Source organism: Lampetra fluviatilis, chromosome 21 (genome assembly GCF_964198595.1).
Source record: "Lampetra fluviatilis chromosome 21, kcLamFluv1.1, whole genome shotgun sequence".
Classification (NCBI taxonomy): domain Eukaryota; kingdom Metazoa; phylum Chordata; class Hyperoartia; order Petromyzontiformes; family Petromyzontidae; genus Lampetra; species Lampetra fluviatilis.
In genome coordinates, this window is record NC_136295.1 from 12197894 (window position 1) to 12267809 (window position 69916).

The 69916-nt window shown below is 50.7% G+C and overlaps 2 protein-coding genes and 1 non-coding gene across 3 annotated transcripts; 1 reads left to right on the forward strand and 2 right to left on the reverse strand.

Moving 5' to 3' along the window:
• Positions 1–2326: 2326 nt before the first annotated feature.
• TIMELESS (timeless circadian regulator) lies at positions 2327–26980 on the reverse strand. Its single transcript, XM_078865775.1, has 29 exons — positions 26890–26980; positions 25409–25562; positions 24366–24480; positions 23583–23645; positions 23341–23442; positions 22686–22841; positions 22181–22314; positions 21502–21589; positions 20744–20920; positions 19791–20008; positions 18849–18952; positions 18318–18487; positions 17664–17789; positions 16889–17040; positions 15650–15747; positions 15186–15327; positions 13743–13944; positions 13231–13379; positions 13021–13109; positions 12366–12495; positions 11619–11701; positions 9288–9436; positions 7895–8180; positions 7670–7738; positions 6969–7087; positions 6233–6683; positions 4871–4949; positions 4220–4299; positions 2327–3092 (listed from the first exon to the last, which is right to left on the reverse strand). The coding sequence occupies exons 1-29, from the start codon at positions 26978–26980 to the stop codon at positions 2893–2895; spliced, it is 4176 nt and encodes a 1391-aa protein (XP_078721901.1). The 3' UTR covers positions 2327–2892.
• A 1920-nt stretch (positions 26981–28900) lies between these two features.
• TRNAS-CGA (transfer RNA serine (anticodon CGA)) lies at positions 28901–28982 on the forward strand. The gene has a single exon. It is a non-coding gene; the product is annotated as a tRNA-Ser (tRNA).
• A 10107-nt stretch (positions 28983–39089) lies between these two features.
• Positions 39090–50362, reverse strand: LOC144938251 (caveolae-associated protein 1-like). Its single transcript, XM_078866100.1, has 2 exons — positions 49387–50362; positions 39090–45395 (listed from the first exon to the last, which is right to left on the reverse strand). The coding sequence occupies exons 1-2, from the start codon at positions 49840–49842 to the stop codon at positions 44316–44318; spliced, it is 1536 nt and encodes a 511-aa protein (XP_078722226.1). The 5' UTR covers positions 49843–50362; the 3' UTR covers positions 39090–44315.
• Between the last annotated feature and the right edge of the window lie 19554 nt (positions 50363–69916).

Here is a 69916-nt window from a genome sequence, read left to right on the forward strand (position 1 = left end):
CGAGATAAATGTCCAGGCTGCGTCCCGGGCCATCTGACAAAAATTTGAAGCTCCATTACTTTATTTGTTTTTTTAATTGATATCTAACGGTTCACTGAACACAACCCAAAGGCCTAAGAACAGCGGAGAGTAACAGGCAGCAAGATGAACGTTATAATGCTTGAGATAACAAGTTGACACTTTCGTGAATTGAGCAAGGTTTCAAGAACATGGGGGAAAAGAGACGATGGGAGGCAATTCAAAAGTGCATCTACATGAGGACAGAAGTAGAAACAGAAGTGTACCTTTGACCTGTAGGACACAGCATGGATGAGACAAAACCGTCAATCGTGCCAATTGCGTCCCATAACGCTGTACATTAATAATACAGAATGACCATATCATGTACACAGCTACTACCAAGCAAATTAAAACCCAACTACCAAGCAACAACCAAACTGAATAAACAAGAAATGGCAGCAAAACACTCGTAAATTTTTTTAACAGTTCAGTTTTTCTCCAAAAGCACTCCAGTCCGACATCTTCTGCAACAGTAAAGTCACTCCAAGGGAGAACGTGTTTGTGCCGTTTCGTGAAGTGTATCTGCAGGAGGACAGAAGCAGAAAGAGTAGTGCACCTTTGACCTGTAGGACACAGTATGGATGAGACAAAACCGTCATTCCGGTAGACCAAGTCCTCAAAACGGATGGAGGAATAAAAAAAAGATCTCTATATGGTGTGGCACTGCTCAAGTAAAACAAAAGCAATCAGACGAAACAAATGTGCATAAACGTTTTACATAGAGCCAGATTAAAAGGATTCCTTTCAAAACGTAGAAAATTAGAACCCACCTCAAGGTAGTTAATTCTCTAAAGAATGTTGGTCAATGTGAGAACATTCATGGGTATTACTTCGAGCGGATAAGTGGTGCCACTGTTAGCACAGCGCACTATAAACCTGGCTTCCTGAATTCGATTCCCAGTCATGGCCAACATCAGTGGCGATCGATACCTGAACCAGTTCGGCTCTCCCCGTTCACCAACCCACATTGACCACGGTGAAAAGATTTGGGCAAACGACTCCTAGAAATCACACTGCGTGGAGAGACCTCACATCCAGCAGTGGATTGACAAATCGCTCTAAATGTATGTTTATTCGCACTTGCACGAAAGGGCATGTTGTCTGCACGACCGCATTGGACTAGTTTGCATGCGAAGTAAACTTACGTGTCATTCCAAAGGCAATCAAGAAGACAGCGGAGGCGACTACCCCAACCTGGTCGCCACCCTTGGCATAAGCCCCCTTTGAAAGACGTGTCACTCGACCGGGGCAACAAATGCCCCTTCATATAGCGTCAGCGGGAACCAAAGGAAAAGAAGCCAAAAAAACGCCATTAATCAATCGGACACGCGTTTCACTGCACGAAGCGCTGCCCGAGATCCTGAGATGACCTGTATTTACAATTAGTCATCCGGCTTAAGGAATCCAGATGCGCTGTTGGGTTTCATGCACGCATAACATTAAACGTTCGTTTTTAAATGTAATTTATACTCGCGTTCATCGCGCTTCGGTGATGTGTAGATTTTAGGGCATGGTGGTGCAGGCTTGTCATCCATCACTTTAGAGGCAAGAGTCATTGCACTACAAGGTGACAGAGATGGCAGTACAAAAAATTGGTTTGTGAGCCCATCTGTTTGGATCTTTGTGTGTTATCCCCTCATATGCACGGGTATTTTTTTTCTGAGTGAATAAGAAAAGACACTGGCGAAACATACCAAAGCGGGTCCCCTCCTGAAATAATCTTAAGACCCAGTGAGGCTTTCCCAGATAAATTACATTATTATTTGAACACAGATGAAGCGGGGGTGCAGCGGTGTTCAATTGTAGTTAAAATATTTGGGATGGGTTCTCCAATTTTAGATCTTGAGCTGACCCACAGTCCATTGCTCCACGTTTAAGAAAAGCCATCCAGACACTTTGTACGACATCTTGATTCACTGCAGCCAACTCTTGCTTGGTAAAACTGAACACATCCAGAGTGTGGACAACCTGAAAATTACCAAGACAATTTTTTTTATTCATGTAAAGTTATTAACACGGGCAATTTCACACAATCCAGACGAAAAACAGGCTTAGTTGAACTGAACATTACCAAACTTTCCACACACGACCCTCCAACAACAACGGGTGAAACGCTGCAAAGCACTTAAGCAATTGATGAAATGAAAAATGAGAAAATTCCAGCTGCATTAGAAAGAACGCTATACCAGCAGACTATTTGTGTTGGCTGCAAAAGACTTAACGATAATGAATGCAGCATGGTGACTGGTCGATGGCTTGATGAGAACACAGTTGCTGGTGTTGATGGCCTAAAATGACCCCATTAAACAAACACATGCGGTGCAGTAGTCCAGCTGTAGGCACAGCTGGAAGGGAACATGCAGATTTCATACATGGCCAAACCGATACACGGTGAAAATTTCCATTACCTCATTGACTTTATTGAAAAGCAATAACTTAAAAAAAAGATTCTAAACTGTATCTCGTTGCAGAAGAGTTCCATCAACTGCACGTGCGAACGCTTAAAATGCACGTGGGGATTTAACGTGGAAAAATGTAACACTTGAGTTGCATTTTTAGGCCGATGGAAGGGAGCACAGATGATTTACGGTCAACCAACCCCCACGAACCGCACATCTTGTGCAGGCCTTCAACCAGCAGTGGATGATCACAGCTGATGATAATGATGGAAAGGAGCAAATGCACTCCAGTGAAGCTTCTTCACAACTGTTTTGGATGTTCCTCGGGCGGGGGTCACTCTTCCAAGTCCTCGTTAAGACCATGACGAGCCTATGGATCACGATGCCACGACATCACCACGCGACGACGTCTCGGCCATCAGGATCTCGCTCCTCACTCGTCCTCGTCATCATCCTCGTCGATGATCACTCGCTGCCTGGGCCGGCGTCTCGCCGGTACGGCCTCGTCGCCCGAGCTCGAGTCGTCCAGACGGGTGACGACGGGACGACTTCCTGGGGAGTCCTCCACCTCATCTTCCACCTCGTCCTCCATTGCCTCCGCCCCCGGCCCCTCAACCAGCACGCCTGCTGCTGCTGCTGCTGACGCACGGAATCAATCCCCGCAGGGCCGCTCAAAGAATTAAACGCAAATAGCAGAGATAACACCTGCACGGCGCTGTCAAACACGCATGCGCTGCGTACCATTAAAGGCTCTCAAACCTGATGGGAATAATGATGATACGTGGGGTTCATTTTTCACACTGCTGCACGGGCACTTAATGAGTCAGGCCCCTGTTGCCAAGGCAGCTGTATCTGATGTGTTTTATACAATTAATGTAATGGCATGACTGGGTCCGTTTTTCAACAGCACGCATTATGGATGGATCGGTCAAAGTTGACGCGAAAGCGCGGAAAAACCCACGCAGCCTCATTTGGCTTCACGCTGTGCAGCCCGAGTTGAACCACGCGGTAAGAAATGTTCGGCGTGCGCCAGCAGGGGATGGGGTGAGGGAGACGATGCAGGGATACAGCAGACAGAGCAGACAAATAGGACTGACGGTATGCGCTCTATTACACAGAGCAATGGTGGAGCAAAAAGGTACAACACCACAATCGTCAAGAATACTGCCCTAAAAGGAAAACTAAATAGACAAGAAGTGACTTTTGTGCAATAGTCCTTTGTCAGAGCAGAGAGCGACAGAGACCGGAGAGACGGAGTGAACAATAGTTGGAGATTGCATGGTACACCACGGGACCCTGATGAAAATCAGTTTAATAATGTTTATATTGGAAAACTCTTTAAATTTACATATACATTTTGCCATTAGCATATATTTAGTTATAGACTAACCCTTCAAAGGTCAAAAATGCATCTATAAACTAATTTTGTACAGAGTCAAATTATCTTGTATAGAAAGGGATTTCTAGGGCAGATAATTTCTCTTCATATATTGTTTCCTATATTCTTATATAGTTTTGCGTCGAAAAAGGACACCTCTAAAGACAGCGTCCCTTGCCTGTAACATCTGGCTGTTCACCAGCATTTGTTTAAGCAAGACTGCTGATGAGACCCCCTATGCCAAAACCGCTCCAGTCTGTTTGTGTAGAACTGACATTTCCAAAATGACGAACTCCCCAGAACGCCGTGCGACTGATGGGATGTGTAAACAAGAACAAACTTCAGATATGACAAGGAGGCGTGTTGTCTGCTCATTAGATACCCTCCGTGTCGTTGTTGTCGTCGTCGTCGCTGTCGCGCAGCAGACGGGTACGCTTCGCCGGTCGCTTCTCCCCTCTGCCCCTGCGGATGAAAGCTCGCTCGCATGAGAGGGCCGGCAACCCATTTCCCCGACTTCTGCACGTCCACATGTCATCTCGTGGCCTCAGCGGGGTAGTGCATTTGCCGCTTGTCGCGGGGTTCAGGCCCGGCAGCCGCCCTGGTTGTTACCGCGGTTTTAATATCCACAGAAAATCCACTGCGAAGCCGTCTGCTTCACCGTGGATATTTTGTTTCACAGTGGACGTCAAAGATCCCCTCTCAGTCCAAGTGATTATGCCACTGTGTGCCGGCGTCATGGTCCGAATTGGCTAAATTCGAAAAATGAATGTGCAAATTATGCACCGGGGATTACACATAGCAGCAATTATCGCCCTCTACTGGCAGACCAAGGCCTGTTTGCTGGCAAAGTGCTGAGTCCCCTTATGCCCAGAGGGATAGCTGCCACTGAGGGTGCCCTTTAAAATGTTTGACAAGAGATGTAAGTAATGCGAATCACATGCAGAGCGCTCCGAGTTTCCCCGGTGTTCTCTCAAAACAAATCATGAAACTGTAGTATTATCTCGTATGCCCAGGTTCGACGAAAACTCTTCACCTCTTCTGCTCCTCCTCCTCCTCCGAGTTGGTGTTGCGATTCCTTCTCTTCTTTTGCGGCTTGTCTACTGGCACCTTTGCTGGATGTAAACAGGGGTATAAGCAAAGTATATTTACTGTATGCCGATGGGTTGTGTGCGACAGCATGCAATGACGCGTTGAACCGTTGATTCAGAGCCATTCTCACGCTTACGGTGCATTCACCTCATCGTGCGTGTGACAATCGATTATTTGAAATTGTCTACGTTACATGCAAGTGGTTCACACGATTCCTGTAGCCACAAAGAGGCGCTACATTCACAAATACGTTAAAAGGGGAATCAGTTCTTGACTTAAATTTTATCCACGATTGTGTAAATGTATGCAATTGCAAGGCAGGGAAATCGTTACATGTCCTAGTGAAAAAATGTGGATATGCAAACAATGTGCTATGCATGACTTGCTGACCTGCCCATACTGGACAACTGTAAAAAAAGCTTCATAGCTCATCGGATTCCTCCAGTCTAAATAGAGATTCAGAATGTTCTGAATACGTGGCTTACATTCCACATTACAAATATTCTAAGCATGATAGTCTTGAGACAAGGTGAGGCTCTCCGGGTAAATAAATGGCATTATTTATGCTTATTATCACTGCAAAGCTGCAATGCTGCAGTCACATTTCGAGGGGTTCCTACCACTTCTTTTGCACGACATTTCAGCACCGAGAGACAGAAAGATGAACCCAAGTCAGAGACACCATATTAAGAACACATTGTCCTGCGGAGGGAGCTGGTAGGAGCGTTGGGTTGCTCGGTTAATGGCCAGGGTTTACAGCGGCGTGGTGTATTCCGCAAATATGCCCGACTGTGAGGGCGGGCACAAGCCGGCGTGAGTAGGTTAAACGTTGAGTTTTATAAGGGCACCACGGGGTGACCAGCCCATCCCCACCCAGCCCCTCCCCCTCCCTCCCCACCCAGCCCCTTCCCACCCTCCCCTCTCCACCCAGCCCCACCCCTCCCATTTTTGGATGCACGATGGACGGACGAACACAATAATCTCCTGTGGGCTGGTGGAACCAGGAGGTTCCTACCAGTAAAAGGCTTGGGCTGAACACACTTGGAATAAGAGTTGATAGTCTATGATCTAGACTAACAATGGAGTGTCAGAGGAGGAAACTCACCCGAAACCGAAGAATTACGATCTTGTGTAGGAGCTAGATAGATCGTTCCATCACAGGACCATGGAAGACGGTGATGGCATGGGGTGACCTTCATCCAGGTGTAGACCAATCATAGCTAATTATGATATCATGACTCTGCCAAAACTGATTATAATTAGAAAAATAAACCGGTGGGCTGAAAGAAAATCTGGGGACGCTTACCACGGCGTGATCGCGGTTCCCTCTGTTTGCGCCGCTTCAGGAGGGCCTGCAGGGCCTCGGCACGTCGTCCGCCACTCTGCGATATGACGCCATGTCCCCCGTCATCATCATCCTTGTCACTGTCATCGTCGGGGACGCGGGCATGAGTGGACAGCGGGGGTGGGGACGACACTCGGCTGGTGTCGCTGTTTATCCCGCGTCGTACGGGGGACGGCACAGAGTCCGCCGCCGCTCCCCATGAAAGCTCCTCTTCGTCGGAGCTCTCATCTTGCGCCTCTCCTTCAGGGGCCGAATCGTCACTGACTTCGTCATTGTCTCCGCTGCCGGCGCCGTCGCCGCCACCAGCGTCAGCGTCATCATCGCCATCATCATCCGTGGGGGCGCTCAGGCAATCGGAGATCTCGCGCAAGCGGCCAGGAGTCAGTTCTGCCGGTATTCTCCAAAACGTCTCCTGTCCATACGCACAGAAATAAGCACTTTAAGTGTGTTTAAATTAAGCAGTTGACAGCTCAAGAGACAAGGATAGTATCATATGCAAAAGAGACCTGAATCACCAAAATAACAAAATCAAATAAAAACCAGGCAAATATAAATCATAGCAGATGCAATAATTAAATGCATTTGCATAACAGGGAAGACAATTTACAGATATTATTATTATTGTATGGGATATATAAATCCAAACCATATTGCAATGTATCGCCATTGATCACCGTGACAGGGAGAAACAGCGTACTTCGTGATTGGCCGGCGAGCACACGCCCAGCGCGCGCAGCAACCGACGGAACACCCGGTTCTCCATGGCGTCCTCGTTCTCCTCCGAGAGCGGCACCATTGGCACCGGCAGGGAGATCCCTGCATGTCAGTGTGTGTAGGAGTGGACGGGGGTTAGAGAGATGTCACCAGTGAACCACTCAACATCACGTAAGAGCTTCGCAGGGGACGGCTGACTGAACGGTCTCTGCTGTCTTTTGCAGCTTGGATGCCAGAGAGCCGAGCTGGCACCGCTGAGTTCCTGTGTTCAGATCGGGGTTTCAGCCACCCAACTTGCGGTTTAACAGGATTTTAAGCATCGTGAGTTGATGGGTCTCAGCTCAGCTACCAATGACTGTATAACAAAGAAAAACTCATCACGTTAAATTTGTTTCTGTAGTTAATTTGTTTCAATTACAGCTTTGAGATAAAAAATGTGTATTTGTGTGAATGTCATGTGGCAAACATTACTCTAAGTGGCACCGCAGGTGGACCAGAGGTCATATGAAGGGATCTCAGAGTTAGCTTTGTGATACCTGTGCTTCTGTAGGTTCTTTTCTACCAAGAAGGGTGCTACTGCTCTACAAGAGAGCTGAATGCGTACTTCGTGATATGACGCCGTTTTCAGAATCGATATACAATTGGGGAAAATGTCTAAAAAGCAAATGGACTTTGGTGTCCCACCGTCCTCTTCCCGGTCATCAGCCGTCCGTCTCAGGCAATTTCCAAGCCACAGTACCGGCTCCGCCAGCCCTACCAAAGAAATTCACACACACACAGGGCATCCGATAAGTCAGCAGAATAACAAATCTCGTATTAGCTTCTATGTATCCCAGTGTTTGGGCCCCAGAGCAGTTACACCGCCTGCACGCTCATTAGCTACGGCACCGACTCGGGACGCAATAGCACCTCCTTTGCGAGCCTTCGCCACCAGCTTGCGCAGCTCAGCAGGGCTGGTCTTCACAAGCGGCCGGGATTTTCTGCGAGCATTCCGGTTGCCTCCCCGACTCTTCCCGGGGCGGACGGGCCCTGCCCGGGCGGGCGCTGCCTGGGCGGGCCTTGCCCCGGCTCGCTGGATAGGTTGATCGTCATCGCTGCTCCCTTCGTCCTCGCTGCTTTCTTTCTCGTCGTCGGAATCCACATCTAGATGATCGTGGTCATCGCCCCATGGGTCGGCATTGTTGTTTGAGTTGGCCTGTAGGTGCAATGACAAGACAACAAATGCAGTCACAGATGCACACACACATAATTGTCTCAAGGCCCTAATGTATGCTAGATAATGTCCGACGAAGAGGGATATAATGACCGATTCATTGATATAAAATAATTCGTAACTTCACAATGGATACGTCAAATCTTAAGGGCGAAGATTGTTTATATTTGAGTCACGTGTATTGCTTGTAATTGGTTCTTAGAAAACATGGAGTGAATATAGGTAGTAATCCATCACAAGCAGAAAGTAATAAGATTTGTGTATTGAATGTATGGATGTAAAAAGGCAGGGAATTCTAATAAATGCATTCCTAAGTAAAGAAATTCTAAAATAAAATCATCATCATCAGTATCGCCATGAGCCATGATTTATACACCTCTGGATGAAAGCCTCCCCAAGTTATCATCATCCCTCACACCCTGGCGCTACAAAGAATAAGAAAATACACACACACACACATGCCCAAAGAAATGAGGTGCACAGGACTGCAATATCATGGGAACTCCTTTGCCAGTACCAAAATATGAGAATAGGTTTTCCCCTTTTTTCTGGCAACAAAACAGGTGTTAAGATGTTAAAACACCAAACTGAAACCATTAACAAGGAATCACATCTACATTAACCACAATACTTGTGGTGAGAATGCAAACAAAAAACATACTCTGATAGTATATGCATTGTTTTTAAAACTGATTGGTCCACACCAGAGACAGCTTTCTTATGAGCCTCGTCTAAAACGGTGTTAGACCAGAAGACGCCAAAAGGCGGAGCTAGACCAGAGCACGCCTTTTGGCCTTTTGGCCTTTTGGTGTCCTCTGGTTGAACACCGTTTGAGACTAGGCTCGAAAGAAAGCTGTCTCTGGTGTGGACCAATCAGTTTAAAAAACAATGCATATACTATCAGAGTATGTATTTTGTTTGCATTCTGACCACAAGTATTGTGGTTAATGCAGACGTGATTCCTTGTAAAAGATTTCAGTTTGGTGTTTTAACATCTTAACACCTGTTTTGTTGCCAGAAAAAAGGGGAAAACCTATTCTCAGGACCGCAACAGCGCTGCATTTGTGTGCAAGCGGAATTGCTGCCAACCTTGCCAGAGGACTTTCCGGAGCTCTTCGATGGGCGTTTCCGGCGCAGCTGTGCCCGGTCAGATACCAGGCCCATGCTCAGCAGCTTGTCCGCCACCTTCTTGCGCGACCTCTTGGCCGTCAGGTTGCGCACGATGTTGTCCAGCAAGTCTGTGGCAGGTCAGAAGAACACTTACCACCATGAGGGCCGTCAAACAACCCCCCCCCCTCCCGCGCGACCAGGCACCACAATCAAACGGAAGCTCCAGCAACAAGACGCGCATTTGCGCGTTTAAATTCAAGTATATGTGCAGTACAATGTGTTGCACGTCCAACAGATCCATACCTGTCTTGACCATTTAAGCGGCCCCACCAATCGCAGTGAAACTGTGACACTCTACATACATTCACAAATTCGACCTTTTTCACACACAGTGATGAATTCTTAATCTTACGTACATCAGCTTACTTATATCGTACAGTGGAGCATTTTTCCATGTTCGAACCGGTTTGCAAACACATTTTGTCAAGTACTCATTTTCTCTACATGTTCACACATATGCCTACATCTAAGTCCCCAGCAAGTTGGATATGTGACATTATACTGTACAACCTGTTAGTCCGTTGTTGGATGCAAGCCTCCCCATGCTGAGCGGGTATTTGGCAATTATTTGACCATACTGACCTCTGCTAGCCTACAACACCTGTGAGGCATGGTGATGGCCCATCCGAGAACTACTCAAGTTCAAACTTGCCTATCGTCGGACACATTACAAGACCAAGCGCATTCCAGATGATTTAATCATAAGCAAATGACAGTGTTTGAATAAGGAAAAAAAAATAATTTGATGAAGAACCATAATTACAGTTTAGAGTCTTTAATCACTTCCTCTGATCATAGATACATAATTAATGCTTATTCAAAATTAAGATGGAAAATAGCCTGGTCCTAATTAAATGTTCAAGCTACGCAAAAAAACTCATTAAAAACTAATCGGCCAGTGCCGGTGGTGGACACTCCTGACAAGTCACGAGACTCGGCGAGGCTCTCCCCCATGAATCAGAATATTTATCTACACTGGAGAAATCCGATGAGCTGTAAAGCTTTTTTCCACAGATGTCCAGGAGGGGCAGGGTCAAAACTTTTAAACAACAAACGATACAAAAACACGATAGGAGTGCAAAAAATATACAAAACTAGGTAAAGCCCACCGAGCTATTAGCTTCTTTTTCAGAAGTGACCTGGTCACAAATGATAGCTCAACAAAGTGGCTTATGTGGAAATTTCAAGCAGCAAAATAATCTAAATAATCTAAACGTACGTTTCTAATTTACTTGTTCACGTCACCGTTGGCGGAAGTGGCTCTACTAGGGGCAGCATTGATGAGGCCCTTTCGAGGATATTTTGGCCTATTCTTCCATGATGGCCAGACGTCTTGGGAAGAGTAGGCAGTACCCACACTTTACACCTACCACACATGACCTGCCGATCGACTGTGGTGAAATTATTCATGGATGGGCAAAGGCGGGGGCGGGCTTCAGAAACGGGGTCAATGTTGCCACTGCTGTGCCAAGAGAGAGACCCACAAATATCTGGTTTGCAAATTCAAGTCTAATAACCATGACACCACAATACATCCCTCAGTGAATAACTACATCATTCTTATTAAATATAATACCAGCTGTGTGCAATTATAGTCGGAGTCATGGTGACTTTTGAAACTACTCAATGAAAATTACTCTATTATGTGTGGTGTGTGTTTTTTTCAACACAGTTGCCATGCAAATAACCCAACGGTGCAAATACGTCAAGCAGACAGCAACAAACAGCACTTTCCTTTCAAGTTGTGATAGGCAAGCGTTAACATGTGTCTTGAATTGAGAAAGGTTATAAGAGCTTGGGGAAAGAGACAATGGGAGGAAATTCCAAAATGGAGCAGTGCGAAGGAATCATCATACTCTTTAGTAAAAAAAATGTACACACTTAAGCGGTGTGCTTTCGCTAAGTTGTCCCCGCCTGAAGAAGGACGCTTGTGTTGCGCCCGAAACGTCGTGATTTAATTTATTTAGATTTTTTACCGACGTGACTTTACCGAAAAAACCAAAGAGTATGAATCCTTGCAGTCACGAAAACTTCAAATCTAGTGCAAATCTAGTGCAAAGGATGAGAAAAAACAATCCAATTGGTAGACCGAGTCCTCAACACGGGTGGAGGAATCAACGAGTGAAGTTCATGGGAATGGTAACTACGGTAGTCGCGATAGAAGAGTGGTATAGAGACGAATGAATGCCGGTAAGCCAGTGACTGCAGTGAGAGCGTGGTTGAAGCCAAGTGCTTGCGCCAAGCGGTCACCATCGGATTCGTGGAATTCCTCGAAGAGACGTTGCAGCTCCATCTCCTGCTCCTCGCGCCACAGCACCAGCTTGGCGCCCTTCCTGCCAGGTGAAGAAAACACCTGGCGTCAGCCCACCGCACAGCATGCGTAGCATTCACCCTGCGAGATTGAGCATCCCCCCCCCCCCCCCCCCCAGGTGGAACAGCTATTGAAAGACGCTTGTGCCAAACAGTGCCACAGCCCACTGCAGGCCAATCCCTCGCCAGTTCATCATCAGGGATTAATGTCAGCTGGGTCTCAGGATGGGCAACCCAGAAAACACTTCTGCACCCGGAACACCACAATCAGAATGCCTCTTGCCATGAACGTGATTACTAGTCAGGTTCCACCTACTCTAGGCACCAGTTACTTGGGAAATATGCAGTGAAGAATTAAGGCCCCGATTGTCATCAGCCATGATCAACCAAATTGGGTGAAGGCCTCCCCAGCAGTTGCCATTTCTCATGGTCTCATGATGGAACATCCAACCAGCTCCTGCACTTGAGCCGAATTAATAGTTCCATCTCTACAGTGGACAAACTCTCGGGCATGTTCCCTCCTTTGGCTGCAACTCCGTCATTGGTATCGATCATCGACCATTAAACTTTCAAGTAACATGTCCTGCCCAAGCCCACTCTCAACCACCCAAGTGGAATTCAGCTAGGGGCATGGGTGATTTACGGCAGGGTGTGGTTGGTGGGTGTGACGTGGTGCTCCCAAGCGACCTGCGCTTGAGTTCCTTGGACGAGTTGACCAGACCCTGCCGCACCAGCTGGGTCACGATCTGCTTGCGCGTCCTCGTTGCATCCACGATGCGCTCCATGATGTGGTCTACAACATCCTTATCTTGACTCCCTGGTACACAGCACACGAGAGAAATACAGACACACATATGCACAAAGATACACACAGGTACACAACAACAACACCTGCCATACGCTGCTAAGTGACGGTGACTTCACCACAGTATTTGTCCTGGGCGAGGTACATTTTGAGGCCACATGAAGTGTCAAAGGCTCATTGGCAGGTCACACACAGATCCAGCTGTTTTATATATTCTCAGATATGACAGGCATATGCACCACCTGTGTTCACAACAGACACACGAACAGATTCACGTAAAGTTCCCCCGTGTAGCTTTACAGACTGTTGGGGCAAATATTATTAGTGAGCACCTATGAAAGCTGACACGGCATACAAGAGGGTGGAGTATGACCAGCAGCATGCGTGGCCACCTGTCTCTTAAAAATATAATTAGACAATGCATCAAGATGTTAAAAACCATGTAAAAAGTAACACATTCTTCAATAGAATCTTCATAATTGACATTATCACAGCAGAGGTAGGCCAGCGAATCGTTAATAACATCCCACAACTGACCTCCAATCTGGTCCTGGAACTCTGAAAACAGCTTGTCAAGCTCTGCCTGCTCCTCCTCCGTCCAGCGTGGGCCCTTTTTGCTCAAGCCACTGCACACACGCGCGCACCAGCACCAATTGGAACGCGCATACAGACATTCGTGGTGATGAAATTGGGAAAATATTCGCAATATTTTTTTGACAAATACCGAGTTTGACGACTGCACCTCACCCTCCATCATGAGCAGATCCGTAACCCTCGGTCATCTCGTGCACATTGGCCGGCGACTTCCAGAACAGTAGCTCCACAAAGCTCTTGTTGTTCTGTGCCGCCACTTCGAAGAACTTACGGACAATGTGACGCGCAAACTTGGACAGCTCCTGCGACAAAAAAAACACACAATGTGCCTGAGTGTTACATGGACATTTTATCTCTGTAGAAATGTTACTGTGGCTCATGCACTGCCTATATGTTCACGTTTAATGCCATGGGACTCATCAGTGAAGGTCCCCCCATGAGAATGACCTGTGGCTCGTTGGTGCTGGCCTGGCTGTGCCAGCTATCTCTAGTGCTTGTTGTTAGTGCTGTGTCTGCCATGACGGCCCTCCCCTTAAACCCGCCCATCTACCCAACAAGTTGGTAAAAACGCAGCCGAAAAATAATCGATGTGAATCGGTTTGCCACCAATCGTGAATTTGTTAACAATTTGTTGCTGGATGGTTGAGCTGTCATGCAACTGTTACCTGGTACACGTGAGCGGCGGGGTCCGCCAGTATGGCCTGGAAGACGCGGAACGCGGAGAGCTGGAAGAGGAGCCCCTCCATGTGCAGCCCCACGGTGACACGATGAAGAATGACCACGATGCAGTGGTTGGTGTGTGTGCTGTTCTCACGGTAGCCCCGCAGTAGAGACATGCATGCCCTCATCACGGGTGCGCTCGCAAACCTGCAAAGTGCCAACATGTCAGTCGTTAGAACGGGTGACCACCGCACACCAACGATCAAAACAAACTGCGCATCCGCGCGGGATATTTATTACAGCCCTTTTGTGGAACCCACTGCTGGAGGAAAGCCTCTCCACGCCAAGTCAGCCATGGTCAGGGGTCGGCAACCAAAATAACAAGAAGAGCCATTTCTTTCCAATTCGGTACAAAATTCAGTATTTCAAGAGCCGCAATGCATCTGAGTACATACTGTACATACGTACATATCGTCAAGAAGCTGCCCGTAAAGAGCCGCATGCGGCTCCTGAGCCGTAGGTTGCCGACCCCTGGCCATGGTGGTTTTACAGTGTGGGTTAGTGAAGGGGACCGGTTCAGATGTTGTTTGCCGTTGATGTTAGCCGTGGTCAGGAATTAAACTCAGGTCGTTGGGTTCGTAGCACAGAGCGCTAACCACTGCATCACAAATCTACCCAATGGCCTCTCACCCGGTTTTAGAGGTCATCTATCTTAAGAAAAATAAATCAGTGGCCACAGGTGGCTGCCAAAGTCATTTTAATAACGTTGCCAACATGACATAGTGATGAATGTGTGGTATGATTGAACTGCCAAAACCTACATTTTCTTAAATACACATTCAAGTAATTTTATAAACCATGTGGTATTTATTTATTTATCGTGAGAGAAATAGATGGTGGTATTTGCAGAATTTCACACTTTATATCCCATGTTTACATAGGACATACAGTGTACCTATACATACATGATGGCCTGGCCACTTTATCTCCATTGCTAAATGTCCAAAAAACAACAGGAGGTGAATATGTTAAAACCAAGTAAAAATTTTACAAGAAAAAATAAAACATCTATTTTAAACTCACTACAATTGCTGGGTAACCAAAAGATACAAAAGATCCTCTGCACTATCGCTTCCCTTTTTCTGTTTTAAAAACTAAGAACTCACGACCTTAAGATGTAACGTGTAATAATGAGCATCACAGTATTTCTGCGCAGTTCGAGTTCGCTTGACAGAAAAAAAAAAGCGCCGTGCACGCGGTGACGGGGTGGTCACGTGACCCTTGGTGCCTGCGAAGGGGCGTTGAGCAACGTGCACCACTCAAGTACAATTGCATCACTTCACTTCATAAGTCCCAGGAACATTTTAATAGGGGAAAACTGCCATCATTTTTCAGTGGAGGAATATGTCATTTCGCCCAGGTGTGTTGCAATGAAAATGACCCCCCACCGCTTAATGTATTCCGTGAAGTTGAATTCCTTCTCACTGACGGACACGGCTTCCACCTCCTCGTTCTCCTCCTCCTCCATCTCCTCCGGCCCAACGTCATCCTCCACCGGTACGTCTTCAACCACCGATGCCGAGAGGGCAGCTGGCACACCAACAAACCGCGCACGCCCACATTGCACATCTACCTCTCGACTTTGAAAATGAGTTCCTGAGCACAGGCCGAGAGGGCCCACACTGCCGAGCGGCTTCCTATAAAAAAAATATTGTGATGTACAAAAGTTCGGGCCAGGCCAGGAAGCCAAGTGGGGTTGACCAATAAATAGATAAACCTGCTGCCAGAACGGCAAAATCGAGTTTATATTTGAGTGATGTAGCTCATTAAAACTCGTACATGTGCATTTGCCTGGTTACGATTGCACCTTATGCACGCACATGTGCATGCAGGTGTGTGTGCAAGTACGTACAGGGCAGCTTTGCGGCATGGATCTGTCGCAGGAGTTCCAGCTCATCCTCCGGGGTTATCCCCACCGCCCCAAACACCTCGCCCTCGGGCCAGACCTCCCTACAATAACCAACAGCACACAAAGCCCATCCCATATCACACATACAGAAGCCACTTGCTGGGTTCTAGATCAGTGTTTCTCAATTCCAGTCTTCGTGACTATCACGATCTGCCTTTACCTGATTACCAATATTTTATATTCATAAGAAAGTTGTGCCAGTGTCTACTGCATGCAATGTATTTACAAATTTTTTACAGTTAAGGCCCACTGAGCCATAGAGATTTTTTTCAAAAGTGACCTGGCCACAAATTACAGCTCAACTAAGTGATTTTTAATCACGTGGTTCAGATAATCGTTACTGGTGTTGGCTGCGAGCGTGAATCGAACTCCTGTAGTTGGGTTCGTAGCGCAGGGCGCTTACTGCTACACTCCCCATATATTTACCGTTTTTTTACCAGGTAAAGCCCACTGAGCAATACAGCTCTTTTTCAGAAGTGACCTGGCCACAAATTATAGTTTAATGAAGTGGTTTATCATGTGGAGGACCAAGAGAACAATCCACGCGACCACGGGAAGAACATGCAAACTCCAAAATATACAGGCGTCAGGGTCGGGATGGAACCCACGACTTCCTGTATACCGGGCGATATATTTAACACGCCTAGGCAGAGTCCTGGGCTGTCCGACAAAAATTTCAAATTTCGTAAATGAGAAATTACGACTGGAGTTAAAGTCCAGAGCTTTTGTAACATCACTGAACCAGTCCAAGTGATGCCAAAGAGAAATCACTAGAGCTGAAAAGGGACTTTAAAATCTCTGTTTCTCATAAACGAAGCTTCAAATGCAAGACGTACATTCGGGGACACACAGGCATTAGACAAGTAACAATTTCAAGTAGGTTGTGGTTCAAGTCCAGAACTAATGATTTATTTTGCCTCATATGTACCATCTCACAAGTACAATTGGCAAAAATATAAAAACTAATCAGTAATTTACTTTCACGATTTGATGCATACATATCACGAGCATAAGAATACACGTCATATAATGTATAGACAAATGGTTATATGCTACATATTAACTAAATAAGAGCTCCTGTTTTGGCGCCTTTTTGCCTTTGACCAATACCGCTCGCAAAATGGGAATGCAGGAGTAAGCCGACTGGTGGTGGCGACAATGGAGGGGGGGGAGTACACGCACCTCGCGGAGCGCAGCAGGCCGACCGCGGTGCCGGCTTGCCCGGCGAGCAGCGCCGCCTGGATACGAGCGGTGGCCTGCCCACGCTGCTCCTCCACAGGAACCTCCGACGCCGCATCAAACGGCACCGCGCTGTCCGGCACGGCCTCCGCACCCTGTGTGATTTCACCCTCTCGTAACCTTGGTGGGTTACTATAGCTGCTTGTAAATGTCCACAACAGTTTATATACAAAATTGGGGAATAAACAATTCGGATGGCACTTATTATTGTCACGTCTCAATCGTATTGGTGAATGAGGGCCACATCACCTCGATTCTAAAATCTGACCAGCAGTGCCATGAGCTAGTGAACACAATTGTCAATAACATTGCCTCAAAATAATAAAATGTATAATAGCTGACTTTTTGGGCAATGGCCCTTCTTCACAGCAAGACCATCAGCCGAACACGGGGAACATCACGGGACCTTGTGCCGAGAGGAAGAAGTTCACGCATAGGTTGAACATTGACCTCCAAAACCTGGAGCTCACGCCACTGCATGGATTACGGTGAAAGGTGCTGCCCTACAATTGCTTGCTCACACTTCTGGTGGAAACGCCTCTATTAAAGGGAAGGCTATAGAGCCTCTCTTGAGGGTTTTTGGCCTACTCTTCCATGCTTGGCAGACGTAGAGGTTACCCACCGTTAACTCCACCACAAACAACCTGCCAATTAACTTAATTTGATGGATTGATGCAATACCCATCCTGCGTGTGTGTGTGTGGCCCCTTTGGCTCACCTGTGCATAGGCGATGAGCTGCTGTGACAGCTGCTGCCACTGGGCCTCGCACTCCTCAGGGCTCCTCTCACTGCTGGATGGCTGTGCCTGCGCTCTGCTCTTCTTTTTGCGCTTCACTCGCTTCTTCTGCAATGCGAGCAGATCCCAGAGAAACAGCAGCAGCGAGCCAGTGAGTGAGAGGGCAAAATGGTCCAAAGTTATCAGCCTCCAGGTCGAAGGTACTCAGGGAATTGTGTTTCTACATTCGCCGTTTTGATGGTGTATGCCTGTGACCCAGCAGGACCTTCATGAAAAAGAACCTTGAGACTTTGCTGGATAAATAAATTACATTACTATTATTAGTTTACGATTTCTAAGCATTGGCAAACATGAATATGAACATACAGGCCGCGGCTAACATCAGTGGTGGGTGATATCTCAACCGGTCATGACCACCTCTTCACCAACCCACATTGACCATCCTGGTGAAGTATAACCAAACGATCCGCGTTACAAACATGACATGGGGAGGCCTTCATCCAGCAGTACATTGACAAGTCGTAAATCATGATTATTAACAATAATACATTTTCAATGCATAAATCATTGGATGGCCATGTTCCGCCAAAACGTCTGCACACGTGAGCAGGCACACGCCCGCACGGGCCCACGTGCCTGCACGACCACGGCTTTGCGGCCGCGGCAGAAGCGCTGTAGGAGGCGCAGGAAGGTGTGCGTCGTCTCCACGAGGTCGCGCAGAAACGAGCGCGGCTGCTTCGTCTCGTCGAACTTGCGGAAGAGCGTCACGAACAGCTCGCGGTACTCCATCACGTAGAATAGGTTGCCTGCGTGGCGCCGACGACAATGAGCATTGCATTATTGCAGCGTCGCCTTGGGATGAAGGGAATGTATGTGGAACTTCTGTTGCACCGTACATAGTGAACCACGCTAATTTGAGGTGCAAGGAAAAGGACAACAAACTAAACACAAAAAGCAGTTCAAAAGAAATGAGTTTTAAATCTCAATTTAAAAGTGCATATCTCCAGTGGCTTCCTAATATCGGAAGGAAGAGCGTTCCAGACGGCTGCAAAAGCGCATCTGAAAGCGCGCGATGCAGTAACCGAACACACTGCCTCTCTGACTAGCACGGTTGACGACATACGGTGTTGAAGAAGTTCAACATACATAGACTGCCGAGCGACTCACTCTTAATGACCTTGGCGCTCTCCCGCACGCTCTCCTCCTTGGACCTGTCCATCTCCTCCAGTGTCATGATGAGCTCCTGGTAGGCTTTCAGGGCCAGGTGCATCCTGCCACACACACACACACACGATCCCAAAGCAGCCACACCGTCACGACACAGCAGGAACCTCATGTGCTCCCACATTCACTTCTCCGTGCGTATCAAGATTCACGATTGACTCTCATATCAATGAAGAATGTACAAGGGATGCAGAAATTCAGCCACTACCATTTTAAAAATGATCACGATTCATGGTCATGATTCATTTAGAAAATTGATTTATGCTTGGTTGATTGTGCAGTATGTATAATCAATAGTGGCTGCAGGGTTTCCATAAAGCAACCACAATCAACTATCAAGACTGTGTTAAAGAATTTTAATCAACGAATTCAAATCTTGTGGAAGCACTGATGACACCATCGTCTACATAGCAGTGAACCACCGTGAACTCCGAAAATGCGATGGAGCCATCGAAGCAATCCAAGGCACATCAACTAAGCCTTTGTCTGGCTAACTAATATGTATATATAGACTTCTACCATCAATCAACCAGACAACCTGGAGCAAGTTGATTGATGATCCAGCACTCACTGATTCACTCAAGTCACTTGCTCGTTGCCAGTCAGTCGCTTTATCACGACAGCCATGGGAATGGTTCCCATGAACAACTCATTGATTTCCTCCACCCATGTTGAAGACCCGGCCTACCACTGTTTTGTTTCATCTATCCTGTGTTCAACCACCAAACTGCAGATCAAAACCCAAATCTTTATAGTTTTCTCACACTACTCGACTTTCGAATTCCCTCCTCGTCGATAAAAACGTGTTAATCATCCCGTCATACACACAAGGAAGATATGATCATTACATGCGAGGAACAAACACACACACGCGCGCACACACACCTGCGGGACCACGGCAGGGCGTCTTTCTTCTCCATGAGCATCATCTCGTAGCAGTTGGTGAGGTTCTTCTCGATGAAGTGGAACGTGCGCACGCCCACCGTCTCGGACACCAGCTCGGGGCGGAACCCTCGCAGCCGGTTGAACTCCATGAAGAAAGCGAGCGCCCACATGTAGTAGCTCTCGTCATTCTGCTGCCCCTTCTCGAGCAGCAGTGTGTCCTGTCGCCCACAGCAGGACAGCGTGATTGTGTGGATGCGCTAGTATGTATGTTGAACTTCTTTCACAGCGTACGTAGCCAACTGTGCGCATCAGAGATGCGGGGGAAAGACAACGAACTAGGTAGCAGGCTTCCTTCCACATGGCTCTTTTTATGTACATTGCCATATTTACTTTTGGGGTGAAGCACTAGAAGGGTGGTTCGTGCACTGTCGCTCTGAACCCAGTGAGTGGAATTCAATTCCCAGCCACAGCTAACACCAGTGGCGAGTGAGATCTGATTCGGTCCTCAGTCCCCACTTCACCAACCCGTGCTCATCAGCGTGGTGAAGTATGGTAAAATAACCCCTACGCCCCACAATGTGGGGAGGCCCTCATCCAGCAGGAAATTGCTAAAAGGGCTGTGGTGCACATATTACCAATGACCAACTAAGTATTGATTAGAAAAAAAATATTTTCAGTTAGTTTGAAATCTTCCCAACGCTGCATTTTCAGTTTGCCGTGCAATTAACAGGCCCCATGGATGGCCGTGTGCAGCACCCCGTGTGTGGCAAAGAGTCAATGGAAGGGACCTCAGAAGTAGTTCTGTGAAGTCTCTATCATAGGCCGTTCTCTCTACCGCGGCACAGTTGCATCACGTTGTCGCTCGTTGCAGTGTTTAAAACGCCTCTGTGCCCGAGGTGCCGCACACATATTCTAAAACATTGGTGGCTGTGAGCACGCTACGATGGCCGCACCTTCACATTGTACATGAGGCGGTTGTAGCAGGCATCCAGGAAATCGATGCAGAATGTGCGCAGGAAGAGTCGCACGTTCATGGCCGAGCGGCGTCGCTCTTCGGCCTCGGGCGCCAGCAGGCGCCGTTTGGGTCTCCGCTGGGGCTCCTTGCCGATGTCGTGGCTGTATCCCGCCAGCTGCAGGAAAACCGCCAGAGTGGCACGGGCAAGGACAAGGGTTTTTAATTAAATCCTCATCAATTGTTCTACTCGTTACCAAGCATCCGTGACCTCGATGTTAAAGCTACTCCACTCTGCAATTTTGGGTTTTTGATATAACTTTGGAGAACTGTCCTTGTTCAAATTATAATACTTTCTGTTCATCTCATTCTATCTATCTCAGTTCCTTTTTCCTTCCATTAAAAATAAAATCTACATTTTTGCAGGTGTCCCCAACACACCGATATCTCTGTTGTCAACTTTATAGTTTCCCAATATCTGAGCTCCATCTAGCATTTTCACTAATCCCTGGTCGTACACTTTAATAGCTTCTACGTGCTGTCCAAGAATGCACAGTAATCTTATGCAAAAGCTGCAATCTTCCTCCTATATGCTGTATTGATCATCTGTTTCACAACCATTACAATCGCACAAAAAACTGTTTTATTGAGCTTGATTTTGTTGTGACTTTAAACAAATAACCATAACCTTTTTCAATATCCTGCCAAGGCCCGTGGTGGAATGCGATGCAAACGTGTTGTGGCCTTGGGATATCTCACCTTTTGAACGCCCAGGTGAAACACCAGGTCGTTATCGCTGATGGATTTGTGTCCTTGGACCACGTACGTGCCCACAAACCGAGAGTGCCTGCCAACACAAACACGTGCAATTTTGAATCTAGAGGTGGGCAGAAGGGACTAATGAATCCCAATGAGTGTTGAAGTAATTGTAAAGTTAATACTTAAAACTTCTGTGAAAAATGTGTGAGTTAACGCAGAAGATACTACCTGGCCCAACAATTAAAGACGATATAATCAATGCAAATATTGCTGAAGGAAGTACAGTTGGATGTGCTGGGTGATTTTAATACTTTGTCTTTTTCCACAATTGTATCGAGATTGTGTTATCGGCATCATGTCACGAGACCAAAAACCCATGCGGAAATCTCAACCCGATTGATGTGCATCAATTAATCGACGCATCGTTACAAGCCTAATATTTCACACTGTGCGCAGTGACCGAGCAGGTTGACCGCATATGTTTTGTGGTTGCGCTGAACAACTTTCCGACGCGTTTCCGGATTGCACTGCGCGTTGCTGGACAGGATGTCCGACGTGCGTGTCGCTCCGGGTGCAGCCCAGCCCGTTAAGCAAAGAAGCCGAACCATTACGCGGTACAAACCAAAGTAACGCGGGACAGCTGCCCGAGCTGTCGCCCGCAACCACGCGCGCGCCGCACCTGGAGCTCCGGTGCCACATGCGGTTGCGCTTCTCGGCAAGCTCTCTCTGCCGCAGCAGCTCCAGCTCCGTGGTGTCGGCCTCCTTCTCCCGTTCCGGCCTCGTGCCGCCCGTGCTCACGAGCTGAGATGGGGTCTGGAAGACGGGGAAAACCGCCGACACGCGATGTCTCGCACCGGTCGGTGAACGAGCGTGCAACAATGCTGGTTTGTTCACGAGGCGAACACAAAAATCTTCGCACCTCTAGTAAATTAGTTGTCAAGACGACGGACAAACTCTTGCACTTTGAGATGCATTGACAAATGTACGTGACGTACTTTTAGATGCGTTGGCCACATTTATGTGACGTTCAAAAGTGCCGCAGTAAATATCTCTTTCAAGGAATATCCCGTTACATCTATGACAAATAAATGTATTCCATTTACATATTAAGCCGCTTTTATTTCACCAAAGTTATCATTATATATATTACATAGGCGTAGACACGCGTGTGCACGTGGCAGCACCTGCATGCGGAACATGAGGCAGACGATCTCCAGCACATGCATGCACCACTGCTGCTCGCTGGGCGCGCTGCACAGGAAGCGCAGCAGGTCGTCCATGCCGCTCATGTGCAGCGCCCACAGCACGCGGTCGTGCAAGCTGGCGTCGTCATCCACGTTCTGGGGAACACGTGCAGTCGAAACGTTGCGAGGGAGGCCGCAGCCTAAAATGTTCTAACGTAACAGGTTCACCAGAATCGGCTCACACAAGCCTAACTATGCCGATGAGATGGTGTATGACAACACTGGTCCATTGTGTGCTTGTGCTGAACCAATGATGCTAAATGTATGCATTCCAAGAAGGCTGTGTGGCTGATGGGATGTGTGAAAATAAATATTTTCATATGGAGGGACCAAAATTAGCACGGTTGGCTATGTATGGTGCAAAATAAGTTCTATATGCAAACATTCAAGCACTGATTATTTTAAATTCACGTCAATTGGTGTCAATTATTCTTCTCAGATTGGCGACGTCTAGGGAAGGCCTTCAACAACCAGTGGACTGATCATGGCTGATAATGATCAGAATGAAGAAGCTATAACAGAAGAGGATCAAATCTCACTTAACTCACAATCCGTAACATTCATTGTCAAAAAAACTATTTTGGGACATACGTACCTTCTCCAGTGTAGGATCTGGAGGCACGTGCATGACATTTCGGACAAGCAGGAGCATACGTTCTATCAGTAGCGTGTCTTCCTCTTCCCTCTGCTCCCATTCCTGTGCACAGTGAACATAGCAATTAGTGGAAAGAGTCCTTCACAACCATTGTACAGCATACGGCCTTGTGTTCAGTTATGCAGGCTACGCTACGCCGTGAAGATGTTTGCGTGAGCGAGAGTTAGTTCATGTGAACTGACCAGCTGAAGTAAGTTGTAGAGGGTCTCGCTGAGAACGGTGAATACCTTCTCGTTGGCGAACGCCTATGGAAAGCAGACACACGAGGAAGTAAAATTCACATGTTTTCTGTTTCAGCAAGCAAGACCTGTTAAAGCCCCCAGTCAACCTCCGTTAACAGGGGGGGTTTCTTCTTACTCTTAGGTTTTTTCGGTAAAGTCACGTAGGTAGAAAAATTAAAATAAAAAATAATAGAAGTAGTAATAGAAATAAAATAATAAATCACGACGTTTCGGAGGCAAAACAAGTCTCTGTCATCAGGTGGGACCGTCACAGCTAAATTTACTGTATCAAGTGAGGAAAAATCCAAGAGACAAGCCTTAAATACAAGTTAAGGGAGGATGAGCTTATCTGAATGTGGTAGCCAGGGAATGGAACGTGGGGGCGGTGGGCGGGGCTACAAGCGAACAATCGGTGATTGTCGACCTGTGCAAGAGAACAATCGGTATACCTCGACCTTCTTCTCCACTGCTGTCTCCACTGTCTGGAACTGCAATCTTACATTCCACAATGCTGACTCTACCCACAAGTTAAGTCCAGGCTTAATACCTCCCTCTTCTCTTCATGACAAACAATGTTCACCTTGCCAAACGTCCTATTTAGAATAGTAGACTAACTTCTTCCATACCTAAAAGTGCACAAAGGGATGTAAGGCTGCAACAAATATAGAAAAATGGTCCCTTATTTTTGCTTTGACTCAAATGTGATACAATTCTTGTACAGCAACTGCAATGCTCCCTTCCCACCTGCTTGTACGCCTGCAGGTGGCAGGTAACCGCCAGGTAATGATGGCGAGTGGTGGGGTCGGTAGGGACCTTTCCAAACAGCACGATCGCTGGCTGAGTCAGGTTCACCAACAACCTGCACACAGATACGCACGCTCAACCACCGCAAGCACGCGGACACAGGGGCACGTGGTGCCACTGCTTGAACGCACTCACATCAACGCCACGGTGTAAAGGTGTGTGCACACCTAGGTGATCTTTTGCCCATCATGGTTGCATGCAACTTAATCGCTAGGGGTTGTTCAGGGGTGCCTGTGGCACCCCTCACAACCATTTACGGCCTTCGGCCAGGAAAGTCACAAAAAAATTGCACACGAACGACGCATTCACGCAAGCATCCGATGCTCCGTTTTGAAGTTTTAAAATTAAACATTATTGAATTGCATTATGTTTTCAATGAGATCATTGTATTTCTTCATTAAAAGCTTATATCATTTTACATCTGGAAGACTTAATTGAAAACGGACATTTCGTGTGAATTTTCTCTCGCCGTTAAGAAGATGGCCTTGCTGGGGGGTTCGGTTTGATGCGGACTTTCACTTGTTTGGGATTGCGGGATCGAGATAAGGTGACAGAGCTGGCCGTGCGAGAAGACCACCGTCTGCAGATCGATTCCAATGTAATCGAACATCTGTCCCTGCGCCCCCGTCATTCATGCAGGGGGCGCGTAGGTTTGCAGCGCCCCCTGCATGAAAACGACTGAAAGTGCAGCGTTCATCACAGATAAAGTTGTGCGCTTATATAAGAGTATGTCTTTGTTGCCAGTTGCACAACCGATTTCTTGATGGGGAGACAGACTCTACCTTCAAGTGATTTGCCCAGTGATTTGTAGTGACGTAGTTCATCACATGCACGTTCGTGGCGAGACAGATATATGGATATGTTGTCTGCTTATCTATTTTGCTACTGGTATTCCCCACAATGACGCTGATGATTATTTCGTGCCATGGTTAGGCAAGAGATCATTCAGGTGTCGACGTGACACAATCGGCGGTCACAGTCACCTCATTATTGCCTGGAAGAGGACCTGGTCGTTGTGGTGGTAGAGCAGGAGTGGCACCAGGTCGTTCTGCAGGATCATGGCATCTCCCAGCTGCTGGCGTATGTCCTTGCTGTCATCCTCACGGCGCAGGAAGCGGATCAGGTCCTTGACAGTCTCTTCAGCATGTCGGGGGAAAGTGTTAGATACAGAAATTGCATTTTACTCTGAGATTCAAGAGCAAAGCCACATGCACTAGCAACGAATAACTCGAGACAAAGGTAAATTTTTTTTTTACATAAAAGCGATACAACAAAAGCAGTCTTTCTCAGAATTCCTTGCAGGTCATAGGTCAATATAGCATTGCTGCCAATACAAAAATTACAACAGAAAGACTGAAGTTTAACAGTTGGCTTTCACGACCAATATTATCCGTAAGAGGTTTTTGGGTAAGATCGCGTGAATATAAATGTGTCGTTAAACCCACCACCACCTGACACAGCCAATTAGTCAGGTTTGTCACGTAAACAAAACATGCTAATTCGTTACCAGTACAGCACACCTGTGTGTTGGAAAGTAAACCCAATTGTAAATATCTGTGGGTTTACTCTCCAACATACCAGTCTGCTGTACTAGTAATGAATTGGCATGTTGTTTCCGTGACAAACCCTACAAATTGGCTGTCGGGTGGTGGCAGGTTTAACAACACATTTATATTTACGCGATCTAACCCAAAAACTTCTATTATGGATTAAGACTCAAGTTAAATGTTCCCACCACCTACAATATTAGTGACTGACATGTTTGGTGACGTACTTCCGCGAGGACATTTGGCCAATACCATTTACATTTAACTTTTTTTTGCTGTGGGTAGAAACCTGAGAACCCAGAGGAAACCCATGCAGAACGGAGGGAGAGAACACACTAACTCCACACAGAAAGGCTCCCAATGTAGGTATCAAACCGAGGAATGTCTTGCTGTGTTAACTATTAACTGCTGTGCCAAAATAATCCTAATACAGTATAACATATGAGGTATACATTTGAAGGTAATTATGCATAGCTTCATAAAATATTACTTATTTATAGACTAGGTCGAATGGTTTGACACATACATGAAACTGAATGCACCGTCTGAGTACATCCAACACCATGGCATTTGTACCAGCATATACATTTAATTTCCTTGTAACTAAATCTGGCTCGGACAAATTACTTTAACAAAGCATTAACAGTAAAAAAAATTACTTACAGTCACATCAACATAGATATAGGGTGACCATTGCACTGGTATGTAAACAAAGAAGGAAACACGTCAAATGATGTTGTAAAGTAACTGAGATGTCCATCTGGCATGGTGGAACCACCGCCCAGTAAACACGGAACGTTAGGCCGACGTTGGTCCAACAGTTCCAACCACCTCGCCCCCAACGTTGGCGCAATGTTGAATGCTTGCCGGATCAGGACCCAAAGCTGCAGGATCAATGCAAACGATCCGCCACTGACCCAAGCAGTCCGGCTCCTTGTGGTAGGTGTCTCCCTCCAGGAACCCCAAGGCGCTGCATGTGGCCAGGAGCTCACAGTTCATGGTGGCCATCCCTGCAGCAGGTTCACTGGGTGGCCCGTGGCCGGGTGGAGGGCTTTCAGCGGCTGTGTGCACGCAGTGACACTGCGGGGGACACACCAAACAAACACACATGTTGATGGTACAGGAGCCCGGAAATGAGAGTTGTTTCGGTAAAGTCACGTAGGTATAAAGTAAAATAAAATAAATCATGACGTTTCGGGCACACTTCAGCAATTGTTTCTTGCTGTGGTTGTCCCACCTGATGACGGACGCTTGTGTTGCACCCGAAACGTCGTGACTTAATTTATTTTATTTTAAACCTACGTGACTTTACCGAAAGAACCAAAGAGTATGGATCCCAGCAGTCACGAAAACTTCAAATCTAGAATAAAAGTTGTTCGTACGGTAAGACCTCGCTTAACGTGTGTTCAGACTATAACGCGTTTTCGCTGTAACCTGGTTCTTCCATTAGGATAAAAGTTTGGCCGTTACAACGCGAAACGCGCCCGTTATAACGCGATACGTGCACCGTTACAACGCGGTACGTGCACGTTATAACGCGATACGTTTACCGTTATAACGCGGAACGCGCCCGTTATAACGCGGAATGTGCCCGTTATAACGCGGTTTCTGGGTGGTCGAACTAATTTCTTGAGCTGCGGGATACAATACCCTCAGTTATTTGTCTCGACATCTTACTCTGTACGTTACGTCGTATCTCGCCAAACTCTATGGTTACATTATTTATAGCCAAATTGTTTTCAGTTAACGCGGCATTTTTCAAGAACGCATCTACCGCATTAAACGAGGACTTACTGTAAATCGAAACGCATGCATTTAATTTCGAGTGCTGCCATTAGGGTTCACACCATTGTATTTAACATCTCTCTCACACACACAATCTGGGACGATGAGGCGATTACTCAACTACAAGTTGTATCAAGACTACGTTTAGCGGTCGACTTTGTGGGTCACCTTTAAACATGTTCATGAATATTTTTTATTCTTCTTGGTTCTTTCGGTATTTTATTATTTCCCTTCTACGTGACTTTACCGAAAGAACCAAGAATATGAATCCCTGCAGTCACGAAAGTTTTAAATCAAAATGTTCATGAATGATCCGTATTATTAGCTTTGTTTGCCTGATGGAAATGAGGTTATGTTAATCTGGCCACACACACACGCAGCTACCTAACTGCTACGTTATAATACGATGCAGGGGAATAATCAAGTACAGGATTAGTACACGGAGCATTGGTAAAATGTTCCCTTTCACAAACCAAGCGTTGGCCGAACGTTCCATGTTTATTGGAAGTGCGTCGTATAATCCAGTACAAAACACGCCGCTTCTGAGGAGCGCGGTGAACGTAACTCAACGGATTCGCGTACGACGATCCACAGCGACGACAAACAATACAAGTGAGGAAATAATGAGGAAAAGGTAATCATTTTAATCGTCATGTTTACCTGAAACGACGGATCGAGTCTGAGGAGAAGCGACTCAGATCCAGGAACCACTTCCCGCCAAAACTCGACTCCCGGCTCACGTGGGTGGGCGAGTTCACCGCAGTGATCAACAATAAAACATGTTTTTATACCGCAGTATCATTCGGTTACAAAAACAAATTAAATTGATATAAATAATTACTTGAAATTGGGTAAATACGAAATGTTTGATTGTTTGTAATTACTGCAATTAGGATGCTGCCTGAGACAATTAAAATAATGGAATGGTCCATTCGGCTGCGTTTGTGTGGGGTCCCTTCGCGTTTGTAAACGTTTATGACCGTCAAGGTTTAATGTAACGCCCTTATTACGAGTAGGATACAAATACGTATAAAGTATAAATGTAAAACAAGTATAACATAAATATAATTTTACATACACATATGAGATCGATGTATTGGTTAAGGTATAACTATCGCTATGCACCCTGGTTTCTTCAACTGCGTCATGGTGGCCGAGTGGTTAAGGCGTTGGACTCGAAATCCAATGGGGTCTCCCCGCACAGGTTCGAATCCTGTCCATGACGAGTATTTTTTGTAACTGAAAAACGTACATTTCCAGAAGCATTCACTTGCGAAGGTTGTTGTTTGAGGATACATTAGCATTTTTTTGTAAAAAAAAAAGATGCCATGTTATTGAGCAAATTAAATCTTAACCTAACGTGGCCTGCGGCTGCAGTGCACATTGGCTGCCGCAATACATGTGACCGCCAGGTGGCGCAATGGTCTACCTTTCTATTACGTCGTCTGTCCGTCAACTAAATAATAAGAATATAAATAAATAAGAGCCTTTCAGGAGGCCTGAGTTAAAAAGTTGTAGAAAGTGCCCCCCCCCCACAGAATTGGGGGTAAAAGTTTGATTCAACTGGTTTCCAAAAATTGTCGAGCCCCCCCAAAATGTTTTCACTCCCCCCGCCCCCACATATTTTTATTTTGTAGGCATATATTCCTACATACAATAGAGTCAGTAGTATCTACATGCCTACACACCCTACATACAATAGAGTCAGTAGTATCTACATGCCTACACACCCTACATACAACAGAGTCAGTAGTATCTACATGCCTACACACCCTACATACAACAGAGTCAGTAGTATCTGCACACATGGGAGGGGACATCAGTGGGGACGAGGCGTCAAGCCCTCCGCAGGAGTTAGAATAAGGCAGGAGGAGGTCGGCCACCTTGTAGCAGGTTTAAACGCTGCTGCTGGGATGTCACGCTTATAATTCACATTTTATACAAAACCATGATTAACAACGAGTGGCAGAGAGACGTTGATTGCTCGTTCTCTACAGAGTCTTGGGACCGTTTTAAGTTTGTCCAAAATTCAAAAGCAATATTTCATGCTTGACAATTTTCATTCACTCGGTCGGTCATCCTTGAATATTTTCGTGAATAATTTTGTAAATGAACACGAAATTGGACAGGGGGGGGGGGGGGTCCATTTCGTTCACTGCGCCATGCTCCCACGTTGCACCGCGCCGCAACCCATTGGTCTGTACCACGGTGGCACCTTCGCCCCATCATCTCGCGTCCGGCATCGTAACTTCACGAGCCAACACAACCGGCTGGATGGCGGACGGGCGAGAGGGATGTGGGCAGGCCTGGACGACTGGCCATTCGGGCAGCAGCCCGGGCAAGTGCTCACTGGGCCCGTCCATTCCGAGGGCCGGTGGGCCGGTCTGTGCGGGGAAATTGCAAATGAGATCAGAGTAAATAAATGTTGTAATTGAAATGTTTTATTACCTTTCACGCGTACGCCTCATTGCTTATTTACGCTCTCAGTTGGGATTAAAGTCCCCATATATTCGGCCGCCAAAAGATTCTTCCTCACCGGCCCATTTGTTTTTTTGGATCAGCCCAAATGGGCCAATGAGGATCGCGTGGCAATTTAGGCCGCTGTGTTTACAAATGCCTGGGCCGATTTTTTAGTTCACAGTCCGTCATTGGATTTGGGCATTGGTGGCACCCGGCTGAAGCAAAGGAGGCAAAAAAGCCTAAGTTGTTCCAGGGGCCTCGTATTAATTTATGGCTGCACCGTTGGGATGAGTTTCCGATTTAATAAATACATCGTATTTCAGATCTCTAAGGAAAATGTTGGATCTTGTTCAGAGTTTCGGATCGTTTACACGACGTGCTCATGTCAAACGCGGTTGTGCTTACACAAAGTCAGGACCCGGTGCCACGTGCCACGTGCTCTTGATGGGAATGGTTATGCCATGAGATTGGCCTCACGGTGACGCCACGATTTCAGACTCAATAAAAAAAAATGTTTACCCATCACCCAATATTTCAGATCTCGGCTAAATTTTCAGACATTTCAGATTCATATGAAAAGCAGTCAAACGTCCACAGTGCACCAAACATCATCTATAACCAAAATCCTTAAAAAAAACATTTGTAGAATATCACCGTAATTATTTCACACAACTGTGATGCTGTATAACCAAGTTACGCCGCTTGTCCGTTCTAAAATGTTTGTTGTCAGGCGACGCACCCAAAAATAAGTTCTGCTTCGGGCACCCAGTGGGCCGGCACCACCAATGGATGTATGGGCTGGCCATGGGGGAGGGTCCGGGTTCACCATGGTGATCTGCACCCCCTTGGCAGCAGCAGCAACAGCACCGTATAGTGTGACTACGTTTCTAAACGAGGCTCGCACGCACCATGCACCGTCTCACTTTCACCACGCACGCCAATTGCATTCGCGCAAACAACCGGGCACACGGGGGAAATGGTGCCTCCAATTCTTGCACGGCCGTGGGAGGCTCTGATGGAGTGACTGACGTTGCTGCTGCTGCTGCAACTGCAGCAGAGGAATTGGACGCTGAAGAGGTCACCAGAGTGTGGATCAGATGCACTTGCAGAACGTGAAGAGCTTATGACTAATGCGCGCACACACACACACAAAATCAGCAGACACGCAGTCAACACGCCATCAGCACATACATCTTCACACAGACGGCCCAATCGATATTTTGCCATGTGTACGTTTTCTAATCAGTGTTCCTTTTTTAATTTGTCAATCCAATCGAGCATTTATCTATACTTCTTAGTGCACTCGTGAGTTTTTGTTCCAACTGATTCATCAATGTCCATGTTTTTGATCATTGTGTCACAACAATTATTTGGGCTAAGCTACGTTGGCAGTGACGCACAAGCACACATCGCAAAGCAATTCAACACATTCCTCAAGAACGCTGCCTTAAATTATGTAAGAGGTGATGTTTCGGGCAATGGCCCTTCTTGACAGCACACAGAGAGGCCAGGGAGATAAGTAACCTCTCCGAGCTCTCGATGATTCACCCAGGACATTCGGTCCACTGCCTCATCGCCGACCCCACCGCCTTCCTGGCTTTGACCTGCCACGCTCGTTACGGGACTCGCGAAGCAGGTCCCATACCGGCCACCCCGCGGCAAGCGTGACCAACATCCATACTCTTGATGTGGTCAGCGAAAGACCCAGTCATCGCAAATTGCCCACGAATGCCTCCCCACCAGTAATCGACGGTAGACCCAGAGACCTCCGTCCACGCTACTGATGAAGCGGCTGTCGCCTGGGTCGGCAAGATGAGCAGACGATGATAATGAATCATCATCATAATAAAGGTGTCTAGCGGATGTGTCTTTATATACGGAGAATGTGTTTATATCGCAGATACACAACATATAACCCCACGAGTCACATGTGGCAATACTCTGGGCTGTAATTATAGTTGCTGATATATTTCCACAACAATTACATTCATAAATGGGGCATCAGCGCTTCAAGTGGCACGCATTATTGCTTCTCAACCTCACCCATAAACAAGACCACGTGGCGCAAAATTTCACATCTCTCGACTCGCTCCATCACTCTACTCCCCTCCACGCACTCTCCTGCCTCTCCCCTCTCATCTCACTCTACTCCCCTCCACGCACTCTCCGACCTCTCTCCTTTCATCTCAATCTACTCCCCCCTACGCACTCCAGCTACCAAGGCCTTCCATTGGAACCCCAAGTCGAGTTTTGCTCGTGGGAGGTCGCTCCTTTCCCCAGCTGCTTCCATTGTTTTAAAGTTCCATCCACTGGTAATCTCCACTGCAGAGCGCCTCTCCCTGTTTAACTTCATGATAAACACCTCCACCTTCCTCTTCTATTCTGCCTATGCTCTCGAAGTGAATTTTAACCTCTACCATAGTTATATTTTATCCCACTATCTTTTTGGTCGTAACTTTGATTTTTATTTACCATTTCTGGGCAGTAACTAACCCTAACTATCATAAAGACTTTACCATAACCAAACCTAACGAACCTTAACAATAAAATGTGCGCTGGTGGGAACAAATCTTAATTTCCATGGGGGCACAAACGACGCTTCCTTCCTTCCGTCCTGGCAGAGGGTAGCAAGCGTTGGCGAGGTGCGGTGGCATCAATAGCTTTGAACATGTGAGTGACATCTTGATCTTGACAAACATTCACTGAATGTTCATTCCGCATAGGGAGCAAGTATTCATCTGAACCAATATCAATTTACGCCGCCTCTTGGAGGCTATGACGGTGGCTGGCTGCGCTAAGGCCATATCGGACGACCGCGCAACACGCGTTTGAACGTGACTCATCGTAAACCTTAACCTTGAGCTAAAGTTGGGCTTTCAGTGGCGGCAGACGCTGCCACGTGCTCTGGCACATTTGGCTGTGGCAGGGAATGGCCCGTGACCCCACTGCTGGGAGGATAAAAAAAAGATCCTGGCAGAGCTCCGCTTGAATCTCCGGCTCGCGTCCACCGCAGCCTCAGAGGCATGGGCACGGCGCTGCGTTTTTGTCCGCGTGGGCAGTGCTGCGTGTGTAGAGTCACGACATTGGGCACGGAGGGCGATCGGTCGCTGCGAATTCCTGGTGTTGAAGCGTGCACCGAGAGAAGAGGCAGATATGCTATTACGTGGATCGGAAACGTGGACATTGGCAAAAGTGACGGAACAAAAAAATACAAGAGTGCACACAGCAGCATGGAGGTATGCGTGCTTAGATGTGCATTGCGAGACAAACAGATGCACACATGAAACATTATATATTTTTTATTTTACCAGGCTAAGGGCCCACTGAGCTCTGTCTCTCTTTTTCAGAAGCCACCTGGCCACAAATGATAGCTCAACGAAGTGGTGTATCGTGTGTAAATGTATAGCAGCCAAATACTCTAAACGCGTGACGTTGATTCTAAAATGTGGAGGGGAAAACCGGAGGACCCGGAGACAACTCCACGCGGCCACGGGGAGAGAGACACGCAAACTCCAGATACATGGATGTTAGGGTCGGGATCGCACCCACGACATTCTGCGTACCAAGCGAGGTAGTTCACATCTCGCCATCGTGGCGCCCTCGGCGAGAAAGCATGCTCAGGTTAGAGAGAGATCCTCCTGCCTGTGAGAAAAGTAAGTGGGCTTGGGCAGGACTGATGGCCGGTGGGCGAGACGAGCGTTGGAGTGGCAGACAAAGAGGGGAGCACGCTCGAGAGGACATCCATTGCGGAGATGGAGCGATAAAACCAACGAGACGCGATCCTTGGCCAGGGCGAACAAACCTCGTGCCAGGTGACTGGCCGGGCGCGCGCGATGGTCGCTGATGGTCACCGCCGCTATTCATAGACCCCGGGGCCTCTACTGGGGCCGGATTAAGGCATGGGGGCTTCAGGGGCTTCAGCCCAGAGGGCCTTCGCCAGCTGGAGGGCATCCAGAGATTAAGTGAAAAGTTATTTAATTTGTGAAAGCTGAATTTTATTTGTTGTTAGCCTTTTAAAAATAAATTTTCTTTTTCTTTAACTTTGTCCAGAGATGAAGTGAAAAGTTATGTAATTTGTGAATGCTGAGTTGTATTTGTTGTTAGCCTTGTAAAAATACAGTTCATTTTTCTTTAACTTTGTTTTCCTTTTGAAATTATTACTGGGGGCCTCACAGTATCTGTAGCCCAGGGGCCTACACAATCTTAATCCAGCTCTGCTCCTGGCCCACCGCCGCGCTCAAGGCTCTCCGAGGAGTGGCGGGGGACACACGCATCTCGCTCTGACTCAGCAGACGTCGGCAAAACCTGCGGCGGCTCCCGGAGCCGCATGCGGACGGCTCTTTTGATGGACTGCTTCCTGACGTCACTTGTTAAGGACCACCTTCTCGTATTCACCACCATGGTGGCATTGCGGCTCTTGGAGTATTCGAGTTTTTTGTTCTTTCTTGATTTGAAGCTTTCGTGACTGCAGGAATCAATACTCTTTGGTTCTTTCGGTGATGTTTGTTCTTGTTTTACCGAGCTATCATTTGTGGACAGGTCGCTTCGGACAAAAAGGAGCTAATATCTCAGTGGGCTTCAACTGGTAAAATAAAAATAGTTTGGTTTTATTTTTCAATTTTCGTGTTATTTGCTTAACCTTCTTATACACTGCACTCATATCGTGTTTTTGTCTTCTTGTCCTATAGGACATCTGTGAAAAAAGTTTTATAGCTCATCGGATTCCTCCAGTGTGAATACAGATTCTGAACTTCGGACCGTGTGTTTATCGTTGAAATTGTACCGTGCTTTCGGTGCCACGTAATAATATAAAGGATTTAACTGAGTTTGGGTTTTCTCGTTTGCGCTGCGTAGCTCCCCGTTTGGTATCTCCGATTGTGCGGCGTGTGGTGGCGTTCAGCGTGGTGTCCGACGTTTCGCTTCACGTGCTCGGAGCTTCTTGAGCATCTGCACGTGAGGAGTTCCGTGAAGGTAGCTCCCAGCACGTGGGGTAAAACGTCGGACATCGCGCCGACCAAAACACGACGGGAACAGCCACGCAGCGCAGCGCAGAGGTGAAGACTCCATCCAGGTCCTTCCTAGAGAGGAGCGCAACCCTCTCCAACTGCGTGTGTGTTGGAGAACGTCCCACGGAAATGGATATGCCGGAACTGCTACTGAGAATAGTTTAAGTGAACATCCACCGTGGACATGTGGCGAATGACATCGTCTCGTGTGCACGGTGGCAGATAATTGGATTGCTACATTGTAGGACGACGAGAGGTGACGAGGATTTGGCGGTGGCTTTGATCCAGCAGTGGATTGAGCGTGGCTGCTGCTGCTGATGATGATGATGACCACTGCTGGTCGACACAAGGGTGGGGTGGGATGGGAGGGGGCAGCACCTGCTCTGCTAAAGAGAGTAATGCCCGTCGCATGACAATCAAACCGATATTTATACTTCTCAGAGTTGGAATCTAGCCAAATAAAGTGTCAAATCGACATTGTTACGGTCATCAACATCGGCTCGCTTGGCTTTGGAACCTAGTTTAATTGGAATTGTACGATGCTTAGCTTGATATATCTATTAGGATTTTAATTTAAGTTAATATTCGGTGGCTGTATGATTGTTTTGTCCGGAATCTGGGACCCCTTGAGCTTTATGGACCCTGAGCTTGTTCTTAGATGACTTATCGGGCTGCCCCTCCCTCCACACTCTCCGTAGCCTCACCCTCTCACCTCTAAACTCACCACACCCTGCACCTCTCACCTCTCCGCTCACCACAGCTTGCCTTGTGGAATTGGAGCGGGGAGAGAATGCCGGGCGCGTGCCCACGCTGCCAACTACCGGGTTATTTTTGAAGGCGAAGTCCCTAGGCCATGACTCTCACCTCTTCCACCTCGTCTCCACCTCCTCAACACATCTCCTCCACGCCATCTCTTCTCATTGATTCCATCTCCTCCGCCGAAACTCACCTCATCTCCTCCCTCCACTTCATCTATTTATATTCACCTCATCTCCTGCCCTCTATCCCACGTCCTCTGCAAGACGTCATCCTCCACTCCGTCTCATCTCACGTCCTTGGCGTCTGATCTCCTCCACCGCCTGCCTTGTCCTCCATCTCCTCTCATCTCCACCTCCGCGTCTCCTTCCAACTCCATCGCCCCATATCATCTCCTCCTCGCATCTTTCACACCATCTCTGCTCATCTCCAACTCGTCTCCATTTACACTTCCTCATCACCACAGAACTCCTTCCTATCATTTCATGCGCACCTCTTCACAGCTCCTCTTCCTCCCATCTGCGCCACATCATCGCATCTTCGTCCTCCTCCCTCCTCCTCTCCATATCTCCCCCACTGACCTCTCCGCCGCGGAGTCGAGCCGGCGACATCACTCTCAGCCCACGCACGAATATTCTTCTTTCGCTTCGCATGGCTGACGTGCACGCAGAGCAGCAGCGGCACTCTGACGTGCAGGCGCTCAGGCCAGCGGCGGGGTTCATCGCTGCGACGACTCGGGAGGGGTGGACTCCACCAAGCCGTGTCCACCTCCAGCCACTCCGCATGCATGCACACAGCGAGACGACAATGCAGACACACAGACGCACGCGCGGACACCACACACACACACGCACGCGCGGACAGGTAGCATGCACATTGTACAGCCTTCCCAAGCGTAAGTGCTGCTAACGAGCAGCTATGAAGGCCAGAGCACTAGGGGGTGGTTCGGCTAGCACCACGCCCGGCCACCTTTGTCTCCCAATCGGTGGTGTTTACGCACCGCAGGCTGAGTCGACCTGAGGAAGGCCTCGGACCGGTTAATAATGGAACGAGTGATGCTAGCGAGCAGCTATGAAGGCCGCCACGGCACACGGGGTGGTGGGTGTCCAATACCACACACAGACACACTCGCACAATGCGTATGCTCACGTGGGTGAGTGTCAAGGCTGTAGGAACGTCACCTGTGTCAGCAACACGTGGCATGTCCACACACGTGTGTGGATTCGTGGCATGTCCACACACGTGTGTGGATTCGTGGCATGTCCACACACGTGTGTGACACGTATGCAGCCCCCCCACCCCCCCTTCTCGATTCTCTAGGACTCTCCAGGACTCCCTCCAAAAGATCTGCGCTCTCTGTGTTTGTGTCTTTTGCTAATGGTGTCTCTCTCTCTCGTCTGTCTCTCTAAACATACTCTTGCGATATCCCTCCCCGTGCCGCTTGTGTGGGTGTGTCTGTCTCCGAGACTCCGTGTCTCTCTCCCTATCTCCGTGTCGCGCTCTCTGTCCCCGTGTCTCTGCCGTTCTCTGTCTCTCCGTGAATCTCTCCGCGATTCTCTGGATCTCTCATTGACTATGGCCGCCCCCCCCCCCCCTCCTTCTCTCTGCGTCTCAGTCTGGATTCTGTGTCTCTGTGTGCGTCTCTCTCCCCCGTCTCTCCGTGATTCTGTGTCTCTGCGTGCGTCTCTCCCCCCGTCTCTCCATGATTCTGTGTCTCTGTGTGCGTATCTCCCCCCGTCTCTCCGTGATTCTGTGTCTCTGTCTGCGTCTCTCTCCCCGTCTCTCCCTGATTCTGTGTCTCTGCGTGAGTCTTTCTCCCCGTCTCTCTGTGATTCTGTGTTTCTGTCTGCGTCTCTCTCCCCGTCTCTCTGTGATTATGTGTCTCTGCGTGCGTCTCTCCCCCCGTCTCTCCGTGATTCTGTGTCTCTGTCTGCGTCTCTCTCCCCGTCTCTCCGTGATTCTGTGTCTCTGTGTGCATTTCTCTCCCCGTCTCTCCGTGATTCTGTGTCTCTGTGTGTGTCTCTTCCCCCGTCTCTCCGTGATTCTGTGTCTCTGCGTGCGTCTCTCTCCCCGTCTCTCCGTGATTCTGTGTCTCTGCGTGCGTCTCTCTCCCCGTCTCTCCGTGATTCTGTGTCTCTGCGTGCGTTTCTCCCCCCGTCTCTCCGTGATTCTGTCTCTGCGTGCGTCTCTATCCCCGTATCTCCGTGATTCTGTCTCTCTGTGTGCGTCTCTGTCCCCGTCTCTCCGTGATTCTGTGTCTCTGTGTGTGTCTCTGTCCCCGTATCTCCGTAATTCTGTCTCTGTCTGCGTCTCTCTCCCCGTCTCTCCGTGATTATGTGTCTCTGTGTGCGTCTCTCTCCCCGTCTCTCCGTGATTCTGTCTCTGTGTGCGTCTCTCCTCCCGTCTCTCCGTGATTCTGTCTCTCTGCGTGCGTCTCTCTCCCCGTCTCTCCGTGATTCTGTCTCTGTGTGTGTCTCTATCCCCGTCTCTCCGTGATTCTGTCTCTGTGTGCGTCTCACCCCCCGTCTTTCCGTGATTCTGTGTCTCTGCGTGTGTCTCTCTCCCCGTCTCTCCGTGATTCTGTGTATCTGTGTGCGTCTCTCCCCCCGTCTCTCCGTGACCCCCACTGTGCCTGTCTCTCGTCGTCTCCGTGCCTACGTCTCTGGGGTTCCCCGTCCATCCCCACCTGCGATTTCCGCACCCTTAATGAGCTCGCCAATTAGGCTGATGGGAGGTGGAATGGAGTGGGCGAGGGGCGGGGCTGCCTCCGCGGGGTGGGTTGGGGCGGGGTTCACCTGCATGGACCCCACCCCCCACCACACACCTGGGCCCACCACGTGACCCCGCAGGAAAGAGTCGAGTCGCAGAGGAGTCGCGTGAACACGTGTTTATTGGGATTTCGTAGCGCGACAGTCGTCAAGAGATAATTAGTTAATTAATAAACACGTCCATTCATTAATCGTGTAGACAAATTGACACGACACCGCGGCGGTCTGGAGCACCGAGCGTCAGGGCGTGCGACGATCCACACAGAGCCGAAATGCATAGCGTTTCGATTATCGCGACTTGCCGGCGGAGATTCGATTAAATTCTCGATGTGTGTTTGAGTGTTTTTGTCTCGTTCGTATTATCAGCCGCGTTCGCTCCTTTAGCCCAAATGCGCCATCAATTTTCACGCAGTTTGCGGTGTAGGCGCTGGGTCAATCCGGATTGTATTGCATTGTGCAATTTGCATAAATCTCTGATAATCGATTAAATAGACAAATCGTTACATGCCTGGGGCGCGGGAGGTGGGGGGAGGAGGTCGAGGACAAATGAGTAGGGGGAGAGAAGTATTTAAAAGAATACCAGATAAGGCTCACTGAGCTGTGTAGCTCTTTTTCAGAAGCGACGTGGCCACAAATCGTGGCTCAGCGAAGTGACTGAGCACGTGGACATTTATCGCAACCAAATACTCTCAACGCGTGATGTTGCTTCAACATGTGGAGGAAAAAACCGGAGGACCCTGAAATACACAGACGTCGTGGTTAGCATCGAACCCACGACCTCCTGCATACCGGGCGAGGGAGTTAACATCTCCTAGCCACCGCGGATCCCAGAATTAAAACGCGAGAGGGGGAACGCGCGGAGGGAGAGGGGAGGGTGGGGGGAGCCGAGATGCGTGGGGGGCTGGGGGGGGTGAAGGGGAGAGGCAGAAGTCAAGATACGGAGAGAGAGAGTGGGGGGGGGTAAATCGTAGATGTCGGGAAGAGGGGGAGGAACGATACCAGGAGTGGGGGGTGAGGCAGCGGGGTGGTGGGGGATTAAGGAGCATGGGGGAGGGGTAGTCAAGATGCGGGGGATGAAGGGAGGAGGAGGGGAGGGGCAGAGGGGGGCAAGCAGCACCACGCTCTACGTCATCTAAAGCCACGCGTCACCTCGAGGTGCCACATCTGCTGACTCGGCATGCATGCTGCAAATGAGGCGTGACTCGGACGAGTCAAACCCCCGCTTGAAACCGCGGGTACACAAACACATCAGCCAACTCGAGTCAAGGCGAAGGGGCGGTGCTCGAGGGCAGTTCTCGAGGGGCTGCGGGATCAGGGGAAGACGGGACGATTATAGGGGTCGGAGGGGGTCACGCGACCCCATGCAAACTGTACGCGAGCTGCAGGGAGGGGCCGTGGTTGGACATGACAGCGCGCCGCTGCTTATCTTACAGACAGCCAAGCAAAGCCGAGCCTCCGTTGCGCATACGAGACATCGACATCGTCATCAGCTATGGTCTATCCACTGCCGGATGCCAAAGCCGACACCTATCCCTCACACGAACCCGCTATGCGGTAATGCACGCAGCACTTGCGCACGAGTTGATCTCATCGTCATCATCGCCAGCATCGTCATCATCATCATCGCCACCTGCGTCGTCGTCTGGGACGCGTTCCGCACCCGACCGCTGTGGTCACGCGACACTGCTGGATGAAGGCCACGTGTCGCGACCGCGCTGGATGAAACGGGTTATGACTTCTCGTACAAAGCCGTAATGGATTCATCGAGCCCCAGAGGATGACGGTCTGAGTCGAAGTCGGCCAGAAATGTACATCTCTTAAGATTATCACGGTGCTCATCATCTCTGCTGGTGGCCCTGAGCAAAATTATGGACATTCCACGTTATCGTGGCGGGGGGCACTTTCGTCCATTATATTATAGCAATTGGTGTCGGCTTAAATGGTGCTATGTTGTTTGATGTTCTGATGCTCACGGGATGGTCAGGGAGGAGAGGTTAACACACTCCGCCCCTCCACTCCCCCCATCATCGCATTGGAATAGTCCAAACCGCGTGACGCAACGCAGGTGCACGGTGAGGGTGGACGATACCAGTTGCGCGCTGGGGGACGACTGATAGTCACAGGTGCTGCCCTTACACTTTTATTAACATCACGAAAAACCCACACTCAATAAAGGAAGCAGCCAAACATCAATAGCAGGACCCTCCTGCGAAGGAGAAAGTAGACAGAAGCAACGCCCCGTACTGTCTGCACTTATACAATTAAAAAAACTCGTTGTAGTCCATCGGCCTATTGGCTTCACAGACCAATATCATCCAGCGGCAATTTGTTTAAACAATCTCTGGAGCGGTTTCAACCTTCTCGGTCTCATCAGCAGGGTCAGACTTGTTTAAAAAAAGAAGTGCTGCTGTGTTACCAAATGTTGTTGGCGAGGGCACTCCCTCTAAACCAGTGAGTGGTTCTTATTCTTCTCAACCTGGGGTGCACGCATCTCGCACCCACTGGAGATGCCCTTTTTGGGGGATGCGAGACACGGCCAGATTTTTGTTTTTTAAAGGTAAATAATCGAAAACACAAATTAAGCGCGGGCACGTAGGAACAACTGACTTTGTTTCATCAACCCCCGATGCGTTTATCAACTTTACACATTTTTTAATGATTGAGCACCAAAGGGATACAAGGCTGCAGTCAAGCTTAAAAAGCACTGCTCTACACTAACGGGTATTGAGACTCATTGAGGCTTTGCGTGGCAGCGATTCGCATCGGCGATCTAAGCACTTTGGAGCCTAAGGGTCGGTGGATCACGAAAAGATCGGTGAGATTTCCAAACCCGCTGAGCTGCGAGGTGGCCATGAAAACGCGCAGCGCAGCAAAGTGGGTTTCGTGAACTCGCCTGTTCAGCTGTCCGAGTGTCACCCTCCTCGTACGCGTGGTGGGGTTTCTCCCGCGGTCCCACTCCCCCCACCCCAACACACACACACACAAACCAAACGCGATTAACTTACAAAAGAAATGTCCCATTGTCGCAGGGACCCTCTTGAGAACTAGTTTTGAGACTCAGTCGAGGCGTTCCGGGGTAAATCAACTCCATCACAATCATCATCAGTGGCGGCTGGTGGGCAAGTGGATTGTTGGTTGGGTACAGATTCTCTCGGGGGGGGGTGGGGGTAGGGGGGTGAGGAATCGGTGGGGGGAGGTGGCAGTACGTGGGGGTTGTAAAGGATAAAGGTGCAGCCCTGCAATTTCTTGCTCGCACCACTGCTGCCAGAAGGGCCTCTACTACTATAGAGGGTATTTGGTCTACTCTTTCACGCTGACCATGTATGTATGTATGCTGAACTTGTTGTTGTGTCGCAGGAGCGTGAGAGATGATCACGGCACGGATAGGTCTTCATCCGGCCAGTATCACGTACGGTGGCTGATAATGTGTCTACGCTGAACTTCTGTCGCACCGTACGTAGCCAACCTTGCTAAACCAGACGTCTTGGAAGAGGTGGGGGTACCCACACTTTACCCCACCTGCCAGATCTGCTGTGGTGAATCCACCCCTACTGCTACCAAGCGGCGGGGCTGGGCTTAGCGGTGGTGGGTGGGGGGGGCTGATTTAAGAAACTGGCACCATTGTTTCAAGTGCCGCGCCCGAAGATCGAATCTAACTGCCCCTGAAAGTTCAGCGTGCCCACAATTACAACCAGGGCAGTCGGAGAGGGTAAAGATGATTATTCTTGTTCAATCATTTTGATTTTGGCATAAATAAAGTCCCGTAGGTTTCACTGCTCAACCCGAAGCTACCATCATCATTATTGTTGTCCTTGTTGAATCTTCATGTGTTGTTGTCGCTGCTTTGATACGTGCATCGCCTTAGTACTGTTCGCCTGTTCGCCTGTTCGCCTTCTCTGGTCTAACACTTGCGGTGGGACAAGGCAATGGAGGAGGCTGGTCTCTGCTGTAGTAGGCCAATCAGTTTCAAACACAATGCCCATATTATCAGAGCACGCTTGTTTTAATGTGTCGCCACACGTACGTGCGTGGTTCATGCAGACTCGGTGCCTCGCTATAGGTGTCTATTGGTGTTTGAACATCTGAACGCCTCATGCGGTATTGGCCATGAAGGGGTAAAAGCCAATTCTTCTCATTTCACCATTTTGATACTGGCAATACAGGTCCCGTAGATACATGTAAAGGTTGTGTTGTTGTATTTTTGTTGTGTTGGTGTTGTCTTGCCGTAGTTGTGTTGTTGTTGTACTGTTGTCGTGTTGTCGTGTTGTTGTACTGTTGTTGTTGTGTTGTTTTTGTAGTCTTCCTCGAGTGGCGCCCGGTTCCACCGGCCCCCTAATGGCGAGCCGCCACTGAACCATCAACCTCCACCAACCTCCACCACCACCTCCACCACCACCATCATCCCTATAAACAAAGCAGCGTCGTGATCACCATGGCTCACTGCTTGGAACTTTTGCTTATAAATCTCACGCAGCACGAGTGCTGGGCCACACCTGCACCAGCCTGTTGCCTTTTGCTCAGCGGAGTAGCCCCGCAGCCTTGGAAGCTCATTTTCACATCAGTGAACATTACATCACCCCGACTCCCATAACCCTCCCCGCGGCTGTTGTGCTGCACCCATATCTGCTCCCCCCCCCCCACCACAAACCATCTCGACTACCCTCACCGCAACCCTCAGCTCGCCTCCGCACCCCCCCCCTTCCACCTGGCGAGATTCACACTCTGCTAGGACGTGTGCGCTGCTTGCCAATGTGCGCTCGTAGGCACATGAAAGACGAGCAGGAGCCGCCGCGGCCGCCGGCAATGAGACAGAAGCGAACATTTGGCTCCATAGGTCGGGCGGATTGAGCCTCCGCGCACGTGCGAGCGCGCGAGCGAGCGAACGATGCGGAGATCATTAATGCCGACGAAGGATTTTGTAAATCGTCGCAAATCTCTCCCTCGTCCTCATCACCCTCCTCGTCCCACAGCTTCATCTCTGTCCATCCGCTCCGCGTGATCTCCACGGCGCCGCTCCCCTGCTCGACGTCACCCACTCGGCTTCTGCTCCAACCATCTGCTCCACGCGATCCGCCTCCCGGTTCCACAACCGCAGCTCTGACCCGCGTCATCCTCCACGGCACCCGTGACCCAGGCGATCCATTCAGCTCCATCTCAATCCACGCGATTCTTTCACTTTCTGATAAACCCATCTGTTCCGTTTCATCCCGACTGATTGAACCCATCCGCTCATGCCATCTCCGCATCCCTCTGATCCACGCGTGATCCAAACAGCTTCGGCTCCAGATCCATCCCGCCGCTCCATGTAATTCCCACGGCTCCCGATCCACGTCCGCGATCCTCATCACCCCCCACCTCTTCCTCCATGCCTCCATGCCACGTGACTCAGTTCACTTCATCCACTCAGATCCCAAGTTCTAACGTCATTCTCAAAACACCACTCAAAACACGCCCCCCTCCCCCCCACTCCGAGCGCGCCACGGATTCCCCTGACGGCCACGCCGCGTCACGCGACCCAGGTCAACGTCTCTCGCTCCGTCTCCTCCGCCTCGGCGCCGGCGCCTCCTCTCACGCCTTCTGCTCCACGGAGGTGAGCGCCGCCGGAGCCTCGTCGCCGCCGCCCGGCGCCGGTGGGGCGATCCGAACCGCGAAGGTGGGGGGCCCCGCCTCGCCGTGCGGCTCCTGGGAGTCGGGCGGAGGGGTCTCCCCGCAGTGGCCGTGGTCGTCGGGCAGCGCCTCGCTGCCACTCAGGATCTCCACGTTGTTGGGGTCGATCTCGAAATCCTCCACCTCCACGGCGTCGCCCTCCCTGAACTTCTTGACGGTGAAGCTGAAGGGCGGCACCTTGAAGGACGAGGTGTTGGAGCGCGCGCCCTTCTTGTGGTCGGGCGTCAGCGACTTCTTGATCTTGTCGCGCTTCTCTGGCGGCACGATCTTCCTGCCCAGCGTGTCCACCTTCTTCTCGATGTTCTCGCGACTCATGGCCTTCTTCATGCTCTCCATGCGCTTCATGCTGGACGAGCGCTGCGACGCCGTGGAGGACGACGGCGTCCCCGGGGCGGCCAGGTCCGCCGGGACCTCGGCCGCCACCCCGTGAGCGTCCCGCGCCTCGACCTTGTCGTCGTCCTCCCGCCGCGTCTCCCCCGGAGTGGACGGAGCCTCCCCGGCCGAGGCGTCGCCCGCCGAGGACGGCTCGCCCCCGCCGTGCGGCTCGCCCGCGTCCGCCGACGCCTTGCGGCGGTGCGTGAACGTGCTCTTGATCTTCTCGCGTTTCTCGGGCGACACGATCCTGTTCACCTTCTTCTCGAAGTTCTCCCGAGAGAACGCCTTCCTGATGCTCTCCACGCGCTTCTTGCCGGTCCGGCGCAGCTTGGACGCCGTCGACTCCACCTCCTCGATCATCTCCACGTCCTCGTCCGACGAGAGGTTGAGCGCCTCCGTGTCCACCTCGAACGGGTTGGTCGACTCGTCCACGATCTCTTTGGGAGACGCCTCCGACGCCGGCGCCTCGGCTCCGTTTCGCGGCTCCGCTCCGCCGGCTCCAGACGCGGCTCCGCCTGTGGCAGCGGCGGCTGCTCCACCTGCGGCCAGCTCAGACTTGGAGCGTTTGCTGCTCGTCGCGATGGAGATCGGGGCGTCGGAGCCCTCCTGAAACACACAGAGCGTGCGCGCACGTTACACAGATTGCTTTGGTTGCTCGTCATCATCACTTGTTGAATCGTCATGATCGTCAGGACGTGGGGAGGAAGGTGCTGTGTGTAGATGGCAGGAGCGGGAATCACCTGACTCGAATTGAAACCCCGGGACCGAGATTTTGGGTCCCATATTTCAGTACCAAATTCCAGGTTAAGAATCCAGTTTCAAGGTACTAAGCCTCACTACCCCGGTCACAGATCCCACGTCCCATCTCTCACGCCCTCCGTTCAAATTTGGGCTGCGGTAAGGGCCACCATCACCAATGGCACCACCAACACCACCACCAACACCCGTGTCCCAGCCAACGTTAAGATCACCATCGCTCGTGACTGCCCGCGTGGGTTTTCGCGGTGCTGCCGTACGGCTCTCCTAGGTGCCTTCTGTTCGTGCCGTGCGTGGTCCATGCCGAGCAGCACCAGGTGGAACCCGACCACACATCACAGAGTGATCATCGCCTGGTTCTTCCCACCCCACACGCAACTAAAACTATTTTTTTTATTTTACCAGGTAAGGGCCCACTGAGCTATGTAGCTCTTTTTCGGAAGCAACCTGGCCACACATGATAGTTCAACGAAGTGGCTTATCACGTGGAAATTGATAGCAGCCGAATACTCTCAACACGTGTTTCTAAATGTGGAGGGAAAAACCGGGGAGAGAGAGAGACACGCAAACTCAAAATATACAGCAGCAGGCGTCAGGGTCGGGATCGAACCCACGACCTCCTGTAGACCAGGCGAGGAAGTTAACATCTCCTAGCCACCGCGGCGCTCCCCCCCCTATAAAAAAAATCAAACCTAGCAACAAATACAATGTCATACAAATCATTTATATACCAGGCGAGGTAGTTAACATCTCGTAACCCTCCCCCCCTCATCGCCCCCACCCTACTCCCCAACCCTACCCCCCAACCCCACCTCTGCCCCGAGGGCGTCAGAGTTGAGCTGCCAATGCCTCCCACTCACCCCCACCACCCTCACTCCCCCAGAGCGGGGTGGGGGGGGGCTTACAGAGACAACAATCAAAGCGCTGAGCCGGCACGAGGCGGGGGGCTCGAGTGGGGGACGGGAGCGGATAGAGTTAGAGATAGGGGTAGAGTTAGAGATAGGGGTAGACTTAGGGTTAGAGAGAGGGTTAGAGTTAGAGATAGGGTTAGAGATAGGTTTTTGAGTTAGTCATAGGGTTAGTGATAGGCGAGTGTGGACTGGTGAGACGGGGCAAGAGCGGTTCAGACGTCACTCGCTGCTGATGTTGAGTATCGACGCGAATTGGAATCGGGTCACCGGTTTCATAACCATTGCGCAACCGCTCGCCGACTATATATAAGGGTTATCAATCTGTATGAAGTGCACACGTGTCTAGACCACACAGTTTAAAAAAAAATCAAATAACGCACAGCAGATAATTAGTTGATAAAAGCAATCCCGACATTTCACTTGCCAGAGCCACGCAGGGTGACGACCGTTTTTTATCCTATAGTCGAAAAAAGTTTTGCTGGCAGGCTGACGGGAGGGAGGGACGACCGGGCCACGCCCATACTTGTTATTTCCAAAAAATATATAGTCCAAAGACGACACAAAACAAACTTCAAACAAGTTGTTGCTTTATCAACTGTCCTTTGTGTCAATCCACTGCAGGATGAAATTACCACATCAAGCCAATTCACGCGCGCTGGTCACCCAGATAATTCATAATCGGCAGCCATGGTCAGTCCACTGCTGGATGACGGCCACCCCAAAACGCCCTTCATCTCTCACGACCCCCTCGTTGTTAATCGTGCACCGAGCGTCCGCTGCACGCGAGCTGCCCACCTCGGACGCGCTCCACTCCTCGGCTGCCACTCCGTTGTTACCCTTGACCACTGCCCATCGTCCCATCCAGCCGTGACGTATTACATCGAAGTCAACTCTTGGAACGGGTTGAATGATTTACACCATTGGAACCTCATTTGCCAGTAAAAAATATAATAATTGTTTTTTTACCCTTTTATCTGGCAAAAAAACGGACACCTTTTTTTACAAGGAGTCATGTTTGCATAGACCACAATACCTGCAGTCATAATGCAAACAAAAAACATAACTCTGATAATGTATGCACTGTCCTTGAAGTTGATTGGTCCACACCCGAGACAGCTTTCCTTAGAGCCTAGTCTCACATGGTGTTGGACCAGATGACGCCAAAAGGCGCACAACTCAAAGACAATGCACCATCAGAGTATGAGAGCTCGGGGTTCTAAGGAAAGCTGTCTCGAGTGTGGACCAATCAACGTCAAGGACAGTGCATACATTATCAGAGTTATGTTTTTTGTTTGCATTATGACTGCAGGTATTGTGGTCTATGCAAACATGACTCCTTGTAAAAAAGGTGTCAGTTTTTTTTTGCCAGATAAAAGGGTAAAAAAACAATTATCGGGTTGAATGATGTTACGAACATGCATAGGTTATCGCATCAACGCCATCCTCTTTCTGTCTCTCAATATAATTCCAAGCGTGTTGCGTCTTCCCACGTTTTTCTCCGCACACTTTGCTGTTGTCTGTTCAACATTGTTGTGTCCATGCTCGTTCTTGTGAATCACGCTGCCATCGCAGGTCGCTAGCACGCACTTAATGAAACAAATGTAGGCACATGGGCATCTTACATTTCACACAAATATCTCGCTCCCACTAAACGTTCTTCCACTCCATGGGCCACCAATTCCATCTCTTAGCACTAGCACGCACACACGCGCGCCCGTGTACTCTCCAATGCACCTGCCCGCGGCCGGTTTCCCACAAAACCTGGTCCGTGGATTCCACTCGGGATCTGGAGTAGCTGAGAGGGTGAATAACCTGGGCCTCTCGACCCTGGGCCCCGGGGAGGAGCGAAATGGGGCCGCGTGGCTCGAGTTAAATTTAGAGAAACACTCATCAGCTCCAGAGCGACATATGCCGCGTTCTATAACCAGGGTGTGATCCATTTAGCAGTCGCATGGTGGGAAACTCTCCCCACTCCCCCCTATCTCCCTGTGTTGAATCGCCAAATGATTCAGTGGTGCTGCTGCTGCTGCCGCGTTGTTGGCATTGGTGTCCAATTATAAAACAACAATACAAAAAAAACTGAACACATTCGTGAAAAAAACACTGCGGCCTTAAAATGGAAAAATATAGAAATGTTATAAGTAACGTTTCGGACAATGATCCTTCGTCACAGACGACTATACGGTTTACACTTTTTCAATTTAAGGCCACAGAGTTATAGACGAATGCCGTTGGGTGATGGAGCTGATGGTGGCGAGGTTTGAGAATGGAGGTGACGTGGCCCCGTTGGCCAGGTGGTGTCTGTAGCCCGAGCCACCACGTGGCCACCCGCTGGCAGCACAGCAATGGAGCTTCTTAAATCCATCTGTGCGAATCTCTTGGGAGCGTTCCTCTCCCCGGCTTGTCGGCTTTCCCGGTTCCCTCCCACGTGCTCCCAAACTCTCGCTAAATCCAACGCATTGGACACTCGTCGCAATGTAGCAGGGCCCTCCTGAGAGGCAACCGCAAGACTCCGAGGCTTTTCTGGGTAAATCAATCTCATAATGATTATTGATCTTGTTTATGAGTGAAGCGTGCAGGTCGCTAAGAGTGTTAACATTGGCGCCGGAGGTAATGTCTATTCCCCGGGGCCATGTGCAGGTGGTACGGAGGCCCATGGAAGCCCCACTGATTGGGGTCAAACCTCATTCGCATCACCGACACCGAGGTTGCTGCTGTGAGTGGCAGTGCTAGGTGGTTGTGGTGGCGCAAATATCTCTCTCAGCGCCCTGCCCTACCGACTTTCCCTGCTCCCCCACTGCCCCCCATGCCCCCCGCCCCTCAGCACCCCTTGCATCCCAACACCCCTGTCCCACCTTACCCCCACCCCCGCGCACCGCTCCCACCCACCGCCCCTCCCCTCCGCACGTGCCCCCGGAGAACACCCTCACCTGGTAGACCATGATTCGGAAGTTGTTCCTCTTCATCAGCTCGGCGTGGTTGGCCTCCAGCTTCTTCACCTCGTGGCTCTGCTTGTCGAGGCGGACACGCACGTCCTTGACGTTCGCGCTCACTTTGCGCGCCTTCTCCAGCACCTGCCTCACCGTGCCCGCCGTGGCCGCGTGCGCCCGGCAGAAGCCCTCCATCTCCGCCTCGATGGACTTCACCGTGCCCTCGATGTCCCCCTGCCGCTGCTCCATCTTCAGCTGCGACTCCTGCACGCTCTCCACCGTCTTGAGGAGTCGCTCGAGCAGCGCGTGGACCCCCGCGGTGTCGACGGCGGCGCCCGCGGAGTCTTTGGCGGCGGCGGCGGCGCTCAAAGACGACGGCGTGGCGCGTCCGTCGCTCTCGGCCCGGTGGAGCTCCTCGGCGGCCGTGAGCTCCGCCCGAGGCGGCTGCTCGCCCATGGTGGACACTCGCTGGGCTACCCCCCCCACCCCACCCCAATTATCTGCTCGCCGACTCGTTGACAGCGCGCACGCACTGGCTCGCTTGCTCGCTCGCTCACCTAACCACCTGCTCACTCGAGTATTCGACCGCTGAATCGACGACGCTTCAGCCGCGCTCTCTCACTCACTCGCTCAACAACAATTCACTCCGCGCTCCCTCGCTTCGCCAAACTCACGCACGCACTCGACCAATCATCTACCCACTCACCCTCTCGCTCGCTCCTCCCCTCTCGCTAGCTCGCTCACTCCGTCTCCCTCCCTACCACCCTCTCACCCGCTCCTCTCCTCTCGCTCGCTCCACCGGACCCTGCGTCCGTCACGGCCGCGCTGGAGGGACGCGGAGCGAGGATCCGTGCGCGGCGCTTTGCAATCGCGACTCAAGCCTCCTCGTGCCCCGCGGAGCTGCTGTTGGGAGGGACCAAAGGGGAGGGATGAGGTGGGAGTCGCAGGGAGGCTGGGAGGGGGGTTAGGAGGAGAGCCGGGGAGCTTGGGGAACCCACTCGGGTAGGTGGGAACTGGGGGGGGGGGGGGCTCTCTCGCTGTACACGCGGAGGGGGGGGCAGAAGCGGAGAGCCAAGCACGCCCAGAGCCCGGCTCAGGTTTCTCGCCGCCACGAGACAGACACTATTCACAGAGTCCGCGTGGAGAGGGAGGGGGGTACGGGGGAGAGGGGTGGGGGCGGTGAGTTGCGGGTGGGTGGGGAGGGTGGACACGAGATGTGGGGGGGGGGGGGGACCGAGGGGAGGGGCTCTCTCTGGTGGGAGATGCGATGCAAGCGGTGGCTTTGAGGGCCACACCGCACACTCAGTCAGCATCGGTCTCGCTGATTCTCGCGTTTTGGGACCCACCCACCCCATCACAAACACAACTCACTCACCCCATCCCCCCTCTCTTGCCAATCCCCCCCCGCCTCCTGCCCCCCTCCCCCTACCGGGAATTAAAATTGAGAGCGGAGCAGAACGTATTTGCGAGTGTTGCATCGGGATGTTGATGTTTAATAAACAGACGGTATCATCGCTCCGAGGGCCGGTCAGACATGATCATGGAGCTCAAAACATCGCCCTGTTTACACGCTTGCGTCCGTGTACTATCCGCAGTACTAATAATAATCATCATCATAACAAAACAAACTAAATACGTCGCCGACAAAAAAAAACGTGTTTGCTGTTTCCACGTGAATCAAAACACCGTCTCATCACTGCCTCTTTGTCCCTGAAGCCTTTGCACGCGCGCACACTGACGGACTGTTCCCCTTGAGTGCTCGTCAGCAGGGTGCACACAGCACCGGTGGCTCGGTGGAACGTGCAGCCCTGCGGAGATTGGAACCACCGTGAAGTGGAACCAAGGTCAGATAATGCGAACCTTGTGTCGTTGAGATGCTGGGCTCGACTCCAGGGTTCTAGCTGTCCTACCACCGTGGTTAGAGCAGTTTCGGCGAGTCGATGAGGTCATCGTCAATGACTTGCACGTGATGTCCGGTATTGTTCGGATGACAAGACGCCCCCGGAAAATAATACGCACCCCAAACGTGTACCCGATGTCAATAAAGTTAAATAAATCTGGTCACACACAAACAGTGGCCGAATTATATATAAAAATATCAGAAACACGTACTTTCTAGATGATTAAAAAACACATTATATGGTAAAGTTGCTGCTGCTATGTTGGCAAAGTTGAAAAAACACAATGAACAAAGCCACGCCAACACTTTCGTCGAAAACCAACACAACAACGCTGGGCGTGTCTGCGTGTGTGTGGCCTGATGAACATCTAACCTATTATTATAAATACATAACAGGCGACGTTTTGGGTAAAGGTCCCTTTCTTCGCAGCACACAAATGCGATTGCAAGACGCACCCTGCCCCCCTGTGCTTTAACGCAAACGTCGGGTCAGGGTTGAGCCTTATGTGCCGGAGAGTTTACGGTGCATTTTAGTTTGACTGCCATGCGAACAACATCTTCCTCTCTTCCTCCGCAGCAGGGCGTGCCAGAGAGAGAGAGAGAGTTCATCGCCGCATGGTGCGTCGATGAGATATGTCGCTGGGCAGGGCTTCTCAGAAGCTGTTCCGTGGCATCAACTTCCGCGGGGCGTTCTCTGCCGCACGCCACGAAGGTGCTGCTCATTGCGAAAGTCGTCTCGTGTCGTGGACGTCGAGAGCAAACCATTGCATGGGATAGCGGAAGAGTCAAAGTCATAAATACATAATACAATACGGCAAGTCCTCGCTTAACGTGCGGTGCCCGCACAACGTGTTTCCGTGAGAACGCTGTTCTTACATCAGGGAACACTCTTTGCACGACGCGGAACGCGCCCGTTATAACGCGGTTTATGAGCGGTTAACGACGAACTACAGTGTTGAACTACGCGGCTGAGCGGTGTGATACAGTACGCAGAATGACACAGTTACACGGTGGCATACCCTAAGTGATTTGTCTCGCTATCGTATTGTGTGCGCGTGCATCGTATCTCGCCAAACTCTATCGTTTTGTTATCAATGGGAGAAAAGTGTTTTCGCTTAACGCGATTTTCGCTTAACGTGCCACTTTTCAGGAACGCATCTATGCCGTATAATGAGGACTCGCTGTAACCGAGAGACAGGGCCCACCACGCCGATGAAAGCAAATCAATCTCAACACCTCCCCTCCCCCCGAACCTCCACCCCCATAGCCCGCCCATCACTCTGCTCATCGCCACGGTCACCAAAGTGAAATCGCGCTCACTTCGAGACGATGCTCAGTCCCCTGCGTACAGCCCTGCAGAGCCAGCGCTGGGAGCCATTCCACATTCTTGTGCCGGGGCGGCGGCGGCGGCGGCGAGACTGTCCATAGGACGACCGCTGCTGACTTACGTAACGAGCTTCGCTAATTGCTGGGAGGGGCTTATTTAATGAACGAGACCGGGCTCGTCCCGGGCTCTTGGCGACTCTTTGTCTCTCTCCCCTGACGCCGATTTCACCCGGCACCGCGTGGCCGAGGCCGACCGCTGCCCAGCGGGGAGCCCTCCAGGCACCTACCCGCCCTTCTTTTATTGCCGGGATTTGGGGTGAGTGGTGGTGGGGGGCAGAGTGGGGGGGGGGGTCCCAAACGGGTCCACCACCGTGGGGAGATGGAGCCTTGAAATAATTTCTAGCGCAGGGCGCTGGGTGGGATTGCGGGATGGTGAGAGACGGCGACAGCTTGCGGCGGGAGGAGGCCTTCATCCAGCAGTGGATTGACCGTGACCGCTGACGATGATCGTGTTTGTTTATTTCCTGCACAGCTCTTGATGTGATGACACCACCGCAACCCCCCCCCCGCCCCACAACGATGAGTGTCACCTCCACGCGGTCCGTGTCCCCCGCGCACGTTCACAAACCATCACCGCGTGTACGCCATCATGGAGCCGGATTAATGGCAGCGGCGTAAGAAGAAGGGGAGCGCGGGCGTGGGGGCAGACCGACAGTCTTGGTGAGCCATGGGGGACGGGGAGGGGCGGGTGGTAAGGAGAGGCCGGTGGGGGTGGGGGAGAGAAAGGGGGGGGGGGGAGCTACATTCACGCGACCCCGATTCCAATCCCGGACAATCAGCACGCGTGATTGCGCGCGCCTAATGCGACTTAATCCGTTAAGTAAAGGATGTATTGGGAGGGAAATCTGCTGTTGCTTGCGCCCCCACACCCCCACCCTCCACTGTTGTTTGTTTTGGAAAACAAAGAAGGGCAGGTGAGCCCATTTCACGCGTGGGTTAATGGGTCAGGCGAAGTGTAAACACGGCCACGCGTAATGAACGCTGCTCGTGCGACGCGTCATTGCTGTTTGCGGGTCTCTTGGTTTCTGCGGAGTGCTGTTGCCAGCAGCATTCTGCTCGCACAGCAGCATTTCTCACTCCAAGTCTGTCCCTGCTGGAAGCAATTAACGCCGTCTGTTTAAATAGAGCCGATCCAACGTAAGACTGAGAGCTCGGTGTGCGCGCGTCAGCACGTGTTCCTTACGCGCGTGCACGCGTGTTCCACGCGATGCGCGTGCACGTGTCGCACGTGATGCAGGCAGCGTCGGGTTGCTTAGCGCGTCACGTGGGATACCTTCAACAATCATCGGGCGCGCGCAGCGTGGAGTGAAACGAGTAATTTTTTATTTGAATGGGGGGGAGGGGGGGCGAGTACATCGGTGACCGCGGAAAGACGGAGCGTGGTTGGTGGTCGGTCGAGACGCCTGGAGGTTGTAACGAAGAGCCCGACTCAGGCCAATGTAACGGAGAGCCAAGCTGCACTCACGTGACTATCCACTGCTGGATGAGGGTCTTCCCAGGCCGTGCGGGTCGTGAGCGGTTATCTGACCAGTGCCGCCTGATGAGGCTGGTTGTAATTACTGGCGAAACGTCGTACTCGAATTGTATGAACTCTCCAACACACCGGTGTGCTGGACTCGTAACTAATAGAGGTGTTTTGTTTGAGTGACAAACCTTACTGATTGGCTGTGTCGGGTGGTGGCGGTTTTACCGACACATTTATATATTTACGCGACCTAACCCCCCCAAAAAACCCCTCTTAAGGAGAGGAGACGCCACTTAACATTATTACAAAATCGGCATTTCGATCAATCTACTTGCTGTGCTGCCAACCCGCTCGCATGGTCAGCAGATGTGACAGGCGAAACACGCTACCCCCTCCCCTCCCCTCCGCTACCCCCACCCCGCCCCGCCCCTCACTCTCTCCGCGATGGCGGTGGCGGGGGAGGGGGAGGGGTCACGGTGTCAGGTTCAGCGAGGAGACAAATAGGACGTGGGATGGCTTCGCAGGTTCATGATGGCCGTGTCAGGCAGGCTGAGCTACTGCCGCCGCCGCTGAGATCCTGGAATTCGGATCGGCTTGAAGTGCCCGTCTCTGATTAAACGGGGTCACTTGAACGACGGTCTCAGGCCCGGCCACCGACGCCTCGCACGCAGCAATCCGCTCACCCACCCACATAGCCGTAGAATTACAGAGAGATCACGACATTGACACACGTTCGTCCATTGACATCGCCACCCATAGGCGTATACAGAGACTCATATTGGTCTCTCTTGTGATGACTGAGTTGCGATGGGGCCGAGTTCCCGAACGATCAAACAAACAAACGCAATGCCATGCCCCCTAATCATCGACGACCGACTACATTGCGTTCGATGCATTGGCGCATCGATTGCTGCCGAACCGTGACCTTGACCCCCATTGTCAGGGGTGCCGCGTGCGGGTTCTGGCGGCGATGGGGCCCCCGTGCCCCGCGTGTGTTGGGTGGGACGGGGAGAGGGGGGGGGGGTCCGAAGGGAGCAGACACGGGGACCGCAGTGGGGGGCGGACCGTGGTTTTACAAATATAGCGCGGCGGGGGGGGGGGGCTGGAGAGGGGGGGGGCGAGGGAGGGGGCGATGACGAGGCCACGTGGTAGCCCTCGCCGTGTATGGAAGCGCACACCGACCCTGACCTGCCTTAGTCTGGCTCAGCGAGCAGCGCTAAGGGGAGACGGAGCAAAAGGGCTTCGCGGGGGGGGGGGGGGCGCCGCGGTGACGTCACAAAGACGATAGCACGCTCCCTGCACGTGCACTCGAAGAGTCAATACTCGACATAAAACAAGGCGCGTCGATTCGCCGATTAAAGTTACACTCGCCTGCTTGTCACGATAACGTACGGGCGCTGAATCGTGCTCGGTAAAACTTTGATAATTATTCGCGACTCCTGCGAGAAGTAGCGAATGAGGTTCGTGTGCGGCTCGCGGATTTGGGGCTGTTACGTCGCAAGCTCGCGACGGATGGCGACGGATGGCGGTGGAGGTTTATTTTTTAAATCCAGCGGTGGATCGAACATGGTCACAATAAACACGATTGTATTTACGCGGTGCGGAAGTGGCGAATTGGTCATCGCTCTGCTCTGTGAATCTGGCCGGCCACCTGAGTTTGATTTCCAGCCATGGCTAGCATCAGCGGCAAGTGACATCTGAAGCGCTCGTGGGCTCTCCCACCGTTACCCGCAGGCCCGGTTGGGCTCAGCCCTGGCTCGGTTGAACGCGGCTCGATGCGACGCTTAACTTGAGCCGGCTCTGAGCAATGGTCACAGCCAACACGGCGCTCTCAGGATTGCCGTGGAGCCGAGCCGGAGCCGAGCGGGCGGCTCACTCGACGCTCACGTGGTCTTTGTGAAGCCACCGAGGGGCTCGAGCACGCGGCCCCTGAGGGCGACGGAGCGAACACAAAACTCGTGCCATCGAGACGGTGGAGGGGGGGGGGGATAAGGTCGAGAAAGCAACAATGCAGAGGAGACGAAAGTAAAGTGATTCTTGGACATTTAATTCGTTGGGATTGTTTGGGGGGTGGTGGTGAATTTGTGAATGTGTGTGGGTGGGGGGTGGTGGTGGATGTGTGAATGTGTGTGGGTGTGTGGGTGGGGTGGTGGTGGATGTGTGAATGTGTGGGTGTGTGGGTGGGGGGCGGTGAGAGGGGGTGCGGGGGGGTGTGGCATTGTGGGTGGGGGGGCATTCCATCCGCAATGCCTACCATGGACATTCACTGCGTGACTGTCTCTGGGTTGCGAGGGGCCGGGGGGCCCGTGGCTGTGGGGGTCGCTGTGGTTCGGGCCCAAGTTTGTCCCCCATATGGAGTTGGATACCGGACACCGGCGCAGGAATAGCCTCGCTGCCCTTGCCGGGCGCCACGCCCCGCCTCGTTATTCGTGCCCCCCGGCTGTGGGGGGGGTAACCCCATCCCCCCCCGCCCCTCCCCCACTAACCCCCCCCCACACCCCGCCCCTCCCCCCCATCCCGTGGCATCATTGTCTCTGCCTATTGAGACAATTCATCTTCATCCCGACACATGACCTCCAAGCTCTACTGTTACAGACCCATGCTCAACCCGGTGGTGGGAATTCCACATTGCTGTGGGCGGGGGCGCGTCTGTTCACAGGACAACCGACGTCGATTGCCTGCAATGCAGTACCTATTTTATCGACCCGAGCAGGAATGGGCTGAGCTTATTACATGCTGCACCCATGGGTATTGTAGTAGCTCGTTGTGGGAAGTTAGCGATGGTCGTTCTATGGATAGACTTGCCCCGTCCATGTGAATGTGGAAATATCACCACTGGGGCATGGCTCTAAAGAGGAGCTAAGTCCCGCTCGACGTTTGTTTGACTATAACATAACTTTGTATTGTGGCTCAATATAACGGATAGCGATTATCGGTTAACATCCTAATCTGCATTTATTTAGCTGCCAAATGAGACCCGCGTCTCAAGACTCTGCACAGTGGCTGCATTCATTTTTCGAGAGAGAGAGAGAGGCAGTCAGTCATAGGCAGAGGTAAGAAGGGATGACCTTGAGCCTGAGCTTGAACTGGGGCAGGCCCTCGACAGCACGGGCGACTGGTGGAAGGTAGAGGAGAGCGATGTTCGTACAATTTGGTATTCGCACAAATCGAACATCGCGAGGCTCTCGAGAAGGCGCAGCGTGTCACAGACCGTGTATAGTGTGCGGGAGTTTCACAGCAGGGGGCGATATTGCTACTCGGCACACTCAATCTATGCTCAGTTTCAGTTTCATTTGGTATAGTCCTGTAAGCCATTCGGCTCTTGAATCGGGTGCAACCGCAACAAACAAAAACATGAACAAGAAAACATCTTAAAGTGACTATGTAACTATGTGCAAACAGAAAATCCAAGAAAAGACAGCAAAATATTGCAGAAAAAGCACCGTACACCAACGCTGTGTGCAAAAATCCCAGTGGGGTGTAAGTCAAACAACAACAACTACAAGACAACTTAGATTAAGGCCATCAGTCTAACTCCGTACTACAACAAACAAACATGGCCAAACTCTGTGATTGGTGGGTATGGTTGTTGTTGTCGTCGCTGCAAATTTCGACTCCGGCACACGTGGTTACAATACTTCGTCGGATAACCTCACCGGGAGGTCTTTAACGTCCTCTGCGAAGCAAGGGCGCGTGTTATGTGGCTGCCGTGTTCTCAGCTTTACAAAGACGCTCCGGAAAGTAAAATATCAGACGCACCCCCATATTTTAGCTTTTTTTTAAATACAGGGGGGAGGGGGAAGTGCGTCTTATAATCCGGAGAGTACGGTGACGGTATTACAGTCGCGTTATTAACCAGGACGGGCACTGGGCTCGAATCACGATGCCCTGCTGCAAGTGTCAAACGCGCTGCCGGTTCATTTTCAAGTGAGTTCCCAGTCGCCTTTGTTTAACCAGGTGGAGAACCCTGGAGACCGGGATGAGCGTCTCGCTTGCAAGATTGACCTGGGGCATCGGTCTGGTGCCAGTATGCTGCTGGACAATTCCCAATTGAGCATTTTGCGGTGCCATTTTCGAATGTTGGCGACAATTCGAACCCTGACCGCGCAGATTTTGGAACTTTGACGCGGCGGCGATGCCCGGTAGGTGAGAGAAAGAGAGCGATGATCTGTGATGAAATAGTTTAATAGCTCATCGGATTCATCCACTGAGGAATACAAACAAATCTAATCAGATGATGATTTTGAATAGGCCCTGTCCGCGTGCCGCTGTCCCCCTCGTCCCGCGAGCTGCGTGGTGACGCACGGAGCCCCGGGCCGAGCTCATCTGTCGCCCCATTCAGCTGTCGCTGGCTCCAGGCCCGCTCAGGGCCCTTTCCAAAAGAGTGACATCAGCAACCCCACGCCACCACGCGTCAGCATTGTGTCAGGGCTGCGCCATCCGATCTCTCTCTCTCTTGTGCCGTGGTGGGGTGAGGGGTGGACGTGTGGCATTTACCACTCCCACCCCACCTCACGAGCATTCTGCAGCGTCTCTCGCATGTGCAACGGTGGGAACGCGATTTTAATCGTCGTCGTCATCGTGATCGTCATCAGCAGCAGCCATGGTCAATCCACTGCCGGTCTCCCCAAACCGCGGCCAACTCTCAACAACGCACCCGGCACACGCGCGCGCGTTTCAAATGGAACGGGTAAAAAGTTAAAGGGGCAGCCCTGCAATGACTTGCCCGCGTCACTGCTGGCGGAAGGGCCTCCACGAGATGACTCCCCAGAGGGCCCCTCTGCAGGTCATTCGGACTACTACTCCCGTACACTCGCCAGCGGTCTTGGAAGAAGAAGGGAGCACCCACACTTTACCCTTCCACACGCGGCCTGCCGATCGACCCATTCATAACGCTGGATGGAGAGGGGCGAGGCGGGGTTCGGTTAAGACGCGTGCAACATTGTTTCACCTGCCGCGCCCGGGAATCGAACCCGGCGGGGCCTCTTGACGCGCTAGTCCGGTCTGCACGCGTGGAAGCATTTGTTGTTGTTGTTCTTGTCAGGCTCCCTTGAGAATAAAAGGTGAATCTCGGGGTTTGGCGTCTCGCTTAAATCAATCGTGCGGTGGAAGCGATCACGAGACGGCCGCAGGTGTCTTGCGGTAACGCGCAAAGCGCACCCAGCCGCGTTACCTGCCTGCCGTGACCCGTGCCGCGCTCCTACGTTGTGTAAACCGAAGGGCAAAGACAAAGATCCCCCGTGTAGCCTTAACAGACTGTTGGGGCAAGTGCTGTTAGCGAGCACCTATGAAGGCCGGCACGGCACACCACCCACGGCCGCCTCCGTCTCCCCAGTGGCGATGTTTTACTACACACCGCATCAGGTAGGCATTTGAGCCTGAGTCGACCTAGGGGAGGCGCAGGACCGGTTCGGATATTCGCCACTGTTGTTGGCCGTGAGCGGGAATTGAACTCGGGGTCGCTGCGTTCGTAGCGCAGCGCGGGAACCTCGTGTGTTGGCGCAGTGGTGAGCGCGCTGCCCTTCGCCGCTAACATTAGTGGCGAATATATGACACTGTACCGCGCCTCCCATTGTTCGACTCGCGTGCAAGCTGAGCACCTGGCGTGGTGCGCATTCGCCGGCTCTGGGGAGACAAGGCGACCGGGCGTGGTCGCGGCCACACCACTGCCTCGTGCCCGCCTTAATAGGTGCTCGCTAACAGCGGTAACGTACTTGCCCCAACCACTCTAAAGTATTCGCGGAGCGCCTTTGCCTTTGTGTATGTTAATGTGTGTGTAGAGTTTCTTATTTGCATTGTTAGGCTTGAGGCTTGGAGTTGTCCACGTGTTATAAGCAAGGACTCTTGACACGTGCTCCCTGCCACGTGTCACGCGTGCAAGCCGCACCTCCCGTGTGCTTCCATTGCAAAACGTTGAGAATAGAATCCCACAGGAACGTCAAAGTGATGCCCTGTTTACAGCCCGGAGTCAGTGGTGGGAATTTCACGTTCCTCTAATGAACCGGGCGTTGTGACGACGATCTGTCCACCCAAACAATAAATGTCCCGGTAATATCCCCAAATTGGCAAATTTCGACCATCCTCTGACGGGGATGAGTCTATCCATAGGATAACCACCGTCGGTTGAGTCCCTCATAAAGTGGTACCACTTTTATCGATCCTGACTCGATGATGGGCTAAGTCAACCCATTCCCCAACCAGGATTTAAACTCGCGACCTTTGGATTGCGAACCGCTCCCTCTACCGCTGAGCCACCTGCCCAGAGCCCTTTGTGATCCACTGCTGGATGACGGCTTTCCTGGATCGCCTCGATCATTGGGGTTTGTCTGACCATACTTCACCACGATGGTAAATGTGGGCTACCGGGATGAGTGTGACCCGGCTTCTTGAACGGGCGCGGCGAACATCAGTGGCAGGTGAGATACGAACCAGTCCTGGCCAGTACCACCTCATTCACGAACCCTCACCGACCAGCGCAGTGAAGTATGGTCTCACAGCCCCCCACGAACGACATGGCCCGGTGGAGAGGCATTTATCCAGCGGTGGATTGACAGAGGGGACGTAAAACGGTGAAGGTGCAGCCCTGCAATTGTTAGCTCACGCCAGTTGCTGGCGGAAGGGCCTCCACGAGAGGGAGCTCCAGAGGGTATTTGGCCTACTCTTCCACGCTAACCAGGCGTCTTGGAAATGGTGGGAGCACCCACACTTTCCCCCGCCACGCACTCGTGACCTGCCGATCGAGTAACTATGGAGCACCCAATCATGCCGCTGTGTGGCCAGGCGTGGCCTGGGTGGGGGGGGATGAATAAACTCGCACCATTGCTTCAACTGCCGCACCTGGAGATCGAACCGGCGAGTCCAGCGGGCTCGCCACATCTTGATGGGTGCGCACAGCTCCTGTTGGCCTGCACCTGGTTGTAAGCGCCATTCGAACGTTGCCAGAGAGGTTTTTTTTTACTTACACGCGACTCCCAGAATTAGCCCAAGCATCTTTTGAGAGGGCTCCGATTTCTGCCGCCGCGATATTATTATCGTCGGCGGTGGGCGCTGGCCCCTCTAGAATGCACGTTAAATACCCCCCGCACGGCAGACAGCCCCTCCCCCCTCTCGTAAGCGTTACTCCATTGAACATTTTAACAAAAATCTCAACTTGATATATCGTAGGCGACGTTTAGAGCCACAAATGGGCTCTTCTTTCTCGCGGACAGCAGAGATTGTTATCGTCCTGTGTCGTCATAGCAGATAGATTGACTCTCGACGCAGGCCTAGAAAGGAAGGCCCATTGTCCGAAACGTCACTTACACGACATTGCTTCACACGTCTAAGACTTACACGGAAACCTCTAGCGTTCCATAGAGACTATGAGACCCATCAACTTACGTAGAGACCTTAACGAGCTACAACGCCTACGCAGAACCCTATATACTGTACCTACATAGAGACCTCTAGTATTACAGAGAAACCTATAGAGACGCACAGACGCACACAGACACAGACGTTACTACACAGAGACATAAAGACCCATAGGAAAACATAACTATCCACAAAACCCAAAGACTGACGAAGACCCGGAGACTTTCAACGGAATCCACGGAGGGTGGGCGAGGTAATGAGGTGGAGGGGCGGGGGGGGATGAATCCGCCAGTCACCTCTTCCGTTTTCACTGCAAGGATGTGAAACACGCGGGGCCAGTCGAGCGAGACCTCAGACCGAGAGAGACCTGGGTTCGCACCCCGCACCCGACACCACCTCCCAACACTGGAGGCAGGCGCAGTCATCAGGGGCCGTCCATAAATGATGTCACCCGATTTTGGAGGATTTTTGACCCCCCCCCCCCCTTGTCACACGGCGTCATAAAAAGTCAGACCTCCCCTCAAATATGACGTCACAAAGCTCTGCCCCCCCCCCCCCCCAAATAAAACATGCTTCAAATCGCTTTAAACTATTGTCATATTCATGCGTATTTAATGCGGCGCTGCACTCTGATGTTGTAGGTCTGTAGGAGAAACATTTGATTGAAAAGTCTATTTAATTAAGTAGAACGTGTTGTCTATATTTATTTAAAGTTGCGCATTTTGATGTGACGTCACATTTCTCAACCGCCCCCCCCCCTCGTCACACATCGTCACAAATGTCTGACTCCCCCACCCCCCCCCTAGGTGCGTGACGTAATTTATGGACGGCCCCTTAGCCCCGTATGCTCCGGATTGTAAGACGCTCCCTAAACGTCGTTTGCTTTAACACAAACGGGGAAATACGTCGTATGATACGCAGAATACGGTAGAATTGTTCTCACACTGTGTGATTTACTAATTGGTGGTGCGGTAAGTGGCCAGGGCACTGCACTGCAACCCTTGTGTCAACCCACTGCTGGCCGAAGCGCACTTGACCAATACTTTGTCAAGCCGCTCAGAAGGAGTTCTGCCATGTCCGCTTCCGCGGGGGCGTTCTCTAACACGGGTGGATGCGTGGCACCGCAGAGGCTCTTGGGCTCGTGACGCGAGGCCGATGGCGCGAAACATCTAACAAAACGAATCACAGTGCTCAACATTTGAACGCGGTCAACAACAACAGCGAAGCGATGTTTGCCCTCCGTTTCCAACGATGCTGCTGCTGTTGATGCCGCTGGATTGGTGGCTATTCGAGACCCCATTCGCTCAAACTTCCAGCTCGCTCGCGAGGAGGGGAGAGAGGCAGAGGGGAGTCGGGGAGACGAGGGGAGATCAAACTGAGATGATGGGAGATACATCCCGGAGTATGGAAGAGGCTGGGAGGAGTTGCGAATGGCGGGGAGGTCAAGTTAGACACGGGGAGGAGACGGAGAGGGAGGTTATGGGAGAGACACAGGGAAGAGAGATGATAAATGATCCTCATGGCAGTACCTCGGGGTACCAAATAACACAAAATGGCCGACGCAATTAAATATTTTATTTCTGGGACACTATTTTTTCCAGGGGTGTACTTCACTCCGCAACTGGGGTACCAATCAATCCGAAATCAGTGCTACTCCGTGATGTCGAAACGCAGCGAGGACGATTGCGCTGAAACCCTGAACGCTCGCGTGCACGGTGGTGGTGCATCGTGTACAGCTCGTCGAGATGAGTCGACTGCCACATCGCCGATCATCAACAGACTAAAAATGACTGCATCACGGACATTGTGCGAGAGCCAGGGTACTATGGTACCCCGGGATACCGCCATAAGGTTCATATGAAAGATATGTGCGGTACATCGAGGCGAGGAGACGGGTTGGAGAGTGCTAGGATATGCGGGGAGGCGAGGGGAGGCACGGGGAGGGGAGGCACGGGGAGGCGGGTGGAGACACGGGGAGGCGAGGGGAGGCACGGGGAACGGATCGGAACGCGGCGTGATAGTCGCGGTCTCGGCCACCGCCTCTGAGCTTCAACTGAAATCTCTCCTCTGGGTCAGTGATGCATCATGGGAAGGGCGTTGACCCCTAGCCGCGGGGGCTTTTCCGGGCTCAGCACCCAGTGGCAGACCCCCTCGCAGACTCCCACCCCCCCTACCTCCATCACTCACTCACGCCTCCACGTGCACGCGAAAGTCCTGGGAAACATTATTTTTGGAGAATATTTGACATTTCGAATGTACTTCCCACGTATATTTGGGGCTTCGCTGGGATGCTTAGCGCTGGGGGATCGGTGCCCGTTTCTCGTGGGTGCGTAGTGATGGGCTCCCCCCCCCCCACCACCAATCCCCTTTGCGCCACCCACCCTCTCCCCCCAAATCTCACTCGAGCCACGCATCACGAATCTCAGCATCTCAAATCCCTCCTACATCTGCCCACATCGGTCCTTCAGTCCGACCACGTGCACACGCGGGTTTGTTATTCCGCTGGACTTACTTGAACTCAGGTCTCGCGTGCTAAAGGGACACCCCCTCCCCCCGCTCGCTCCAAAGGGGTTCTCACCTGGCCACGAAGATGATCAGTCGAGTCACGTGATCGAATGGAAACCAGAGAGGGGGGGCGGGGCAGCAGAGAACGAGGCCGTGGGGACGACCTTCCCGGAGATGGAGCTACGCGATCAGCTGGCGCGCAGGATGCGAGACGGAATGTTGCACTGCGAGAAAACGAGAGATGGCTTGAGGGGGGGGGGGGTTGCCTTCATCCAGCAGTGGATAGATCAGGGCTACTGATGGGTGTTGCTACCCCCCCCCACATCGCGCGAGCCGGGAGTGTTTGCCCCGCTACTCGGGTTTCCTCCTCCCACGCGAGTAACGATCACGACTTATCGTCGTTAATTGGCTCTACACATCTTGATGTTGTCCTGCCACCGCGCCTCCGATTACCACGGTTGGCTACGACCGGTGCGTAAGAAGTTCAACACACATCTTAAAATTAAAAACTCCAATGCAGCAGTGGCGGCGGCAGGACCCTCCTGAAAACAAGGCACGCGACTCAGCGTGGTTCCTAGGGATACACAAATAATAACATTTCGATTTAAAGCTTTCGTGACTGCAGGGATTCATCTTCTTGGTTTTATTATCTTTCATTTTTATTATTTTATTATTTTCCTTCTACGTGACTTTACCGAAAGAACCAAGAAAATAATAAAATTGTTGATGACCGTTCTTAGCGTGTGATTATTTGCGTCCCGACTGCAGGCTGTCTCCCAGCATGCGTCTCTGAAACTCTCTGCGCCGTTCGTCGCTGTTGGACGATTCGCTCCGCCCCTCCGTTCCGTGTGCTCCACGAGCCTCCCTAAGAGGATGGAGGCTCCCTCACCAGGCTGGCTTGCCGGCTTGTGGTCCCATTGAATATCTCTCGCGCTCCCCTCGGTATGTGGCACGTGGGTTCCCAACTCCTGGCTGGCTTCTCCCTATCACAGTGTATTTATCGCTATATGACGTGGGGTTGGGGGATGTTCAACTTGTATGTCGACCTTTCTTTAGCTCCGTACGTAGCCAACCGTGCTAATCGGAAGTGGGCGATGGTGTTAGGGGGGAGGGATAGGGAGGGAGGGGGGATATGGTGTGGGTGGGTGGGTGGGAGCCGGTCATCATTATCTCTGACACAGACGCAGAACCCCAACGGGACCTGCCCCGTGGTTCCCCGCAAAGTCCCCAGTCTCTGCCCCCCTATCGACGGGTCCCCGAGTCCCCGGCCCCCCGGGTTCAGTATCTCCCCGGGCCGCGCCCGCGCGCTCCCAGCAGCCGCGCGCGTGGCGGGGAGGAAGGGGCGATAAGGGGGTGGCCGTCATGGCGACGGGGTGTGTACGTGCGCGTGAGTGCGTGTGCATCTCGGCGTGTGCACGTGCAAGCGTGAGACCCGTGTGTGTATGCGTGACTGTGACTAAGCGTGTGCGTGTCATGGGGAGCGATGTATTGTGGCGGTTGGAGCTCTGTGCTACGAACCCGGCGACCCGAAGTTCTGGGGACAATCGGTGACGAATATCTGAATCGGTCCTGTGGCTTCCGTAGGGTCGACTCAGCCTTAAACGAGTACCCGGTGCGGTGTGTAAACATCGTCAGCACTGGGGAGACGCAGGCGGCCGGGCGTGGTGCTGGCGCACGGGCCTTAATAGGTGCTCGCTAACAACATTTGTCCCAACACATTACTTGGTGGCGCACAAGCACAACCAAACTCTCAACACATCTGTCAATAACGCTGTGGCGTCACAAAAGATAAAATAGTCTAGATTTGAAGCTTTCGTGACTGCAATGATTCATATTCTCAGGTTTTTTCGGTAAAGTCACGTAGGTAAAACATTAAAAGTAATGAAAGTAAAATAAAAACAAAACAAAAACAAAAACAAAAATAAAAATAAAATTCACGACGTTTCGGAGGCAACACAAGTCTCCGTCATCAGGTGGGACCGTCACAGCCAGATTAGCTGCATCAAGTGAAGCAATGATTCAAAATGTAATCCCTTATAAGCAAGTTGAAGGGGGGGAGGAGAGGGGGGGGAGTTCATCAGAATGTGGTAGCCAATGAATGGAACGTATCGGGAGGGAGGGGGGTGGGGAGGGGGAGGGAGCCAACAACACATTTGGCGACGGCTTGGACGCGGCTGCTGCGCACGCCAACACAATGGGCAGAAAGGGGGGAGGGGAGGTCTGATACACATGATAGAACAAAGGAACGAAAATGCCCATGTTTATACCAATGCAGGCTGAAAAATGAAGAGAGTACTGTTAAAAATAACTGGGGATGTTAACACTCGGTGAAGTAAATTAAAATAGTGCCTGTCAGATAAGATGGTCCAAAAAGTGTAATTAAGTCTTTTTTGCGTGGTTAATAACATCTTTCCAGTGATTACTGAGTTTGTACCCATCATCACGGTTGAAATTATGTCTGTGTTTGTATATTTGTATGGCTTCGTGTACAAACCTTTGATGGTAGCCAGGAGGCTTGCAGAGAACCTTGGTCTCGGAAAAGACAATATCATGAGAGCCCGCCGAGTTGTAGCAATGATCGGCAACGGCCGAAGAATCAGTTCTGCCGTGTTTCAGATCTGACTTGTGCTCGCGGACACGATCAGCAACATGACGTTTTGTTTCTCCAATGTAGCAATCACCACAAATGCAACTCAATTTGTAGACTCCAGGATACTGTAAGTCAGGAACGACATCCTTCACAGATGGAATCAGATCACGGATTTTATGCACTGTGCTGAATCGGACTTGGATCTTATGTTTGTTTAGAATTTTGGAGATCTTTTTGGTCACGCCTGCTATGTATGGTAACGTGATAGTTTTGGTCGGAGTTTCATGTGGTTGTTTCTGTGTGGTGGGAGAGACAGCTTGGCGGATAGTACGGTCAGAGTATCCGTTCATCCTGAGGGCCCGATGTACATGTCTTAATTCATCAGTCAGGTGGTGTTGGTCAGAAATGCCATGGGCTCTGTGGTATAGCGTTTTGATGAGAGAATTCTTTTGAGATGGGTGGTGGTGGGAATCCGGTTTCAGGTAGGAATCTGTGTGGGTGGCTTTCCTGTAGACAGAATGTCCCAAGGATCCGTCAAGCCTCCTCTTAAACAGAATATCCAAGAATGGTAGTTTACCGTCTTTCTCCACTTCCATGGTGAATCTGATAGATGGGTGTCTAGAATTGATGTGGTCCAAGAAGTGGTTCAATGCTGGGAGGCCATGTGGCCAGATGACGAAAGTGTCATCCACATATCTCTTCCACAGGGAAGGACGCAGGGTGGATGTCTGGATGGTGTCTGATTCAAACTTTTCCATGAAAATGTTGGCTATAACTGGTGACAAGGGGGAGCCCATAGGGGTACCCTCATTCTGTTTGTAGAAGGTGCCATTCCAGGTAAAATAGGTGTTGGTGAGGCAATGCCTAACCAGCGCAGGTACATCAGAATTCAATCCCTGTTGGACTAAGTCCTCAATTATTGTTAGGGTGTCCGGTACTGGGACTTTGGTAAACAAAGATACTACATCAAAGCTGACGAGAATGTCATCAGGAGATAGTACCATGTCCTTAACCATAGAGACTAATTGGGTTGAGTTGAGTACTGTCGAAGAGGTCTTGCCTGTGAAGGGGAGCAGAGTATCTGATAGAAAACGGGCTAGTTTGTACGTCGGAGAGTTTATCGTCGACACGATGGGTCGTAGCGGGGTGCCTTCTTTATGGATTTTAGGAAGACCATAGAGTCTGGGAGGTCTTGCCGCCGATGGTTTTAGAGAGGGACGTTTGCTTGGTTCGATTAGGGAAGTCGAACTCATGATGATACTGTTGGTTTTTGTCGTTAGGCTTTTAGTGGGATCGTTTTTAATTTTGGAGTAACTCCCATCATTAAGAAGGTCCAGGATTTTGTTGTTGTATAAATCTTTATCCATGATGACCGTGGCATTGCCCTTGTCTGCCGAGAGGATGACTATATCATCTCTCTTTTTTAAATTCGCGAGTTCAGAGCGTTCGTTTTTGCTGATGTTACTAGTGGGTTTCTTAGCATTCTTGAGAATAGTAGCTATTTCAGCTCTTGATACATCAGCATGGATGTGTCCTATGCCTCTGAGGGCTACATCAATCTGAGAAATCATATCCTCTACTGGTATATATTTAGGGGTGACGGCGAAATTTAGTCCTTTGGCCAGTACCGTTTTTAGATTGTCAGAGATTGGAATGTTACTCTGATTAATCACGGTCTTGTTAACATCCAGCTTTGCGATGTGTGGCTCTGGTTTCTTTTTAGATAGGAGGTTGAATTTAGAAATCAGGTTAGCTTTGCATTTGGCTGACATTGAGTCAGCAGAAGCAGAAGTCATGTTATCAACGTGGTTCCAATCAGAAGGTGACATTTTTTGTGTTAACATTAGATGTGTTTGTAAGAGAGTCTTGTCTAAATTATCGAGTTCAGATCGGAGTAACCTTATTCTCTCCGAGATTAGTGATAGGCTAGCTTTAAATAAGATCTGTTTGGAGTTCGGTGAGGACACAGCAGCGGATGTGAGTGTGAAAGCGATGGGTATTACCTTGTTATCGCGGCATCTCTTGAGGAAGGCCAGCGTCTCGAGAAGCTGTGACTTCTTGTCTCGTTGTCTGTTAAAAACTCTAACAGATAGGTGGAATTCCTCCCCGTAGAGGGCATTAATTCTAGATTTGAAGCTTTCGTGACTGCAATGATTCATATTCTCAGGTTTTTTCGGTAAAGTCACGTAGGTAAAACATTAAAAGTAATGAAAGTAAAATAAAAACAAAACAAAAACAAAAACAAAAATAAAAATAAAATTCACGACGTTTCGGAGGCAACACAAGTCTCCGTCATCAGGTGGGACCGTCACAGCCAGATTAGCTGCATCAAGTGAAGCAATGATTCAAAATGTAATCCCTTATAAGCAAGTTGAAGGGGGGGAGGAGAGGGGGGGGGAGTTCATCAGAATGTGGTAGCCAATGAATGGAACGTATCGGGAGGGAGGGGGGGTGGGAGGGGGAGGGAGCCAACAACACATTTGGCGACGGCTTGGACGCGGCTGCTGCGCACGCCAACACAATGGGCAGAAAGGGGGGAGGGGAGGTCTGATACACATGATAGAACAAAGGAACGAAAATGCCCATGTTTATACCAATGCAGGCTGAAAAATGAAGAGAGTACTGTTAAAAATAACTGGGGATGTTAACACTCGGTGAAGTAAATTAAAATAGTGCCTGTCAGATAAGATGGTCCAAAAAGTGTAATTAAGTCTTTTTTGCGTGGTTAATAACATCTTTCCAGTGATTACTGAGTTTGTACCCATCATCACGGTTGAAATTATGTCTGTGTTTGTATATTTGTATGGCTTCGTGTACAAACCTTTGATGGTAGCCAGGAGGCTTGCAGAGAACCTTGGTCTCGGAAAAGACAATATCATGAGAGCCCGCCGAGTTGTAGCAATGATCGGCAACGGCCGAAGAATCAGTTCTGCCGTGTTTCAGATCTGACTTGTGCTCGCGGACACGATCAGCAACATGACGTTTTGTTTCTCCAATGTAGCAATCACCACAAATGCAACTCAATTTGTAGACTCCAGGATACTGTAAGTCAGGAACGACATCCTTCACAGATGGAATCAGATCACGGATTTTATGCACTGTGCTGAATCGGACTTGGATCTTATGTTTGTTTAGAATTTTGGAGATCTTTTTGGTCACGCCTGCTATGTATGGTAACGTGATAGTTTTGGTCGGAGTTTCATGTGGTTGTTTCTGTGTGGTGGGAGAGACAGCTTGGCGGATAGTACGGTCAGAGTATCCGTTCATCCTGAGGGCCCGATGTACATGTCTTAATTCATCAGTCAGGTGGTGTTGGTCAGAAATGCCATGG

Coding starts and splice junctions, on each gene's coding strand:
- LOC144938251 (XM_078866100.1), bottom strand. CDS start 49,842: ATGGGCGAGCAGCCGCCTCGGGCGGAGCTCACGGCCGCCGAGGAGCTC. Junction 45,396..49,386: donor TCCGAATCATGGTCTACCAG/GTGAGGGTGTTC, acceptor TGTGTGTTTCAG/GAGGGCTCCGACGCCCCGAT.
- TIMELESS (XM_078865775.1), bottom strand. CDS start 26,980: ATGGCCACCATGAACTGTGAGCTCCTGGCCACATGCAGCGCCTTGGGG. Junction 24,481..25,408: donor CTCTTCCAGGCAATAATGAG/GTGACTGTGACC, acceptor ATCTGTGTGCAG/GTTGTTGGTGAACCTGACTC. Junction 7,088..7,669: donor TGATGACCGGGAAGAGGACG/GTGGGACACCAA, acceptor ACTGACATGCAG/GGATCTCCCTGCCGGTGCCA.